At 48.8% G+C, this 70920-nt stretch overlaps 1 protein-coding gene across 2 annotated transcripts; it reads left to right on the top strand.

Moving 5' to 3' along the window:
• The first annotated feature begins 26157 nt into the window (after positions 1-26157).
• WNT4 (Wnt family member 4) lies at positions 26158-54209 on the top strand. Of its 2 annotated transcripts, none has more exons than XM_073316450.1 (5): positions 26158-26496; positions 46142-46377; positions 51151-51282; positions 52364-52506; positions 52760-54209. In XM_073316450.1, the coding sequence occupies exons 1-5, from the start codon at positions 26420-26422 to the stop codon at positions 53225-53227; spliced, it is 1056 nt and encodes a 351-aa protein (XP_073172551.1). In that variant the 5' UTR covers positions 26158-26419; the 3' UTR covers positions 53228-54209. The 2 variants fall into 2 exon arrangements, with proteins under 2 accessions (XP_073172551.1, XP_073172550.1); XM_073316449.1 differs by lacking the exon at positions 26158-26496 and adding an exon at positions 39963-45218.
• Positions 54210-70920: the final 16711 nt, after the last annotated feature.

Genomic DNA, 70920 nt, shown 5'->3' with positions numbered 1-70920 from the left:
AGAATGAGACAATGAGCAGGAAGGGGATCACACTCCAGAATGAGACAGCTGCTGTACTTCCTGGATTCATCTCAGATCCATAAAAACATCTCTTCTCACTACCTTATGCAGGATTCGTCTATCCAGTCTAGACTCGTTTGCTGTGTATGGCAGTTGCAACTTACCACACTAGTACATAGATTCTTCTTTGTTTATTCACCTATTTTATTTGCCTGGTTCTTTTGAAGGCCCAGCCAATGCCAGGGCAGTCACCAAATCAGTGGATTGTTTAGAACTGAAAGCAGCCTGAAGAACTTGCCTTCCCCATAAGGAATTGGGAGCAGGCATGTACTAGACCTCAATTCTGCTACTCTGGCCTCCCTTCTTTTGCAAAATCCAGTTCCCACTGACACTGGTAGCAGGGGGAGCAGAGTGGTGGAGATAAGATCCAAAATGGATTGGAACCTCTATTGAGCTAGGTAAGATTTGGCTAGTTGGCATCTGGGGCCGCAACTATGACTTCTAATCTGTAGGTTGATTTTCAGTGCTAGTGTGCCAGCGCTGATGATCCATCCTGAGGGGACTTGCCTCAAATCAGCCAGTTGTCCATTTATGTGCAGATGTAATTTCCATTCTCTTGAGATGGGCTGTCCCCAGCTCCAGGCACTTGGCAACAAGCACCCACAGGGATGCAGACAAGCCAAATGGCAGGAGCCCATATTGACAGTGATAAGTTCCTACCGCCAAGCAGAGGATCTCCTTGTGTACAGCATGGCTATGTGGGCATACACATCCTGGAACCAAGAACAATGAAGCAGTCATGAAGGTCAAGGGTGGGGATGGTATGGCCAGGACCACCGGCTGGAATTTCATCTGTTTGCTGAACTTGCTTGGACATCCACAGTGGGATGAAGGCCCCTTTCCTCTGAAGAGTCAGGAAATACCACAAGTGGAACCCCTACTGCCTCCATTCTCAAGGTACTTCTATGATTCCCAGCTAGAGGAAGGATGCTACATCTTCCCTCAGTAATTTCTAGTGCGAGGTATGAGGCATGGCTTGGAACTGGCTGTACAGCCTCATCTAAATGTTCCTGGGTCCATGGCTCTCAAGTGATTCCACTATGTGCTAGGAAACATAAGCTGCCAGATGGGAGTAAAACAGAGTACAGATCAGGAAGGTTTTATCTGGGGCTCTTCACTGGACCCCAGACTTGCTGCTTGTCTCCACATGCACCAGGAGCTACCTGTACCACTGAGCTAGAGGATACTGAAGAAATCCTCTTTGGGGAGAAATGTGGCTTTTCCTTGAGAGGCTCAGGTGGTCTGTGGTATGGCCTCTGGGCTGGTTTCTTCCAGGAGGGCCCTGACACTCGAAGAAGGATGTTTCCCTTCTGTGGGAGTGTACAGATGCAGAGAGCTGAAAGCGGCTGTAGAATCGTGCCCATCACCAAGGGGAGGCAACAGAAAGTGTCACTGCAGCCCCCAGCACTCAGCAGCCATGGGAGTAAAAGTGCCGCTCTGTCTGTCTGTCCTGCTGCAGTTGCTCAGCTGCCCCCTGCTGGCCCCCTGCTGCCTGGACAGTGGGGAACAGAGGGGGAAATAGGAGCTCTGGCTGCTCCCCAGCTCTGAAAGCCCCAGAGTGAGCAGAATAGGTGCTTTCCTGGCCTTGCCCAATCCCTGGGGAGAGTTCATAGCACGGGATGGCTCCTTCCCCAACACAGGCACCCATGACAGCATGGGAGAGGGGCATGGTGGTGCTGCCAGTACTAAAGACCCCTCCCCCAGGGGTTCTTTGTAAGTTAATTGGGGGGCTGAGAATCAGTTGTCTGGGAGGGGAATTGGGTGGGAGAGGTGGGGGGAGGAACTGAGAAGTAGTTTTAACAAGGGTTTCCTTAAAATCGTTCTGCCACTATTGGTGATACGAGTGCCGTTCCCTGGGTCATATGCTCTCCCCACACAGCCCCCCTCCATTCCAAACTCCTCCAGCCCCTCAAAAGTGCTTCAGCCAGGCACACTGAGAGCTTTCCCTGCCACCCACGCAGACCCCAGCTCGCAAATCTAGACAGAGCAAGGAGCCGATCCCCTTGGCAGGTATGAAAAATGTAAGGGGACTGTTGGCCCCTTACTGAAACTGAGTGAGGTTTGGTTGGCCCTCCCCCAGTACCAAAAGAAAGGGGAAGGGCCAATGAGAAATCAGGACCCTGAGACTGACCGTCCCCAGAGCCAATGGGAAGAGGCCAATGCTACAGGTCAGCCTGATAACAGGGCAGGCAGGCCAATGAGGGAGCCATGAGGCTGCGGGGGTTCCATCCTCCATGTGAGCTGGAGCTGCCTGGGCCAGAGCGGGGCTGAGCTAACGAGAGAGCAGGGGCCCGAGCTGAGCTGGGGAGCAGGGACGTGCCAGCCAGAGGGGCCAGAGAAGCAGCCCAGGGAGCTGGAGGCAGAGCAGCAGCCGTGCTGAGACAGAGCAGAGCTGGGGCTGGGGCAGGGCTGGAGCTGGAGCCATCCGGAGCCAGGTGCGGGGAGCAGCTGGGGAGAGTGAGGAGGGACCCTGGGCAGTGGGCCCAGTGCAGGGAGACACCCCCGGCCAAGACGCCCTGCAGGCCAGACTGGGAGGGGGATCGTAACCCCAACGGGGCGGGGGCGATGCTGGGAAGAAGGGTCCTGCCAGCTAAAGCCTGAGGGCGTGTGGCCACCGCCAGAGCAAGTGTCCAACCCACAGCGTCCCTGCAGCACAGCCAGGGCCTGGGCAAGGGCCTGGGACGTGTGAGGAACAGACTGAACTTCCCTTACATTCCAGAGATGGCTGTTTGTGATGTCCCCATGCCACAGAGCGGGGTGATATGTTTTCCTTTGACTTTTCCCATTTTTCTTTATTTTTTTTAATTGGTTGGTGTTTAATAAATTTTATTTGCTTTGAACTGTATGCAATTATCAGGGGTCAGAGAAGTGTCCAGAGTGGAGACAGCATCCCGGAGCGGGGACACCCTAGCCCTGTGTTAAGTGACCACAACAAGATTGGGGGTCGAGTCCCTCAGAAATCCCGGGCCAACCCTTGTCGGGGTTACAAGGACTCTGCCACCCAGGAGAGTGGAAGGGGAGTCCTCAAGGTCAGGCAGGCCTCTGGGTAAAGGGCGTGGGAGTGAGGACTAAGATCCTTTTGCTATCCAATTCCACTAGGTGTATAAGCCAGGAAAGTTCCCCACAATAGCGGGACCATTTCCCTGCTTACATATAACAAGGAGTTGATGAAAAGGTATGAAAAGTAATGAGTATCCTCTGCAAATTTACACCACTAAGGGCAGAGATTCAGCTTTCTGATAAATGACAAGTAAATCTGTTAATTGTGTTAGGAGTGATGCAAATTGCTCCTTTCTGAAATGGAAACTTGAAAGGTGGCTCGCTTTACTTCTAACAAAATCTCCCATGGGAGATAGTTTGGGTTTTCATCTTTGATTAAAATTCAGAAAGCATTGTCCTCCCTACCTGTTTGATTTATTTTTAATGCATCTGATATCAAAGCAGCTGATGGTTTTAAGCACAGCTTGGAGTCACATTGGTGCAGGCACATTCTGGTACAAACCTTTCTCTCCCCCATCTCTTCACACCATAATACAGCCCACATCATTGACCTGTTTGGTCATCAGAGTAAACATTTAGGCCAGGATTTTCCCAAGTGGCCACTGACTTTGGGTGTCCAACTTGAGACACCATGATTTTCGGAGGATGGATGCTCAGCGATGCCTGGAAACCAGGACCCTCTGTGGTTTATCAAGTTGGGCACTGAAAATCATGAGTCATTTCTGAAAATCTTGGTCTCAGATTTTACAAGTGTAGAATGTAGGCGCTTACCGTTCATGCTCAGCAGGCTGGGCTGGATTTGGGAACAAGAAATGTCTCTGGGCAAGAGAATCAAAACTGACCAGAGTTCAGCCCTCCTAAAAATCCACTTGTCACAAGTCAACCCTCCTAACATTAACCAATACAACTTTTCCATTCTTCTTCCTTTCCACTTCTCCAGCTGCTGCTGCTGCTTAGCTCTGCCCCGCTCCAGGGAGAAAGTAAATTCTGTTGCTTGGCCTGTCCATTTATTCAAATCTCTATTATATAAGGGCCTTTGCAATCTGGTTTGTTTTGGATTATCACATGAGCACTCGTTTTGGGATTCAGGTGGGGAGACCTTATGTGATCATTTCCTGGTTTCTGAATATTTGAGATTGGGGTTTTGAAATCATATGTTTCAAAAGAGGATCAGGTTTCAGAGTAGCAGCCGTGTTAGTCTGTATCCGCAAAAAGAAAAGGAGTATTTGTGGCACCTTAAAAACTAACAAATTTATTTGACCAAAAGCTTTTGTGAGCTAATGAAAGTGATCAGTTAAGGTGAGCTATTATCAGCAGGAGAGAAAAAAAACCTTTTGTAGTGATAATCAAGATGGGCCATTTCCAGCAGTTGACAAGAATATGTGAGGAACAGTAGGGGGGAAAAATAAACATGGGGAAATAGTTTTACTTTGTGTAATGACACATCCACTCCCAGTCTTTATTCAAGCCTAATTTAATGCTGTCCAGTTTGCAAATTAATTCCAATTCTGCAGTCTCTCGTTGGACTCTGTTTTTGAAGTCTTTTTGTTGTAATATTGTGACTTTTAGGTCTGTAATCGAGTGACCAGAGAGATTGAAGTGTTCTCCGACTGGTTTTTGAATGTTATAATTCTTGTCGTCTGCTTTGTGTCCATTTATTCTTTTACGTAGAGATGATCCGGTTTGGCCAATGTCCATGGCAGAGGGGCATTGCTGGCACATGATAGCGTATATCACATTGGTAGATGTGCAGGTGAACGAGCCTCTGACACTGTGGCTGATGAGATTAGGCCCTATGATGGTGTCCCCTGAATATATATGTGAACACAGTTGGCAACGGGCTTTGTTGCAAGGATAGGTTCCTGGGTTAGTGTTTTTGTTGTTTGGTGTGTGGTTGCTGGTGAGTATTTGCTTCAGGTTGGGGGGCTGTCTGTAAGCAAGGACTGGCCTGTCTCCCAAGATCTGTGAGAGTGATGGGTCGTCCTTCAGGATAGGTTGTAGATCCTTGATGATGCGCTGGAGAGGTTTTAGTTGGGGGCTGAAGGTGATGGCTAGTGGCGTTCTGTTACTTTCTTTGTTGGGCCTGTCCTGTAGTAGGTGACTTCTGGGTACTCTTCTGGCTCTGTCAATCTGTTTCTTCACTTCAGCAGGTGGGTACTGTAGTTGTAAGAACACTTGATAGAGATCTTGTAGGTGTTTGTCTCTGTCTGAGGGGTTGGAGCAAATGCGGTTGTATTGTAGAGCTTGGCTGTAGACAATGGATCGTGTGGTGTGATCTGGATGAAAGCTGGAGGCATGTAGGTAAGTATAGCTGTCAGTAGGTTTCCGGTATAGGGCAGTGTTTATGTGACCATCGCTTATTAGTACTGTAGTGTCCAGGAAGTGGACCTCTTGTGTGGACTAGTCCAAGCTGAGGTTGATGGTGGGATGGAAATTGTTGAAATCATGGTGGAATTCCTCAAGGGCTTCTTTTCCATGGGTCCAGATGATGAAGATGTCATCAATGTAGCGCAAGTAGAGTAGGGGCATTAGGGGACGAGAGCTGAGGAAGCATTGTTCTAAATCAGCCATAAAAATGTTGCCATACTGTGGGGCCCCGCGGGTACCCATAGCAGTGCTGCTGATTTGAAGGTATACATTGTCCCCAAATGTGAAATAGTTATGGGCGAGGACAAAGTCACAAAGTTCAACCACCAGGTTTGCCGTGACATTATCGGGGATACTGTTCCTGACGGCTTGTCGTCCATCTTTGTGTGGAATGTTGGTGTAGAGGGCTTCTACATCCATAGGGGCTAGGATGGTGTTTTCAGGAAGATCACCGATGGATTGTACTTTCTTCAGGAAGTCAGTGGTGTCTCGAAGATAGCTGGGAGTGCTGGTAGCGTAGGGCCTGAGGAGGGAGTCTACATAGCCAGACAAGCCTGCTGTCAGGGTGCCAATGCCTGAGATGATGGGGCATCCAGGATTTCCAGGTTTATGGATCTTAGATAGCAGATAGAATACCCCTGGTCGGGGTTCTAGGGGTGTGTCTGTGCAGATTTGCTCTTGTGCTTTTTCAGGGAGTTTCTTGAGCAGAATGTGTAGTTTCTTTTGGTAACCCTCAGTGGGATCAGAGGGTAATGGCTTATAGAATGTGGTGTTGGAGAGCTGCCTAGCGTCCTCTTGTTCATATTCTGACCTATTCATGATGATGACAGCATCTCCTTTGTCAGCCTTTTTGCACATCAACCAATGTGATATATACCATCATGTGCCAGCAATGCCCCTCTGCCATGGACATTGGCCAACTGGACAGTCTCTACGTAAAAGAATAAATGGATACAAATCAGACGTCAGGAATTATAACATTGAAAAACCAGTCGGAGAACACTTCAATCTCTCTGGTCACTCGATTACAGACCTAAAAGTCACAATATTACAACAAAAAAACTTCAAAAACAGACTCCAACGAGAGACTGCTGAATTGGAATTAATTTGCAAACTAGACACCATTAAATTAGGCTTGAATAAAGACTGGGAGTGGATGTGTCACTACACAAAGTAAAACTATTTCCCCATGTTTATTTTTCCCCCCTACTGTTCCTCACACATTCTTGTCAACTGCTGGAAATGGCGCATCTTGATTATCACTACAAAAGGTTTTTTTTCCCTCCTGCTGGTAATAGTTCACCTTAACTGATCACTCTCGTTATAGTTTATATAAGTTTAACTTGGATTTAAACTTGAAGAGTGGTCAGTTTGGATGAGCTGTTACCAGCAGGAGAGTGAGTTTGTGTGTGTATGGGGGTGGGGGGGGGTGAGAAAACCTGGATTTGTGCAGGAAATAGCCCAACTTGATTGTCATGCACATTGTGTAAAGAGTTGTCACTTTGGATGGGCTATCACCAGCAGGAGAGTGAATTTGTGTGGGGGGGTGGAGGGTGAGAAAACCTGGATTTGTGCTGGAAATGGCCCACCTGATGATCACTTTAGATAAGCTATTACCAGCAGGACAGTGGGGTGGGGGGAGGTATTTTTTCATGCTTTGTGTGTATAAAAAGATCTTCTACACTTTCCACAGTATGCATCTGATGAAGTGAGCTGTAGCTCACGAAAGCTTATGCTCTAATAAATGGGTTAGTCTCTAAGGTGCCACAAGTCCTCCTTTTCTTTTTGCGAATACAGACTAACACGGCTGTTACTCTGAAACCTCTCGTTATAGTGTGTATGATAACGCCCATTGTTTCATGTTCTCTGTATATATAAAATCGTCCTACTATATTTTCCACTGCGTGCAACCGATGAAGTGGGCTGTAGCCCACGAAAGCTTATGCTCAAATAAATGTGTTAGTCCCTAAGGTGCCACAAGTACTCCTGTTTTTTAAAAGAGGATCAGGAAGCAGAAGGCCCTGTCACCTGGGAGCCACCTGAATAAAGTGGGGGTCTTTTTTTTGGGGGGGTGCGGGGAGAAGCGGGTAAGTGAATTAATATCTTTGTTAGCTTAAGACCCTTCTACTTTGTCATGTCTGCCAGGCAGCTCAAATACATGTGTGTTTGATGGGTCAGCAGCCTATAATTCCTGTGAAGTGCCTGTCTTGTCATGTGTGTCTCTGGGCTTTGGTACATGCCTGTCAGATGATTCAGGTGCTTCTGGTGTTAGTGCATTTCTGTTATCCCAAGAGCATCATGTTTTCATGTATGCCTGGTTGAAATCAGGTCCTTGGCCACCTGGCCCTGGTGGAAGTTAGAGCATAGGTAGGCTACTCTAACATAGCAGTGGAGGATCAGATATAGTGCACCTCCTCTCTCCCTCCCACACCCACAATACCCCATACATGCCCCTTCCCTGCCCTTGCAATGGGGGCATGGGGCAGCTTACGTAGGCATGGGGAATTTGCTACTATCTCTGGCCACAAAGTGGCCTTCGCAGACAGGAAAAGACTGGTTGTATTTTTCCATTTACATTTGGTTGCTTCATCTCCCAGAGGCTTCAGAAATCTTCATTAGACAGATGCATAGATCTCTCCTTTGACAATGATTTCTTTCTGCAGCGGGTTTCTCAAGCTTCCCTATCAAGTGTATTTATTTAGCCAGGTACTAAACCCTAAGTACATCACAAGATCCCTTCATTTTTGCTTGAATCTATTATTTCATTTTCCTGAAAACCCTGATTTGTACAAATATTTTAATAAAAGTCTAGAGCTTACTGATTTCTGTATGGCTTCTCTTCCTCTCAGAGAATAATTCCCCCAAATCCTCCAAGACACTAGAGAAAAATGCAATGGCTTCACTGTGTTATAAAAATATATGTTGTTCTCCTGCTGTGTCACTAGATCTCCTATTTGTCTTTGCCTCTTTGAATCTTTCTGTTCTCTTTTGACCACCATGTTTATGTACAAATGGTCGCCACACTTGATTTCTATCATCTCCTGTCTGGTTTCCGGTTCTGTTGTTTTAAGTGGTCATTTCTAAAAATTAAATGCAGACTTTCAACACTCAAACTCTGCTATGAAAAAAAAGATTCATGTTCTAATGTGAAAATAAAGTTAGAGGTAAAAAAATCTCTACTGTGACATTCATTGTCTGTGTGTTTATGAGGAAGCAACAGTTTGCATCTGGGATCAGACTGGTTAACATATCTCCATTTTGCTGATTTCTAATAGGTAGGTAAAGGGTAGGAACTGTCTGATGTGTTACATGAACGTTTTCAGCCAGTTGTGAGCCAGAACTATTTTTATTGACTGTACCAGTATTCGCTGTATTTTTTGTTTGGCACAATTATGAGACCAGAGTCCTTTCTACAAGGAAAGAGCATGTCTCCCTGTCACCTTCCAAAGCTCATACCTGCACGCTTCCTCCCAGCCGGAGTTAGACGTTCCACTCAGACAGCACTGCAAGGCCTTTGTTCCAAGAAGGAGGAGTGCTAGGCAGAGACTGGCTCCACCTAACGAAGAGAGGAAAGAGCATCTTCGCAAGCAGGCTGGCTCACCTAGTGAGGAGGGCTTTAAACTAGGTTCACTGGGGGAAGGAGACCAAAGCCCTGAGGTAAGTGGGGAAGTGGGATACTGGGAGGAAGCATGAGCAGGAGTGTGCAAGAGGGCAGGGCTCCTGCCTCATACTGAGAAAGCGGGGCGATCAGCGGGTTATCTCAAGTGCCTATACAAAAATGCAAGGAGCCTGGGAAACAAGCAGGGAGAACTGGAAGTCCTGGCACAGTCAAGGAATTATGATGTGATTGGAATAACAGAGACTTGGTGGGATAACTCACATGACTGAAGTACTGTCATGGATGGATATAAACTGTTCAGGAAGGACAGGTAGGGCAGAAAAGGGGGGGGGGAGTTGCATTGTATGTAAGGGAGCAGTATGACTGCTCAGAGCTCAAGTATGAAACTGCAGAAAAACCTGAGAGTCTCTGGATAAGTTTAGAAGTGTGAGCAACAAGGGTGATGTCATGATGGGAGTCTGCTATAGACCACCGGAGCAGGGGGATGAGGTGGATGAGGCAACTAACGGAAGTTACTAAATCACAGGCCCTGGTTCTCATGGGGGACTTCAATCACCCTGATATCTGCTTGGAGAGCAATACAGCGGTGCACAGACAATCCAGGAAGTTTTTGGAAAGTGGAGGGGACAATATCCTGGTGCAAGAGCTGGAGGAACCAACCAGGGGCAGAGCTCTTCTTGACCTGCTGCTCACAAACCAGGAAAAATTAGTAGGGGAAGCAAAAGTGGATGGGAACCTGGGAGGCAGTGACCATGAGATGGTCGAGTTCAGGATCCTGACACAGGGAAGAAAGGAGATCAGCAGAATACAGACCCTGGACTTCAGAAAAGCAGACTTTGACTCCCTCAGGGAACTGATGGGCAGGATCTTCTGGGAGATTAACATGAGGGGGAATGGAGTCCAGGAGAGCTAGCTGTATTTTAAAGAATCCTTTTTTGAGGTTACGGGGACAAACCATCCCGATGTATCGAAAGAATAGTAAATATGGCAGGCGACCAGCTTGGCTTAACAGTGAAATCCTTGCTGATCTTAAACACAAAAAAGAAGCTTACAAGAAGTGAAAGATTGGACAAATGACCAGGGAAGAGTATAAAAATATTGCTCTGGCATGCAGGAGTGAAATCAGGAAGGCCAAATCACACCTGGAGTAGCAGCTAGCAAGAGATGTTAAGAGTAACAAGAAGGGTTTCTTCAGGTATGTTAGCCACAAGAAGAAAGTCAAGGAAAGTGTGGGCCCCTTACTGAATGAGGGAGGCAACATAGTGACAGAGGATGTGGAAAAAGCTAATGTACTCAATGTTTTTTTGCCTCTGTCTTCACGAACAAGGTCAGCTCCCAGACTGCTGCACTGGGCAGCACAGCATGGGGAGGAGGTGACCAGCCCTCTGTGGAGAAAGAAGTGGTTTTGGACTATTTAGAAAAGCTGGACGAGCACAAGTCCATGCAGCTGGATGCGCTGCATCCGAAAGTGCTAAAGGAGTTGGTGGATGTGATTGCAGAGCCATTGGCCATTATCTTTGAAAACTCATGGCGATCGGGGAAAGTCCCGGACGACTGGAAAAAGGCTAATGTAGTGCCAATCTTTAAAAAAGGGAAGAAGGAGGATCCGGGGAACTACAGGCCAGTCAGCCTCACCTCAGTCCCTGGAAAAATCATGGAGCAGGTCCTCAAGGAATCAATTCTGAAGCACTTAGAGGAGAGGAAAGTGATCAGGAACAGTCAGCATGGATTCACCAAGGGCAAGTCATGCCTGACTAATCCAATTGCCTTCTATGGCTCTGTAGATGAGGGGAAAGCAGTGGACGTGTTGTTCCTTGACTTCAGCAAAGCTTTTGACATGGTCTCCCACAGTAATCTTGCCAGCAAGTTAAACAAGTATGGGCTGCATGAATGGACTATAAGGTGCATGGAAAGTTGGCTAGATTGTCGGGCTCAACAGGTAGTGATCAATGGCTCCATGTCTAGTTGGCAGCCGATATCAAGTGGAGTGCCCCAAGGGTCAGTCTTCGGGCCAGTTTTGTTCAATATCTTCATAAATGATCTGGAGGATGGTGTGGATTGCACCATCTGATGAGGTTCAACAAGGACAAGTGCAGAGTCCTGCACTTAGGACGGAAGAATCCCATGCACCACTACAGACTAGGGACTGAACAGCTCGGCAGCAGGTCTGCAGAAAAGGACCTAAGGGTTACAGTGGACGAGAAGCTGGATATGCATCAACAGTGTGCCCTTGTTGCCAAGAAGGCCAATGGCATTTTGGGATGTATAAGTAGGGGCATTGCCAGCAGATCGAGGGACGTGATCGTTCCCCTCTATTCGACATTTGTGAGGCCTCATCTGGAGTACTGCGTCCAGTTTTGGGCCCCATACTACAAGAAGGATGTGGAAAAATTGGAAAGAGTCCAGCAGAGGGCAACAAAAATGATTAGGGGTCTGGAACACATGACTTATGAGGAGAGGCTGAGGGAACTGGGATTGTTTAGTCTGCGGAAGAGAAGAATGAGGGGGGATTTGATAGCTGCTTTCAACTACCTGAAAGGGGTTCCAAAGAGGATGGTTCTAGACTATTCTCCGTGGTGGAAGAGGACAGAACAAGGAGTAATGGTCTCAAGTTGCAGTGGGGGAGGTTTAGGTTGGATATTAGGAAAAACTTTTTCACTAGGAGGGTGGTGAAACACTAGAATGCGTTACCTAGGAAGGTGGTGGAATCTCCTCCCTTAGAAGTTTTTAAGGTCAGGCTTGAAAAAGTCCTGGCTGGGATGATTTAATTGGGGATTGGTCCTGCTTCAAGCAGGGGGTTGGACTAGACGACCTCCTGAGGTCCCTTCCAACCCTGATATTCTATGATTCTATGAAAAGCCTGAAGAGAAGGCAGCTAGCACTTTGCTCCGAGGAGCCATTTATCTAGTCTTCCGCAATGTCACTCCAAGAGGCCATGTACATTCAAAGGAATGACTCAGACACTTAGGAGAGTTGTGTATATCACCTGAAGAATAGCAACACTTAGCTCTCATACAGCAGTTTTTGCCTTCTTAGATCTCAGAGCACTTTGCAAAGGAAGGTCAGGATCATCCTCCCCTTTTAAAGATTGGAAACAGACACACAAGGGAAGTGATTTGTGCAATGTCACAGAGCTGCTCAGGATTAGAGCTTGGGATTCATGACTCTGAGAGCAATGCCTCATCTATGGCCCCACGCTGCCATTCCTGGCGGAAGCTAGGCACTTGGCCTCAGTGCCTTGGAGAAGACTTTCAGCATGAGTTATCAGTGGTTCTTGCTGGCTTAGTTTACAATATCTTCTTTACAGCTGTTAGTCAATTCCACAGTTTTCTTAAGACTTTCACCTTCCCCGCCTCCAGTCCTGGGGGTTGACATCCTGGGACAAACAGGTCACAGGGTTTCTTCTTGCAGGGGGCTATATTTATTGTGCTTCTCGTGATTCAAAATGTCCTGAGTCAATGAGCCCTTTCTCCTGAGACAGGGCTCCATCCTGTGCTCAGTGCCATCAGGGCAGAACTTGCATTGACTGCAGGTGTAGTATCAAGCCTAAAGAGTCTGAACCTGCAAGGTGCTGAGTGCAATGGCAGTCGAAGGTGCTGATCACAGCTCAGGGGTCACTCAGTTTCCTGCAGGATTGGGCCCATGGTGAGCAAGTACATGCTGAAAACAGACAAAAGATTAAATTGTTTGAACAGAAAATAAACGGGCCTGATCCTGGGTGACATTCACAATGTGCAAAGACCTCCTCCCCTCCCTGTAATGGGGGGTGACTGCCGTATCTGAGACCATGAGCCTGGAGAATAGTCAGTCATCATAAATGTGTTCTATTGTGGACCCAACTAGATGGATATTTTGCTATACCCATGGGCTGTGTGATAAATTTAAAGTGAGAGGGGTTGGTCCTCATATAGATGTTTCATTACAATTTATGACCAGTTGTTCAACATCTGAGTACGTTAGCTCAAAGACTTACTACATGTTTATTTAGTCCGGACAGTACCTTGGTGAGTCTTATAAGCCCACTATGATACCCCATCTTGGAGGTTGGAACCATGATTCAGTCAGAATCATAGAAATCTCATCTTAATACAGTACCATTCAGAATAGACAATTCATTTTCATTTCTATGAATTGGAATAAGTTTGTCCAATATGCAGTTTGGCCATTTTCTCCTCCTTTGTACAAAGTTCACATAAGAGCTCTGATTGCTGAGAAGGGATCTTTAGTTCCTCCACAGTTAATGCTTGCAAATCTGTGGTACACACTGAAATTCTTTCATGCTAAGCCACCTGCTATCGGGTCAGAGGCAGTATCTGGAAAAAGAAGAGGTCTCAAAGCATCAGCAACATTACTTTTTCTTTTGATGTGGTTCCTAGTAAACTCACCTGGTTGAATTTTCCATCTTAGGTGTTGGATTTTAGGTGATAGGTGGTAGCATGATAGATTAGCTAGGATTTAACCTTTGAATTAAGGGTTTATGGTGAGTCATAAACAAATGTACATCCCCAAATACACACATTAAAGTGTCCTATGACCTAGGCAAAGCCAGTGGGCTTCCTGTTCAGTCTGTAAAATAGCCTCTTCACATTTATAGTAAATCACTGGAGTAGGCCACAGCTTTCCTGGAATCATCATTTTGCACTTGGAACACACATATGTCAATTGGGCTAACGTCACTTACAGCAAATATTGATTTCATTTGGTTTATAATGTACCGGACACAGTTTATTTGTTAAAGCATTTTGAATCCTTGCAAAGCTGTTTCTGTATGTGAATTCCACTGTCATACAGCACCTTTGCTGACTGGTCATCAGAGTGGCTCTAAAATGTTTGGATAGTTTGAAATAAATTTCATAAGAAAACCACAGGTTTCTATAAAAGAGTGCAATTGTCCTGGCCTCAAGGCTTTAAGAACAGCTTCCCCTTTCTTTGGGACTGACTTAATACCATCTGCTGTGATGAAACCTTCTAATGTTTGTGTTTCATTCAGGTTAAAACAACATTTATTTCTACTGAGCGTCAATTCAATCCCCTTCCTTGAAATTTATCAAAAAGATCTCAACCTTCCCTCCAGCTGTTACTCACTGTCACAAAGATGACACCATCATCCATATAATAAACAACTCCAGGTAAACTACAGAGCATTGAATCCATAGCCATCTGATAAGCCTCAGGAGCACTGGGAAGTCCACAAGAAACATTAGAGTAACTGTAAGAGCTACAGCAAGTAATAAATGTCATCAGATTCCAGGAATCAAGCAATAATACTGCCTGTCAGAAACTTTTTCTTAGCATCAAGTTCATTGAAAACTTTTGAGCATTGTGAAGTGTGGAGAATATTATCACGTGTAGCTAGAAGATGATGTTCTCTAACTACAGCTTTATCTACTTCTCTTAGTCACCTTTTTGTGTGTGTGTGCCATCTATTTTATACTCATTCTGTCCTCTCCTGCTCTTCAATAATTCTGTCACCTAGCATGTTATCCACTTGCTGATTCACAGCTTCTCTCCTGGAGTGTGGAACACATCAATCATTGAGCTACTAATGCAACTTTGCCATCTCCTGTGTCATTATCCTTGAATTTCTACAAAGTCTTTCAATAACAAATCCGATACCTGGACAGGCTTATCAAACTGTCCTCTGGCACCGAGAAGTCTGCTGCTTGCCAGGGGCTAAGATTCGCGATGTGACGGAGAGACTGCCGAGACTCCCTGTTGAGGTTACAGGGACAAACCATCCCAATGAGTCGAAAGAATAGTAAATATGGCAGGCGACCAGCTTGGCTTAACGGTGAAATCCTAGCGGATCTTAAACATAAAAAAGAAGCTTACAAGAAATGGAAGGTTGGACATATGACCAGGGAAGAGTATAAAAATATTGCTCGGGCATGTAGGAATGTTATCAGGAGGGCCAAATCGCACCTGGAGCTGCAGCTAGCCAGAGATGTTAAGAGTAACAAGAAGGGTTTCTTCAGGTATGTTGGCAACAAGAAGAAAGTCAAGGAAAGTGTGGGCCCCTTACTGAATGAGGGAGGCAACCTAGTGACAGAGGATGTGGAAAAAGCTAATGTGCTCAATGCTTTTTTTGCCTCTGTTTTCACTAACAAGGTCAGCTCCCAGACTGCTGTGCTGGGCATCACAAAATGGGGAAGATATGGCCAGCCCTCTGTGGAGATAGAGGTGGTTAGGGACTATTTAGAAAAGCTGGATGTGCACAAGCCCATGGGGCCGGACGAGTTGCATCCGAGAGTGCTGAAGGAATTGGCGGCTGTGATTGCAGAGCCATTGGCCATTATCTTTGAAAACTCGTGGCGAACCGGGGAAGTCCCGGATGACTGGGAAAAGGCTAATGTAGTGCCAATCTTTAAAAAAGGGAAGAAGGAGGATCCTGGGAACTACAGGCCAGTCAGCCTCACCTCAGTCCCTGGAAAAATCATGGAGCAGGTCCTCAAGGAATCACTTCTGAAGCACTTAGAGGAGAGGAAAGTGATCAGGAACAGCCAGCATGGATTCACCAAGGGAAGGTCATGCCTGACTAATCTAATCGCCTTTTATGATGAGATTACTGGTTCTGTGGATGAAGGGAAAGCAGTGGATGTATTGTTTCTTGACTTTAGCAAAGCTTTTGACACGGTCTCCCATAGTATTCTTGTCAGCAAGTTAAGGAAGTCTGGGCTGGATGAATGCACTATAAGGTGGGTAGAAAGCTGGCTAAATTGTCGGGCTCAACGGGTAGTGATCAATGGCTCCATGTCTAGTTGGCAGCCGGTATCAAGTGGAGTGCCCCAAGGGTCGGTCCTGGGGCCGGTTTTATTCAATATCTTCATAAATGATCTGGAGGATGGTGTGGATTGCACTCTCAGCAAATTTGCGGATGATACTAAACTGGGAGGAGTGGTAGATACGCTGGAGGGGAGGGATAGGATACAGAAGGACCTAGACCAATTGGAAGATTGGGCCAAAAGGAATCTGATGAGGTTCAATAAGGATAAGTGCAGGGTCCTGCACTTAGGACGGAAGAACCCAATGCACAGCTACAGACTAGGGACCGAATGGCTAGGCAGCAGTTCTGCGGAAAAGGACCTAGGGGTGACAGTGGACGAGAAGCTGGATATGAGTCAGCAGTGTGCCCTTGTTGCCAAGAAGGCCAATGGCATTTTGGGATGTATAAGTAGGGGCATAGCGAGCAGATCGAGGGACGTGATCGTTCCCCTCTATTCGACATTGGTGAGGCCTCATCTGGAGTACTGTGTCCAGTTTTGGGCCCCACACTTCAAGAAGGATGTGGATAAATTGGAGAGAGTCCAGCGAAGGGCAACAAAAATGATTAGGGGACTGGAACACATGAGTTATGAGGAGAGGCTGAGGGAGCTGGGATTGTTTAGCCTGCAGAAGAGAAGAATGAGGGGGGATTTGATAGCTGCTTTCAACTACCTGAAAGGGGGTTCCAAAGAGGATGGCTCTAGACTGTTCTCAATGGTAGCAGATGACAGAACGAGGAGTAATGGTCTCAAGTTGCAGTGGGGAGGTTAGATTGGATATTAGGAAAAACTTTTTCACTAAGAGGGTGGTGAAACACTGGAATGCGTTACCTAGGGAGGTGGTAGAATCTCCTTCCTTAGAGGTTTTTAAGGTCAGGCTTGACAAAGCCCTGGCTGGGATGATTTAACTGGGAATTGGTCCTGCTTTGAGCAGGGGGTTGGACTAGATGACCTTCTGGGGTCCCTTCCAACCCTGATATTCTATGATTCTATGATTCTAAGGATAAGTGCAGGGTCCTGCACTTAGGACGGAAGACCCCAATGCACAGCTACAGACTAGGGACCGAATGGCTAGGCAGCAGTTCTGCGGAAAAGGACCTAGGGGTGACAATGGACGAGAAGCTGGATATGAATCAGCAGTGTGCCCTTGTTGCCAAGAAGGCCAATGGCATTTTGGGATGTATAAGTAGGGGCATAGCGAGCAGATCGAGGGACGTGATCGTTCCCCTCTATTCGACATTGGTGAGGCCTCATCTGGAGTACTGTGTCCAGTTTTGGGCCCCACACTACAAGAAGGATGTGGATAAATTGGAGAGAGTCCAGCAAAGGGCAACAAAAATGATTAGGGGTCTGGAACACATGACTTATGAGGAGAGGCTGAGGGAGCTGGGATTGTTTAGCCTGCAGAAGAGAAGAATGAGGGGGGATTTGATAGCTGCTTTCAACTACCTGAAAGGGGGTTCCAAAGAGGATGGCTCTAGACTGTTCTCAATGGTAGCAGATGACAGAACGAGGAGTAATGGTCTCATGTTGCAGTGGGGGAGGTTTAGATTGGATATTAGGAAAAACTTTTTCACTAAGAGGGTGGTGAAACACTGGAATGCGTTACCTAGGGAGGTGGTAGAATCTCCTTCCTTAGAGGTTTTTAAGGTCAGGCTTGACAAAGCCCTGGCTGGGATGATTTAACTGGGAATTGGTCCTGCTTCGAGCAGGGGGTTGGACTAGATGACCTTCTGGGGTGCCTTCCAACCCTGATATTCTATGATTCTATGACTCATCAAGCCCTTGGATCGCTACCCCTTCCTGCTTCTCCACATGGGCACCAATGATACTGCCAAGAATGACCTTGAGCGGATCACTGCGGACTACGTGGCTCTGGGAAGAAGGATAAAGGAGTTTCAGGCGCAAGTGGTGTTCTCGTCGATCCTCCCCGTGTAAGGAAAAGGCCGGGGTAGGAACCGTCGAATCGTGGAAGTCAATGAATGGCTATGCAGGTGGTGTTGGAGAGAAGGCTTTGGATTCTTTGAACATGGGATGGTGTTCCATGGAGGAGTGCTGGGCAGAGACGGGCTCCACCTTACGAAGAGAGGGAATAGCATCTTTGCGAGCAGACTGGCTAACCTAGTGAGGAGGGCTTTAAACTAGGTTCACTGGGGGAAGGAGACCAAAGCCCTGAGGTAAGTGGGAAAGCGGGATACCAGGAGGAAGCGCAGGCAGGAACGACTGTGAGGGGAGGGCTCCTGCCTCATACTGAGAATGAGGGGCGATCAGCAGGTTATCTCAAGTGCTTACATACAAATGCACAAAGCCTTGGAAACAAGCAGGGAGAACTGGAGGTCCTGGTGATGTCAGGGAATTATGACGTGATTGGAATAACAGAGACTTGGTGGGATAACTCACATGACTGGAGTACTGTCATGGATGGTTATAAACTGTTCAGGAAGGACAGGCAGGGCAGAAAAGGTGGGGGAGTAGCACTGTATGTAAGAGAGCAGTATGACTGCTCAGAGCTCCGGTACGAAACTGCAGAAAAACCTGAGTGTCTCTGGATTAAGTTTAGAAGTGTGAGCAACAAGAGTGATGTAGTGGTGGGAGTCTGCTATAGACCACCGGACCAGGGGGATGAGGTGGATGAGGCTTTCTTCCGGCAACTCGCAGAAGCTACTAGATCGCACGCCCTGCTTCTCATGGGGGACTTTAATTTTCCTGATATCTGCTGGGAGAGCACTACAGCGGTGCATAGACAATCCAGGAAGTTTTTGGAAAGCGTAGAGGACAATTTCCTGGTGCAAGTACTAGAGGAGCCAACTAAGGGGGGAGCTTTTCTTGACCTGCTGCTCACAAACCGGGAAGAATTAGTGGGGGAAGCAAAAGTCGATGGGAATCTGGGAGGCAGTGACCATGAGATGGTTGAGTTCAGGATCCTGACACAGGGAAGAAAGGTAAGCAGCAGGATACGGACCCTGGACTTCAGGAAAGCAGACTTCAACTCCCTCAGGGAATGGATGGGTAGGATCCCCTGGGGGACTAACATGAGGGGGAAAGGAGTCCAGGAGAGCTGGCTGTATTTCAAGGAATCCCTGTTCAGGTTACAGGGACAAACCATCCTGATGTGTCGAAAGAATAGTAAATATGGCAGGCGACCAGCTTGGCTTAACGGTGAAATCCTAGTGGATCTTAAACATAAAAAAGAATCTTACAAGAAGTGGAAGGTTGGACATATGACCAGGGAAGAGTATAAAAATATTGCTCTGGCATGTAGGAATGAAATCAGGAGGGCCAAATCACACCTGGAGCTGCAGCTAGCAAGAGATGTCAAGAGTAACAAGAAGGGTTTCTTCAGGTATGTTGGCAACAAGAAGAAAGCCAAGGAAAGTGTGGGCCCCTTACTGAATGAGGGAGGCAACCGAGGATGTGGAAAAAGCTAATGTACTCAATGCTTTTTTTGCCTCTGTCTTCACTAACAAGGTCAGCTCCCAGACTGCTGCACTGGGCATCACAGCATGGGGAGTAGATGGCCAGCCCTCTGTGGAGAAGGAGGTGGTTCGGGACTATTTAGAAAAGCTGGACGTGCACAAGTCCATGGGGCCGGACGCGTTGCATCCGAGAGTGCTAAAGGAATTGGCGGCTGTGATTGCAGAGCCATTGGCCATTATCTTTGAAAACTCGTGGCGAACGGGGGAAGTCCCAGATGACTGGAAAAAGGCTAATGTAGTGCCAATCTTTAAAAAAGGGAAGGAGGAGGATCCTGGGAACTACAGGCCAGTCAGCCTCACCTCAGTCCCCGGAAAAATCATGGAGCTGAAGAATGAGGGGGGATTTGAAAGGTGCTTTCAACTACCTGAGAGGTGGTTCCAGAGAGGATGGTTCTAGACTATTCTCAGTGGTAGAAGAGGACAGGACAAGCAGTAATGGTCTCAAGTTGCAGTGGGGGAGGTTTAGGTTGGATATTAGGAAAAAAAATTTCACTAGGAGGGTGGTGAAACACTGGAATGCGTTACCTAGGGAGGTGGTAGAATCTCCTGCCTTAGAAGTTTTTAAGGTCAGACTTGACAAAGCCCTGGCTGGGATGATTTAATTGGGGATTGATCCTGCTTTGAGCAGGGGGTTGGACTAGATGACCTCCTGAGGTCCCTTCCAACCCTGATATTCTATTATTCTATGATTTACCGTTTCATTTTCCCACTCCCTGCTGGAGAATTTATACATCAAATCTGGTTTTCTGACCTAAAAGGGCTTTGATTTTCCCTTCAGTAACATACATGTCATCTCTCACACTGATTCAGTAAAGCTTTATGTCAGTGGAGTGACTGGTGTGGGTACGGTTATTATTAATGATGTTTATTACACTAACACCTAGGTCAGTAGCATGGTCTAGTGGCCTGAGCAGTGGACTAGCACTCCAAAAACCTATGTTCTAGTCCCAGCTCTGCTGCTGGATGACTGAGGGAAATCATATCACTCTCCTGTGCCTCAGTTTCCCCATTGGTGAAATGGGAATAACAATAATGACATCCTTTGTGATGTGCTTTAAGATCTGTGGATACAAAGCACTGTGAAAGGCCTGAGTATTATCATTTATTATACAGGGCAGCACAGAATGGGCTTTGTGCCGCACGGTCCATGTCCCAAAGCATTTACAGTCTAAATAATATTCATAAAATTAAAGACAAGCTGAAATGCTTTGCTGAATCAGAGCGTATGTGGTTTCCAACTGATCTGCACTTCGAAATATCCCATACAATGAACTGGTATTGTCCAACTATAGACAAAACATTGTTTCTTACTGGATAATAATGTATCAATGTACAAACTGGGTTCTTTAAAGAGACAAAGCTATGAAAGATTCACTCCCCAGATCAATGACCATTTCCAGCTTTTGTCCGTTAACAGTTATAGTTTCTCATACTTTTGAGTTTGTTCACGCTCTCCTATTTCCTTCGGGAACGGCTTTCATTCAGAACTTCTGTGCCCAAGCTTTTCGCGATTCACTTTCTTTCGGCAATCTCTAATTTAGTGCCCCAGCAGCCCTGCTTTCTTCTAGCACAGACAGTTGGCATTACTAGACCCCATTTATCTTGTGGCTATGCAGACAGTCCACAATACCAACAAATGCTGTGATCATTTATCGTAGTAAAATCCATATGCTGCGCATATGCTGAAACATCTTTTTGATGGAAACAACTGATAGCAAAACAGTGAGACTGCACTCTGTAAAGGCTCATGGCTACAGGCACAGCACAGAGGAAGCTAGATTCGGCCCTGCTAAGCCACATGGTCACAGATGAGCCAGCTCTATGAGTTGTCCCCATAGACTGTGGGTTTTCCAACCCTCCTATGGGTCTACGGGGGAAATTCAACCTGTGATTTCACTATTAGAATGGCTGCCCTTCCCCATTCGCTTCTCCTGGAGACATATGTTAGTGGACAGACCCAGTCCTTCAACATGTGAAACAGGAGGAGCTCCTACCACCGACCTCCAGTTGGACAAAGGCCTCGGAGCAGGCGGAGGAGTGTGGATTGCAGTAGCAAGGCTGGTCACATAAGTCAGCAGGAGCCAGTTGGGCGGGGGAGGGGAGGGATTAACAAAACTTTATTTAAAACATCATCAGATTCCTTGCCCAGAGCCCTTTACTGAGAAGAGAAGCCCTGCCTCGACTCTCTGGATGATTGGCAGTTTGTCTAGCCAACCTGCTCTCTTTCCCTCACTCCTAGTTCTATAAGGGCTTCGACCCATCACAAAGTACCACTGACTGTAGCAGGTGGAGGTTACAGACTCAGCAGGTGAGGCTGCTTCACTCTAAATCATACGAAGCAGCAGCACAACTGAAGAGTTTGGCCATTTGATCTTAAAACCAGCAGGGGAACACCTCGGATCTGATAGCATTACTGCTCCTCACTCCTCACCAATTGGGGAAGATGAGGAGGGTGAAGATTTGGTACTGACTTTCACCCACAACCTGGGAGAGTGAAGATCCCAGATTTCCTCTCCTGCTGCTCAGGGGAGAAAGATGCTGCATTGTAGTTTCCAGGTCTGTTTCACCTTGCTCTACTTGGGAGCAGCAGCCTTACCCAGGAAGGGGGGAGAAACCAGGGCCAACCTGCCTCACTGAAGCCAACAGGCCTCCCAGGCTAAGGTAAAGGGAGTAGGGGCAGAATGAAATGCTGCAGGAGGAAGACAAAGGGAAGAGGAGGCAGGAAGTGGTTGTAAGCAAGGATGAGATGGGGAGAGAGGGTCAGCATCCCATTGCTTGTTTCAGGCAAGCTATTGGCAGCCTCCCTGGAAGAGTCCAGCTGCCCCTTCTATTCTGCATAGAGGTTGGTTGTATTTAAGCTGGAAGGCAGAGCAGTGATACAGGGGGACTTGCTGTCTTTCTCAAACTTCTTTCTCAAACCACTGCTCGTTGCCAAACTGCAGTATCAGCGATGATGCAGGGAGTCTCAGGACTCAGCACAATGCCTCTGTCTAACTATCACATCAGCACTGTGATGGATAAAACCAGATTCAGAGTTCTACTCTGAGAATCCCTAAACTCTGGAGGTTTCCACTCCAAGTCTCTCCCCTCTACTTCCTCCGGCCTCTGCACTTCCTGACAAATGCAGGCAGTGGCCACAAGATGGCACTGTGCAACATGCTCAGGGAACCCACTGGTCTTCCTATGCAACACCCCTGGGTGTGAGGGGAGATCAGCCATTCCCTCCCAGGGCCCAGTTGGCATCCATGAAGCACAGTGGGCAGCTAAGGAAGAAGGAAAACAGCTGGGACTGCTAGGCCAGCTCCCAGTGGTGTGTACCCAGCCCTGCACCTCCTGTAGAGCCATTCGATTTTCCCTTACTATAGGAACTGTGCTTTTGATTTGGTTTGGTGGACCCCATGAATCCCACAGCCATTCATGTAGCTCCAACCTCTTCCTTCCCTTTAGCCTTTCAAATAGGTCTTCCCTTCACAATGACGCTACTCAAAGCTGAAAAGCAGTCACAAGCTGTAGTAACCCTATATTTCTTTAGTCTTGTCTTGAATGAAGAGACGGATTAAACATCCCTGATTGCACCAGGCAGGGAACTACATAGCTGGGGCACATGGTTACAAAATGTCCTGCTTCCCATTGACTCACATTTATTAGCAGAGAAAACCAGATAAGCTGCTAGTTCAGATCCTTATAATCAGCAGGAATATAAAGATAGAAAGTAGCTGGGCAGAGTCAGGTACAGTCATTCAGGATCTTGAATATAAATCATCGAATCATTGAAGATTAGGGTTAGAAGAGACCTCAGGAGAATTTTGAACCTCTCTGAAAATCAACGAATTTTGAACTCAGATACTTGATTTGACAGGGAATTAATTCAAAGACTTTAAAATAGGAGTAATATGCTCTGACAAACATGTGCCTAGAAGGATGCGAGTTGCTGTATTTTGAATAAGTGCATCCTATTGCTCTACTGCAAGCAGGTGCTCCTGCAAATCAAGTTGGAAAGACAAAAGAGGGTGTTTTTCCCTCCAATAGCTCCACAGCAGCTTGGCAAGGTTTTCTCAATGGTAAAAAGGGGTTTCAGTAATGGACCTAAGTAATGTGTTCTCTTTGAATGCTCTTGTCATGCCGGATGATATTGGCTGCTCTGGATCTTGGATTTCATGTTAAGCAGACACCTTACTTTGTGGCGCTCTATCATCCCTGCCACCACTTCCAATAATAGGCCACTTATATCTGTGTTGTATGTAAGTGAATGGGCAGGGGTCTCCTGCAGGTGAGACCCAGTCAGACCAGGTTGTTGGGGATTCCTAGCTGGATTTTGAACCATTCACTTCCCCAGACAAGTTCAGACTCAGATTTAATTCTTGATACCTGGTTGACAGTCATCTTCCTTAATCTTCCTGGGAGCAGCACTCCCTGTACAAATGAGAGACAACTCAAAACCTAACAGAGCATTCTAACACAAGAATTTTAACTGGTTGTTGGACACAGTGATAATTCTACAGAAACACCCAGGTCATTGGTGGTACTGTGCAAACACCCAGCTTGTATAGTTCTTCCCTGCTGATAAAAACACCAGAGAGTTAGCTAATTTTTCCCAACTCCATTTGGTTGTGAATTTCTAAGCCTATTAAAATACTGAAGATGAAAACCAGACATTTGATTGGCGGCTGTAACTAGATGTGAATTGCCCGCAAATGTCCCAGGGGCTGCCATTAATTTATCCCCTTTACTTTAATGAGAATTAAAACTTTCTATACTCAGATATTCTAAGCACAAGTTCTACCTTCCTGTTCCCATAATCTTACACTACTCTCCCCGCACTTTCTTCCAGGATCTGCCTTTAACATTAGTTGAGAGGCAGTCTTGTTGTCATGCTACGCTTAAGATTTAGTCCCTGGATGCACCATAAACCCCTGTTATTGGAAGCTTAGAATCTAGCTATAAAACTGTCAAAAAGAAGAGAGTCTTATCCTTGAACAACTGTCAACTGTATTGCTAACAATCTTTAGCTAATGGAATTTGGCAATTTGCAAACCCTACAAAGGTAAAAAACACAAGTTGGGAGTTCTAGATGTAGTTTTGGAAATTTCTGAAAACAGTGGGGTTAAACTGCTTTAAGGCCTCTTCATAACAGTCCTTGGAAACAAAAAGAGCATTATTAAAACTAAAAACCAAGCATTACAGTTTTTCACAGATAAATAAGAATTATTTTTACATCCTGAAATAGGGCTATTCTATGTCTTCCTTCCCTCAAGAATTCTCTGCACTTATTCTCCCTACATTCAAGATCTGTCCAAAGGCCATTCAAGACAGTGGAACGTCTCCCACTGATTTTCATAGAGGGTCTGAGAGCCCCCCAAAACCCAGAATATTCCCACATCTTCTTCACTTTCAGGGGTAAACAGAGATCCTAAACCCCTTGACACCAGAAATCATCAGAACAGCAGAACAAAGCGGTCATGATCTGGGGGTTGAAGGGGGGGGGAGGGAGAGAAGGTAATGGTACTTTCCAGGGTCCACCCACAACATATCTGCCCACTTGACACGAAAATGAGACACCCCTGTTGGTGGCTTGTGCGGGTGTTCAAAAGTGATGATATGGGGTCTCTGGACTCCTTGATTTTAGCTCTCCCTCACTCAAGTTTGAATATACCACGGCTGAGCTCCTTGAGAGGCAGGGGGCAAGAGGGACAGAAAGAGAAAAATAAAGGGCCATATCTCCCAAGTTCACCCACTCAGGGTACCAAAGTGAACTGCCACCATAGAACATGTAGCTCTGGAAGCAATGCGGTCTAGTGGTTAAGAAACTGGATTGAGGGATTGTCTACACAAGGAAATTTACTGGCATTATTTCTGTGTAAACTCCCCCTGTGGGCACACTTATTCCAGAATAAGAGTGTGCATACTGGGGGTTATACTTGTATAGCTGTATAATTATGCTGGTAAATTTTCCCCACAGTCCTGGGAGTGAAAAGACCTGGGTTGTAATTTTGTCTCTGCCACTGACCTGCTGGGTGATCTTAGGCAAATCCCTTCATCTCTGTGCCCCAGTTTCCTCCCATCCTCTGTCTGTCTTGTCTATTGAGCTTGTTGTCTCCTTGGGGCAGTGTCTGTCCCTGATTGGGTGCATGCAGTGCCCAGCACAAAACAGTCCTGATTGCACTTATTGCCAATAGGTGCTACTGGAATCTAAATAATACTGCATAAGCTCCTCATGGTGTCATTGTCCATTTTCTCACCTGCTTTGAGCAGTGACAGAGCAGTGCAAGGGCGGCATGTGAAGGATCCTCACTGGTGTGTCAGTCAGCACCTACTGAAATGAACCGGGCAACTCAGAGCTGCTGTTTCAGGCTCTCTGCAAACTCAGGCAGACATCTTCCTTTCAGCTGCACTCAGCTCACATTTTCAACATTTGCAGCTAGCCAGTGACTTTGAAGGCAGCTGAAATTCGAGAGCAAGAAGCCAGCTTAGGAAAGGTCCCGGAACAAGGGATCAGGGCACACTGGCCCAGTCCGAACCCCGCCAAGAACCAAGGGGCGCTAACCCTCCTCCCAGCCTTCCCGCTGGCAGGGCTCTGGCTCTCTCACTCCCCGCAGGATGAGGACCGGGGCTCTGGCCTGAACCCCAAGAGGGGGGCTGGCCACAGCGGCGAGCTGTGGAGAGACCCGCCGAGGAGCAGGGCTGGGAGGAGGCAGAGCCGACGCGCCGGCCCAGGTCGCCCCGTCCGGCTGGCTGCGCCGCCCGCAGCACTTCTCCGGAGCCGTCCCTGTCCCGCCCTGGGGGTGTCCCCGGCCTGCGGACCCGCCCAGGTAGCCGCATCCTGGGGCCGCCCCCGCTCCTCCTCCCGCCCCCGGCCCGCCCCCCGCTCGCTCTCCCCGCGGCTCCATCCTGGGATCGGCCGGCCGAGCTGACAGTCTGGCTCAGCGGTAGCCGCGGGCGCATCAGCCGGGCAGCGCCCCAGCTCTGCGCCGCACCTGCCCTGCCAGCTCCTGGGCGCCGAGGATCGGCTGCCCGGCGGGGCGCCCTGCCGCCCGGAGCAGGGGGTCGTCCCGCCGCCGCTGCCGCCGCCGCCGCCAGGGCTCCTGGCTCGGGCAGGGCAGCTGCCCCGCCGGCTCCCTGCCCGGCTGCCCTCCAGGATGAGCCCGCAGTACTCCCTGCGCTCCCTGCTGCTCGTCATCCTCGCCGCCTTCTCGGCCAACGCCAGCAACTGGCTGTAAGTGCGGGGCCGGGGAGCGGGGCTGGGGGCGGACCCGCCGCGGAGCAGGTGCCTCCGGGGCCGGCGGCTCCCTGCCCGGCGCCCCCGCGCTGAGCTCTGCGGGGGCGCCGGGAGGCTCCGAGCCGGGACCCTGCCCGCCCCGGGAGCCGAGCCGGCCGCTGCCGGGCAGGGGGTGTCCGTGCGGGCGGCACTTGCTCCGAGCCCTGCGGAGCCGAGTCCGCCTGGGAGCTCGCTGCCTTCAAGGTGCGGCGCCGGAGCCTGCCTGGCCCCACGCTTGGGGGGCGGGGAGTCCCTCTAGCCCTTTTGTTCCCTCCCTAGGGCTGGGATCTCCCCTGCGCCAAGCCGGCCGCCCCTCGTCTTCCCCACGGAGAAAATCCGAGGGGGCAACCGACTAACCCGCCGGGAGCGGGGCTGGCCGGGCTCGAGAAGTGACCCCCAGTGGCTGCGCACGGTGCTTCCTTTCTCGTGCTCCAGGCTCAGCAGCGACTCGGCAGCGGGGCTCTACCTGATCAGCAGCTGCAGGCGCTGACATTGGCCGCCCGCCGCACTCAGCCCCTTTGCTTGCTTATCTGCCCCAGTCCCAGCATGACCCTTGTCTCCTGCGGCCGCCTCAGGCAGCACGACTCGCAGCCCTCCTGGGACCCCCCTTCCCTCTGAGTGTGCTGGTGTCCTAACCAGTTAGAGAGCAGTAGGGGTGTAGCCTGGTTTACAGGGAGAGCAGGGGGTGCAGGACGGTTTCTCCATGTGGGGAGGAAAGAACAAATGCCCCCAATGAAGTTGCCCTATATGTCCTCCCTGCTGTTGCTCTGAGGTCATGGCCTGCTTCCTGGGTTGCGGTGTGACTAACTGGGCTGAACTCCAGCACTTGTGTGCCCACAGAGGTGAGGCAGAGCTCTTCCTCTGAAGAATTATTATTTATTATTTAGGCTAGTTATACTATAACTTTATGGAAGCAGAAGCTACATCTGCATTTGTTCTTAAGTTACTAATCTGTGTAGCACCAAGGCCCTGAGGTCAGAGCTCAGGTCAAAATGCAGCCTGGGTTTTGCTGCGGTTCTGATAAGCGAGGGAATGGCCGGGGACAGGATTTGGTGAAGTGTGGAGAGAGAAAATGGCAAAGTTACAAATCTACAGCCCAATTTAGCAGAAGTCTTTTCTCTTCCCCACCCTCAGGGCCTGTCTGCGCTGATAGACACCGGATCTCTCCTGGCCCTAGTTAGAAGAGTAGGGGTTTGCTTCCCCTCCTCCTTGCATTCTCCACCTGGCTGGCACATGCTGCCCCAAAGCTCTGGAGATCAGTGGTGCTGTGGGGCTCTCTGGGATGAGGAGCTCTAGAAATGCGAATCCTGACGGTAGGATGTGGAGGAGCCCAGTTAGATTAGGAAGACCTGCAACAAACACTGAGATAACTTGTAAGGTAAACAAGGAGGGAAACTGCCACATGTTCTAGAAAATTCCACTAGAGCTTTGCCAAGTCTGAGGGAAGTGCTCCCTGAAACAGGCCCTTTGGGGGGCTCTGCTGGGGGTGGGGTGGGGGAGGGGCAGCATCTTTCTCCAAACTTTGAATTAACTATTGATTTGACTAATTAATTTCTTCTGGTGGGTGGGGAGGCTGCTGCTCCCAGCTTTTATCAGCCTGGGAGGCTGTGATTGAATTCTAATTAGAGCCCAGTTCAAGGGTTTAACAAATCTAGTCTCTGGAGCAAAGTGACTGTTGCACTGTCGATGGCTTGGGTCACAGCAGTAGCACAAGCCACCATGGCTACATTTACCACTTGTAGCATAACAATAAAGATGAAGGGCCAGTTTGCCTTTTCCTCTGCACCTGAATCTCCCATGGGCAGGAACAGGAGTGATGAGTGTTTCAGGAAAGGAGATTAATCTCCAGAGACATAAAATTTCAGCTACCACAATGAATACCCAGTCAGCCACAGCACGTCTATGCCCCCCCATTCCATTCTGTAGTCCACAGGGGCCAATGCTTTATCCCTTGTTTAAGCCAGTGGTGGCTGAGTGGTGTTTAGAGGATGCTACTCAGCCCAAGGAGACCAAGGTGCTGACCAGTCTGTGCCTGGAGTGGCCACTGTCATCCTTCAAATGGATGGAAGAGAAGGGTGCTATAAAGGAGCCTGTTTGGGTCACACGGGATAAATTGTCCCATGCTCTATTACTGCGCTCCCCCTATTTTCCCTTGTCAGATGGAAAGAGTTTTGTGGCATGGGTCTCTTGCAAATGCTGGGTGGATTAGAGCAGACCACAAGGCGGCACTGCCTCACGTTTGGTGAAGACATGTCATGGATCTCTGGTGGTGGTTTCTGCAGTGGACAGGACTGAAAGGGGAAGTACTGGCTGAGGATAGTGGCCCTACCAGGAACTTTGCAGAGGTGCTGGCACAGATGCTTGCCAGGCTAGCTTTTGGGAAAAGGGGAAAATTCTGTAGGTGGAATCATCTTAATATTTGGGGATTTTTACAGGGACTCTGAGCTCTCCAGCACTTCCAGGCTTCTCCCTGCACTCTGTTTTGATGCAGTACCAACAGAAACTGCTGAGCTAGGTTTCCCACACCCACCCAGCCATTTGGCCCATACACACAAGGTTACCAAAAATTGAAGGAGCCAGGGAATGTGTGGCTGTTTATCTGCCAGTGGGTGGGATTTGTGTGTAACAGGAAGGTTGTCATCGTGTTGTAAAAGTAGATGTGTGTAAGAGGACAGCAGCGTGGAGATGCAGTGGTGGGAGTGGAGGCTGCTTTCCTCAGGGCTTTCTTCTGGACAAAGAGGGTTTGGCTCACAGGAATAGCGGGCAGGAGAAGTTGTGTTGTAACCAATGAAAATGGCCTTCAGCGAAACCACCCAGGGGAGTAAGACTCCCCCCCCCCCCCCCCAATAAGGGTTGGCTGTACTGAGAGGGATTTCTACTGGCTGGGTGGGATTATGCATTAACTTGTGTATTTGTATTACAGCAAGGCTGAGAAATGCCTTATTATGATATGTAGTCCTGGTACCTAGGCCTCTATACACTGCGTGACTGGAGCTGAGCGTGTTGCAGCATTGCAGCCCACTTGGTTCATGTTTGAGAAAACCGAGCATAGGCGGCTTTAGCTGCCAGCGACTGGGGGCTTGTGTGCAACAGCTTGTACTTTCTAGGTTATAGTGGATCTTTCTAAGAGGATGGACATGTGGGGATGAAGCTCTGTGGGAGTGGAGGGCTCATTCCAAGCACTTACTTCCAGGCACCAATTCCTGCCAACAGTGTGGAGGGAAAGCAGAGATTCATTTCACTGCTTTTGGAAGAAAAGAATGGAGTCTGGCATAACAAATGTAGCTAGTCCAATAAAAAGACAATCTACAACTTGGTGTTTTTATTCTTTGCCTATTGGACTCAGGCAAGGCCCACTCTTGACATCAAAAGGAAAGGGCTGTCCTCAGGCAGTAAACAGGGAAAGAAGGACCTGGGAGCTATCAGATAGTCTGAGAATGAGTATACCCTGCATGTTTCCTACATGCCATGTGTATTCTGTGCAGAGCTCTGTAGTGCTCTGCTTTATCGTAGGGTTGTGTCTTGCTTTACGCCTGTGTATACTGCATATATGTGTATGTACAGCACACATGGCCCATGTCCATTGCATGCAGCCTGGACAGGCGGTGTGTGGCTCTTTTGGGTATGTGTGTTACCTTTATGCCCAGCTGTGCAGTGTTTGTATGCATGTTTCTTCAGGCTTGTGTGTATGTTCCGTGGCACAGCTCTGTAGCGAGTTTGATTTTTCCAGAAACCTGCTGGATTAGTGATTAAGCTCAGTGAGCATTTCACAAGACAAGAGGTTTTTTTTCTAAAGCTTCTTTTAACCTGTTGGAACTCGCATTCCCCAAACGCTTCAGAGACAGACAGCTTGTAACAGTTGAATTGGACATTTTCACAAACTCCTTGCTTTGCATGGAAGAGCTCTAAGGAGGTCGCTGCGGAAAGGCTGTTTAGATTGGTTTGTGTGCCAGTGTTTATGCGTTTTATAATCTGTAAAGGAGAAGCATCTTGGGATCTTCTGGAATGACTGACCTGTAGTCCCTCAGAGGGATCATTCTGCTACAGAGGCTTTCAGAGTTGGAAGGGAGCTTGAAAAATCTGATCGTTGAACAAACCAAGATATCTGGCTAGAAAGTAAACCTCAGGCATATTTTGTCAGTCTCTGGATTTTGGGAGTTGCTGCTGGGTTTGCTGCATGTCCTGGAAATCTCTGTCCTTAAGCCATTTCCAGATTTGGAACTAGAAACTTTCTCCTTTTTGATAACACCTGTAGCCTTGCTTTTCCTCCGACAGTTCCAGGCTCAGTAGAAGCCTCATACTAAACCACTATACTGAAGTGAAAGGTCAGTTCCCAGTAGATCTGAGCCCCAGAGTGAGGGTATGTGCCAGGGGAAGAAAACATCTCCTTTTGGCCTCTGCGTGCCTCTCACAGTTGGCCAAACATTATCTCCAGGAGTGCTTAATTTGTGCAAGGGATGAGCCCTGGCACCTCACGGCTTGGCAGTTCATAGCCCCGGCACCTCTAGGCTTCCTGCATCAGTTATGAAAGTAAAAAAGGTTGCTTGAGCCCTGGCACCTCTTTCATTACAAATTAAGCTCTGATCTCCAGAGGAGCACAGAAGCTTGTTGCATGCACAGGCGTTTCACTCCTGGATAGTCCATGGCTTGTGTTACTTTCCGACACATTGCATTGCAAGTGTTACTGTGACTGGCGTATAGGACTGAATTCAATTTTTGATTCATTGTGGTTTTGCGCTAAAATATTCCAAACCCTGCACCCTGTGCATGCACTCCAAAACATGGCTTGTACGTGCCAGGGCATTTTCTAGGTGGTGCAAATGGGATGCATGTGGCATTTTTCCAAAAGGGCGCTGACCCAAGCACTCAGCAGTGTACTAGCTGAGCACCTCTCCGAAGTGGGAGAGGATGGTCAGAGTTCTGACTCTACGTGCGCGAATGAAATCATCACAGAACAACTTTGTTGGCAAGTTCCAATCTAACTGGGTAACCATAGCCAGTAAACTAACGGTCACTACAAAGCCTGGTTTCTCCTAACTCAGTATTTGACGCTATTGGCTTTTAAGATGTGACTGGTTGTTTGGATTATTAGGATGACTTTCTTGAAGCTCTAGAAAAAAGATCCCTTGTGTGTGGAGAATCCTGGGCACCCACTCATCGTGAAACCATTAGCGACTGCCTTCATTTTCATGCCGTTATCCGGCTAAAACTGTGTTGGTCTCTGGGAGCTTTGCAGGAGGCTCTCCATGTGAGGTAAATATTCTGAGATGCGGTTAAGCTGCTGTATAGCAGGGTGTGCCGCCAGCAGCTCTTTAGCCCCTGTAAATAGGGGGTAGAGATGTGGCAGTAACATTTCCCTCTGGGCTGAGATTTGGCTTAAAGTGCCAGGAGCACAGTTGTTGGGGTTTTTTGTTTGTTTTGAGGGGGAGGAAGTGGGGAGGTGTTTAAACTTTAAGAAAGTGGATTTGACTGTTCAATGAATACCTAAAAATCTGTGACTTACAAAGTGAGGCTGGCTGGAAAGCTGGTCTCTGTGGTCTCATTCTGTTTGCGTTATAGGGCCAGAGAGGAAGGAATAATGCTTAGCATTTCTACAGCCCCTTTCATCCGGAGATCTCCCAGTGCTCTGCAAACACAGGATGTGATTCTCCTGTGCCTGGCTCCTCATCTCATGGACACCTTTGTAAAGTTGGTGTTGTGAGTGCAGAATTCTAATTTGGTAGCGCTTACTCTGATGGTGCTGGTGCAAATGGCTATCCATGGTGCAGGGCGATGGGGAACTGGGCCCTGTGTTGATAATTCTCTGTCTGGTTGGCTCTGCTTTTACAACTACCTTGATGTGGATGACTGAGTACTCTTCAGCTAGCAATTTCCCAGCTTTCTTCATAGCAGCAAGAGGCCCTGATTCTCAGGTCTGGCTAAAATCCACTCATGGATTTTACCTTTACATCATCCTTGTGGCTCTAGATTTTCAGCCCAGCTGTGGCCTGGTCCAGTCCCTGGTATAGAGCAGCCCTAAGGTGTACTAACTGATGTCTGGCTGCCGAGAGCCCCAAGATGCTGGCTGATCTGCGCAAGTGGGAGTGTCTGGAACATAGAGGCATTCTTGCCATATCCCCTTTCCCCTGGCCACTCTCCCTGTTCCAGACCTTACATAGTGGACACTCCCAGGTAGCCAGCCTATGGCAGCACAAAACAGACAGACCAACACTGCAAGTTAGACCCACAGTTTCTTTGCATACTGAACATCTTGTGAGCGCTATCCTGGAGGCAGAATGAATGGCTGACTAGGAGTATTCTGGGAGAGGAGAGATTTGAGGACCCAGATTTGGGAACAAATTCGGTGAGTGGGGTGAGGAGCTCCCTTGTGCTGCCCCAGGGTTCCTTTGGAGACCCACCATCAATGCTTTGTCACTTCATATTTTGCTCTCTAATCCTGAGGGAGGCATTGCAGCAAGCTCTCCCCAGAGTCTTATGCAGGTGGGGACACCCTTCCATGGAGGGCAAGAGGAGGAAGAGCTAAAAGCTACAACTTATTCTGTAGGACATTTATATTTCAAAATAGATTAAAAAATCTTGCAACAGTTTATGACAAGCCCAGCCAGCTTTAGTTCCCCCCTCACCCCCCCCCCCAAAAAAAAAAAACCAACAAGCGAGTGGCTTAAAGGTTTGTATCTTGGTGGCAGAAAAAACATTTTGAAATCTCCCAGACTTTGGAATTAGCTGGGATGGGCAAGGCCCTGATCTTGGGCTCCTTTTAAAAGCTAGTAATGCCATCAATAATCAGGTCCTAGCTGGCTGGGAATCTCCAGGACTAAGTTTGTCAGGACACAGCAGGTAAATTGATCAGTAATATTCAGATAGCTAGTGATGGTGAGCATCCTTATTTGGGGCTTTTTGAGCAGGTGGTCCCTGGTGGCTAGTGGCATGCTGGAACCACCCTGAATCTGGGTGTGAAGGAGGGTATCTGAGAAATGAAACTGGAATAGAAAGTGCTACCTCCCAGGCTGAGAAGGGGAAGGTTCCTGTGAGCTCCAAGGCCAAAACAATGGTAAGGAAAATGGACTTCTGTCTGCCTCGTTCCTGGCACTGCCTGTGATGCTGGTTTCTGAGCCTATAATGGACCCTGCAGTTATCTGAGCCTGCGATGGACTGTTACAGTTGCTGTTATTCGTGTCACTCAGCTATAGGAGTGTCACATGTGTGCTGGAACAATTTTTATAGTGCGGGTGCTGGAAGCCATTGAACCAAACTGTAAATCCTGTATATGAAGGATTCAAGCCAGGGGGTGATGCAGGGCCCCTCCCTCTCCCTCCCCCCCCAATTCCTGCATCTCTGGTTCATTGTCATCCCCTTCACTAACTTGTCTTGGATGGCATACGTGGAAGCAGTCTATTGACTTTCTTAAAAGTAATAAAAGTGCCAGACAAACTCAAGAATCTGTTTCTGGCATGTTTTCGTATGTTTTCACCAAGGCAGGTTCACTGACTTTCATGGTATTTTGTGGATATTTTTAAGCCTTGGATCCTGGAGTCATGTGAATTCAAGAGAATCTCAGCTTTCACTTAATAAGTTTCTAGTCCTCTTGGTTTCAGAGAGAAGCTTGAAAAAATGACTCAAGTGGTCCCTAAAGACTCAATCCAGAAGGCAAATAAACCCCCCCAAATATGCTAGTTTTTATAAAAATCTGATGACCCAGGGGGCCCTGACTCAGGATTTTTAGACACTCGGGTTGGCAATATTTACGGCTGTAAGAAAATTGTGGGCAGTGGTTTTGTGGTGGCAATTGCAACTTTTAGCAGACACAGCAACTTCTTAGAGTTGCTGCAGATTTCAGAACGGCCAGCACTTGGATGCTGCAGCCAGCAGAGGAGCAGTTCCTCTTCACGTGTTGAGGAAGACACAATGAAGAGTTAATATTGTGAGTTTTTGCATTTATATTCAGTTAAGCCAGTTCATGAACTCCTGTAAGTTCTGTGCAAGTTAGTGCTGCCCCTGGGGTCTTGTCGGCCTGCCAGTGTGCACATTGGGGTAATGGCATTGTAAAGTTGGACTCTCTTGCAATGTTTCCTGATTTGAAGGTTGAGCAACAAGATCGAGTCAGTGCCAATGGCACTTTTCTCCTTTAGAATAATAGCAATTGGACCATATTCAGCACTGCATGACAAGCTTGTGACAGTGACAGCTTTTCTCAGACTCTGTGACTGTTGTGGCAAAGAAACCTTGGCACAGAGCAGTGTGTGTGGCAGGAAACGTCTGTGTGCCAGCATGCAGCAATAGGTTTGCAAGGTGTGCAGCATGCGGCCGTGCAGGTGTGCCATAGCACAGAGCGGTGTTTCCCAGAGTTGTGCCTCCCGCAGTGGATCTGGGGAAGGTTCTAGGTGGGTCGTGGGCCTGCACGAGGGTGAGTTTGTCCTGCACTCACCCTGCAGCAGTGGCTCCTATCCCACGGGGCTGGGCCTGGCTCCCTGCTCCAGGCGTTGTGACAGGTTTGGTCTGGCTGATTCCCTGTTGTGATGGGGGGTGGGACGGTTAGCAAGGCCAAAGTTGAGGAGTGGTGCTGTGACTGGCATGCGAGGGCAGGTGACGAGTGTGAAGCCTAGTTTGGCAGAAGCTTGTAATCGTGTGGAAGTGTCACACCGAGAGCCTGACTTGGTCACTTTTAACTAGAGGTGGAAATTGGGAGCTGAAAAGCAAAGCCAAGAGAAGAACAAATGCGTGGCCGATGTGACAGGAAGATCAAGATATAGACACATCCTGGTCTAATGCCCAAAACAGAATTATTCAAAGAATCAATTCAGGGACAACGCTTTCCATTAAAAAACAGTTACAGAAAACAGTGTCTGACTAGCGGGAGATGGCAAAAGGCCTCTCTAGGTAGGACGCATAGTGAGATGTTGCCACAGAGCCATGAATGACAAATGGCCATGGGTGAAAGCTCCCAGACTTAGGCAGGTGCTTGATGTATTGGATCCAGCTCCGACAGATCCCTGGGTTTTGTACTCCCAGCTCTGGCCGCACACGCAGCTGATTGTGCTAATCAAGGGTTGCTGAATTGTGTTCGTGCATGACGTGGTGTGTCTGTGCAGCAGCACAGAGGTATTGCAGCATGCCCCGTATTGTGCAATGTACTTACTGCTACAGCACTGCAGAGTTTGTGAGCGGGCTGACGGACGCTGGCGGTGTGCGGCATCACTGGCTGGGCAGTGACCGTAGTGCAGTGTGTGGCAGTGCAGAAGCACATGAATGTCCTAAGGAGTGAGCATGAAGTGAGCTGTAGCTCACGGAAGCTCACGCTCTAATAAATTGGTTAGTCTCTAAGGTGCCACAAGTCCTCCTTTCCTTTTTGCACAATACAAATGTGACTCTTCAGCTGTTCACAAGGACTTTCTCCTCTGCCCTCTCTCCACTGTCCGCTCAAGGCCTATCAGGAAACCACAGGAAGTGGATTCCCTTCTCCATGTCCTGTAATTCACTCCTGAAAGAGTCATGGGGGGTGGGGGATTGCTCCAGCCCCTTCTCCCTGGGTGGGAATGAGAGAATCCTCAAATTGCCCCTCTTCCTTCCAGGTGCATCCAGTCAGGACCTTTCTCTCCTTCTGGCAGCAATGCTGTGAGGTCCTTTCCCCTTCCTGGGGAGCCTCCCCTTTCTCCCAGGAAACCGCTCTGCTTGTGGCAGGTCCTGGGGAAGAGGGGTAAACCCCTGGGTCCTAGAAGAACCGGATGCCAATGTGGGGAGATATCTCTCTCTGTGGAGGAGAGAGCTCCTTCTGCTCTGTGCAGATGCTGGGGTGGGGGCTAAGGTTAACTTCCCCCCCTTGCCAGCTCCGACAGCCTCTGGGGCTGCTCCAGTCACGCTCCTTTGATTCTAGAGGCCAAAGTCTCGGTCTCTCCCCTGCATTCCATGAGGCATCATCCCTAAGGCACAAACACCTCCCTGCTCCCCAGTGCTGCTGCTGCTTCTCCCCACAGCAACCATCTGCTACCTAGCCCTCAGGCTCCAGCGTCCCGTCCGACTCGTCTCAGTTACAGCAAGAGCTTAAAGAAGCTCCATCTATCGAGTTTAGCCAAGAGAAGGGTCAGAGGTGACCTGAGCAAGCTGTAGGTACATTGGGAGAAGATTTCTGATGGCAAAAGCCTCTTGAATCTAGCAAACAAAGGCAGAACGAGAACCAGTGGCTGGAAGCTGAAGCTAGATGCGTTCAGACTGGTGATAGGGGCAGATCTTTAACTGGGAGGGTAATTAACCATTGGAACAGCTTAGCCGGCAATGAGGTAGAGTCTCCATCGCTTTAAGTCAAGATGGGACATCACTGTTTCAAATATCAAATTGAGCTAAAGCAGAAGTTCTGGGCTTGATGCAGGAATTGCTAAGTGAGAAATTCTCTGGCGTGCGCTATACAGGAGGCCAGACTAGATGATCATAATGGCTCCTTATGCCTTAAAAGTTGTGACTTGCCCTTTTTAAACTCACACAAATCAATGTAAGACAGACTGCTTGAAACGATCACTTTCAGAGGGCCTCAACCTTTTATAGCAGTGTGACTGTGTCTCATCATGTGCTGTAGTCCAGGAGGATGAGAGTGGTTGTGTGGATGAGATTATGTTAGGCAGAAGGGGCCATAGTCAGTGTAACACAGGCCATCGTCTAAACAGAGGGCAGCTTTTGTGCTATGGCCAGAGTGAAAACCAGCCTGGTGCAGGTTGTTGTGTGCGAGGTCACATGGGAGATTAGAAAAGGCACCTTTCTCCAGCATTTTGCAGAGTGGGGTGGATGGAAATAGGGCAGTGACTAAAGAAGGTGTCTGAGTCAAGGAGAGCAGAACAATTCAACCAAAACCAATCCTAGGCCCCATCTAATCCCAGCCAGTGCTTTCCATTGTACACTTACTAGTGTTTTGCCCAGTCTTTTAAAAAGTTCTAGCCGCCTTGTCTGCTTCCCCTGCCCTAGGCGAATTGTTCCACAGCCTAACGAAGCTCACTGTTGGGGTGTCTTTCAAACTGAGGTTTCTGTTTAATTCTAAACCAAATTATACATTCTTTATTTAACTCTTAATCGTTCCTCGATCCATCCACCCTTCTGCTAATTTCCGTGACTCTTTGGAGCGCCCTCCAGTGTGTTGTAATGTTTCTGGAAATAAGGTCTGGTGGCGCTAGAATCACAGAGATGGCCCCGTGCTCATTCACTACAATAGTTACAGAACAAGAACATCAGAGGCACCAACACACCCAGAATAGATACGTTTAAAAATCCAAATGGCTTCTTCTCTGCAAGACACTTGATATGTCTTCCCTGATCTCTGCCTTTATTGAACATCTCAATTACTCAGATTCTCAGTAGTGGGAAATGCAGAGGTTTATCTCCCCTAATTTCTGTTTTATCTGCCAACCTGAATGGCTTTCTCTGTCTTGTTCTTGCTCCTGGAAACTCTCCCCTGAAGTTGCTATTATCCTTGGGTATATTTTAAATAAAAACAAGATTAATTTTTAAAAGAGCCCTGGGGTTAGGAGGGATCTTGCAGAATTGCAGACAAAACAATTGCAGAGGAGATGAGTCGCAGACGTTTTTAAATTGTGAGATTTGGCCTAGTCTAAACACAAAGTTGTACCAATATAACTAAGGTGTGTCTTTATACTGCCTTAGTTAAACCAGTGCAACTTTTGTGTAGAAGAGACCTTTTTGGTTTTTAAACAGGGAACTACAGTTGTGGACAAATTCCTGAGACATAAAGGCTAAAGGAAAGAAGAGTAACAGGTATACACTGCAAGCGACAGTGTCACTAAAAGAAAGCCAGCCCACTACAAATGAACCATGGGATTAATTGGTTCCTTTGCTATGTTCTAGACCCAATATGAGAAAGGAAGGAAAATACCTATCTAAAGTAGGATCTAATGCCTTCTCTGTGGTGCCTTGCTGTTTACTTATTGTGCTGAGGGACTTTGTAGAGGAATAGTTCCAATGGAAACAGTCAATATGTAGGTGGGGAGAACTTTAAGGAAAGTTTGAGAGACTCTGGTTCTGATTCTGGGCCATCTTCTAGCCCTGGAAGGACTTCCAGGTGGTTACTTGGGGAAATAGTTTGAAGCAGAAGTGACTTAAAGAGTCCCTTACTTTGGGAATCAAATGATGCTTGGGTTATGCATTTTCTTCTTCATGGTCCACAAAGGTCCAGCACCTGTACTCAGGTGGGTCAGTTTACCCAGGGGAATTTGACTTTCTGATCTTCATAGGATCTATTTGCTAATTGGATCCCTAGACACATCTTACTGAAAAGGAAATTCATAGATTCCAAGGCCAGAAGGGACAATTATGATCCTCTAGCTTGGCCTCTGTATAACACAAGCCAGAGAACTGCCCCAAAATAATTCCTAGAGCAGGTCTTTTAGAATGCGATCCAATCTTGATTTCAAAATTGTAGGTAATGGAGAATCTATGACAAACCTTAATAAATTGTGACAATGGTTAATTAATCTCACAGTTAAAAATTTACACCTTATTTCTAGTCTGAATTTGTCTAGCTTCAACTTCCAGCCATTGGATTGTATTACATTATTTGTCTGTTAGACTGAAGAACAATTATGAAATATTTGTTCCCCATATTGGGTACTTACAGACGGTAATAAAGTCATGCCTTAATCTTCTCTTTGTTAAACTCAGTAGATGGAGTTATTTGAGTCGATCACTGTAATGCAGGTTTTCTAATCATTTAATCATTCTCATGGCTCTTCTCTGAACCCTCTCCAATTTATAAACATCCTTCTTGAATTGGGGGCACAAGAACCGGACACAGTATTCCAGCAGCAGTCTCACCAGTACCAAATCCAGAGGTAAAATAATCTCTAACTACTCAAGATTCCCCTGTTTATGCATCCCTGAATCCCACTGGCTGCAGCGTCGCACTGGGAGCTCAGGTTCAGCTAACTATCCACCATGACCCCCAAATCTTTATCCGAGTCATCCTTTGTCAGGATAGAGTCCCCCATCCTGTAAGTATGGCCTGCATTCTTTATTCCTAGATGTATACATTTACATTTTGCATATTAAAATGCATATTGTTCGCTTGCACCTAGTTTACCAAATGGCCCAGATCATTCTGAATCAGTAACCTGGCATCTTCATTATTTACCAGTTCCCCAGTTTTTGTGTCATCTGCAAACTTTATTATTGACAGTTTTATGTTTTCTTAAGACATTGATACAAATATGAAATAGCATAGGGCCAAGAACTGATCCCTGTGGGACCCCACTGGAAACACACCCACTCAGTGACAATTCCACATATACAATTATATACTGAGACCTGTCAGTTATCCAGTTTTTATTCCATTTAATGTGTGATATCTTAATTTCATATTCTATTTTTTTAAAATCAAAATGTCGTGAAGTGTAAGTATATTACATCACCTTTATCAATCAAACTTGTAATCTCATCAAAAAAAGAGATTGCTAGTTTGGCAGGTTCTATTAATTACATTACCCTCCTTTAATTCTTTATTAGTCAAGTCCCATATCAGCCACTCCACTCTCTTGTCTGGGACCAATGTCAGGCCGATAGGCCTATAACTACCCAGGTCCTTCCATCTCGACTGAGTTTTAGTTGTGGGTTTGCTGTCTGGCATTGCCCAGTGGGACTGGCCTTGTACGTAGAGGGGTTCTCTGAAGACTTCAGTAGTTTGCCTCAATTTGTCACATGTTGAAGGGATGAGGCAGCCATTGGTCAGCGTGCTGGCTCTTGCCCTCTGAAAATATGCTTCTCGTTCCTGGCCCAGCAGTCTCCAGTACAATTGCATGCCAGGTTTAGGAGCCCAGGGTCTTGAAACTAACCCTATAGACTTGAGAATTTGCAGGCCAATGCAACTGGAGTTGAGCTGGAAGACAGTAGGAGAAGGTACAATGGTCTACAGCAAAGGAAGGGAAATTCTGTGGTGTTTTGCAGACAGCTATTGGCAGTAAAAGCAATTGTGTGGTGGAACAGACTGCAAGGCAGGCTGTCTAGTCATGAGCACTGCAGCAGAGCATGTTAGATATGGTACTGGTGGGAATGAGGGGTGGAAAGTGGTCCTACAGAATGCAGGCATTGGAGTAATTTGCTCCTGCAGCCTTAGCTTGTGCATGTGCAAAAGGGAAACGACTGTCTAATGCCAAAATAAAAAATGCTACAACAGTGTCCCTTTTAAGGGCCAGATGGAATGGTGGAGCCCAAAGTTTCCATGGTCACAGTGAGGAGAAGCTGGCGAGATGATTATGCCTCAGCCCAGGGCCTAAGGCAGCTTGGTCCCCACCTCAAAATGGTTTAGAAATGCTCCGTAGCCTCCACTGGGACGAGGGCTGATGCGCCACAAAATGTAGGCATGAAACCTGGAGCTCTGTGACCATGGGAATGTGTGGTGGGAACAGCCCCGGAGATGGCGGATGGGGGACTGCCCTCTTCTCCTAGAGACAGGGAGGAAGAGGGGATATTTACCTGCTTCCCCTCCTAACCTGTGCCTGCCAAGGATCAGGAGGAGAGCAATGTGAGATGCACCTATTTTTCTTCTTCCACCTCAGGGGAGAGAGGAACCTGTGCCAGGGCCAACATCTCTCATTCAGCTTTGTCTATATGGAGCCACAGAAGTTTCCCGATGCTTGTGGGTGCTGACTGCACCCGTGCCTGACGCATGCCATGCTTTGCTGGCCATGTAACTTCTCCTCCCACTGACTGTGGTAATCGCCCATCAGCAGTCACCGGTCTCTGCAGTTCCTCTCTAGTAGGGTGATGCAAAATGGCCCTTTGGCCTCGCTGCCGGGCTCCAGAAAGCAGCACTCAGCCTGCTCCCAACTCTCGTCTCGCTGCTCCCCGATCCGTGGCTCGCCAGGCAGCTGAAGCCTGGCTTTTTCTGTAATGGCAATACCCAGAATGCTTTGTATGCAAAAGACAGGACAGGAGTGAAGTGGGATGGAATACAAGGAGACCACCCCTGGATGCTAAAAGGCAGAGTAGGGCTGCTCTCCGGTACCTGAGCACAGAGGGAGAAGGGGAGTGAGAGGTGGAGGGTATCCCTGAATTTACGTTGGAGAGGGAGGCTGGAGAGCTTGTCAGGCTGGAGTCAAAGCAGGGGAGGCTAGAAAGATCAGAGCGGCCTGCAGAGATGGACATGAGCTGAGTAGGCAAAGGCATCCCCAGTTCAACCAACTTAGCTTGCATAACCCACCCCATCTCGTGGCTGTGATGCGATGGCAACTTTCCTGGTGCCCCAGAACATTGCTCTGTCATGACCCCCCAGATCCCAGCCCTGACAGGAAACAAGTGTTTCCAGAAACTTCTTACTGAAATGTATGTGTTTGGTTTAGTTCTCAAGAGGGGAGGCTGTTTCCCCCGGGAAGAGGCCCCTAAGCTATCTGGAAAAGTGACTGGGCTGTACACATCCACAACTGAAGCCATGGTTACTTGCCATAGGCCCACGTAACTTGTGACTGCTGGGGTTGTGCAGTGTGATTCAGGACACCGGTTTGAAGTTATAGAAAGAAGTGCTCTGTTGTCTCCTGTCGGCAGACCTTCTCCTTGGCTTCCAAGAGGCCCCCTAGTGGACTGTCTGTGGTAGTAGCTCAAAGCACCACATTTCACGACTCCCCTCCTTCCAAAGAGAGCAAGATGTTTTTGTCATGTTTATCTCTTCAGTTTCTCTGGCTGGTTTCTTGGGGACTGTCTTGCACTTTGGCAAGGATTTTTTGTTGCATCAATGACCTGGCTGGACTCCTTCAGCAACAGATCTGGTGCTATAGCAAGGTCTCCTGAAAGAGCTATGAGAGGAGATGCGTTTGGAAACCAGGTTCTGTGTAACAGTAGGTGAGGCCACCCTTAACAGATCAGGCCCATGTTACGTTGGCAGTCTGTGCTGTCACCAGCAGCGGGGGTGCATGCTTGTGTCTGTGTGCTGTGCATGGAGCAGTGCTGAACAGCACTGAGGGGTGGGTGCATAGACATGGTGAGTGGCGATGGAGGCATGTGGCTAGCCCCCATGGGTGAGCGTTCTGGATAGCTTCACCCAGCCTGTGTGTCTTGTGTATCAAGTTAACAGCTCCTCTCTCAGTGGTGGATGCAGTTCTCTGAAACAACATCTTTTGTCTTCGTTTTATCTTCTTAAACAGTAATAAGTATTTGTTTGGGAAGCGTCTTATCTGGAGCATCTGCTTGGAAAGGTTTGAAAGAGCCCTGTCACGCTTCTCTTCCGACGCTGCTTTGAATTTCTGACTCCCCATCGCCTGGAGAATTCTGCCGAGCTAGAAAGAACATTGGGTCTCTGAAGTAATTTTCTCCTCTCCCATTTGCCAAATAGAGTTTCCCCATATTCTGAACAGAGCTGACGCTAACATGGCTGCCTCCAGCAGCTGCTTCACCTGTGGCATCACTTCCTCTTGCCAGCTTGTTTGTGTTCAGACCAGTTGCGGAATCATCAGTGATGCTGGCTGCACAGCTGTGGGAAGTGTTAATTAGGGGGGTTTCTCTGAGCACTAGGAGGTGCCCCAAATACTGCATTTGTGGGCATGGTCCAAGAACAGGGAAAAGGAGAACATTCTCCGGAGTGGGTTAGGAGCCAGGAGTTCTGTACCTCACTCTGTGGCCCTGGTCTGTACTTTTTGTGGCACTCCCCAAGGAGATAGCAAATACTCTTTCAGAGAGGAGAAAGCCAAGGCACAGACATACTGCATGGAGTTGGTGCTGCAGTTAGAACCCAATTTTCCTAACTCCTACTTCCATGACTAATCCACCAATCTGCAAGGTCATTGTGCAAGTCTCTTAACTCTTCTGTGCCTTTACGTCCATATCTGTAAAACAGGGATAATAGTTACTGAACTCAGGGGAAGGTGAGGGTTTCAAGGTAGGTTAATGTCTCTTCAGAAGCAAAGTAGTGATGTATTATCTGCCCCTGGCATCTTGGAGGAGTAGAGAGCAGCACTGCATGGGAACAGCAGACATCCTTCCCAGTATCTTAGCCTGCCACAGATATCTGAGGACCCTGGCTTGATGGAAGGAGGTGAGGCTCTGAGAGAAAGATGTCAAAGTTAGTCTCTAAGGTGCCACAAGTCCTCATTTTCTTTAAGCCAATAATATACATTAAGGAGTCACTGAGCTGCTTTTGCATAAGCAAGTAATTGTCTTAAAAGAATGTAAATTCTTGGACAAATAGATTTAACTGGGGTTAAGGTTGTAAAAGAGTTTCATTCTGAAAATATGGCAGCAAGACACTCCATGTTTGTCTGTGTCTCATTAGCTCCCTATCAAATGTACTCAATTTACAAGTGAAAATTGCATGCTTTTTCTGACTGCCAGCACTCCCCTGAGACCTGAGAGTCAAGCTGGGTTCTCTGTCTTGCACATAATTAGTAATAGGGATTCCACAGGCCAGATTCTGCCTTCAGTGACACCTGTGCAGCCCAGACACCAGAGGTGATTTTGTACAAGTATAACCGATTGGAATGTAGTGAACAACTCTCTTGATGCACAGGAGAGAACAGAATCCAGCTCCCTCCTGCTGAGCTGGCTCCACAGAGCTAACACACTGAAAACGTATGTACTGCTGAAGTCAGCAGATTTGACACTTGAAACCCAAGGGGAGCAAACTGTGCAATAAGGAATCACTCCTGTGTAGTCCCCTCTCAGAACAGAGCTTCACTTTGTAAGGGAAGGATCCTTAACAGAATGTTGTAAGACGCAAATTCCTGAAAATCAGGAAATTCAAAAACAAGATTCGACTTTCAAAAACAAATTGACCTGAGGTGCTTCAAACAATCTTAAGTGCCCTTGCTGCTTCATAGTGTAGCTAAATGTAACTTTGAATTTTTCTGGCTGTCAGCTATTTCAGGGGTGATTTTCTGTCTGTCTGTCCAAGCACTGAATGGTGGTAAGGATTCCCCCTGGGTTTATTGATACATATTTAGTCCTAACTCCAGTTTCAGTGAGTAACTTGTCTGGAACTCTGCCCTAAGCTGTAGGAGCTCCCTACCCCTAAAGGCAGCACACTGCCATCACCAGCACGTCAGCGGGAGCCAGCGGCTGCAGAGAGGAGAGTGCTGACATTAGCCTTGAGCCGTGTGAGGGCAGAGTTTGCCGGGGGTCCCTGGCTGAGTCTGCTCTGGGAGGCACATGGGTGCAGAGGGTCTGCGATTACCAGGATCCGGTAGGAATAACGTACCAATGTCCCGAGCTATTCAGAAATAGTGACTGGGGGGATCAAAATGCCCAGGCAAGAAGTGGGGCTTTGGGAAGAAGGTAAAACAATGGCTCTCCAAGAGACCTAATGAACCTCCCCTCTCTGGACTGAGCTGGGGTGGGATCGCCAGCCCCTCCCTTCAAGAGCAGGTGCTCACAGTTCTCTCCTGTGCGTGGAGGAGCCCAGGAAGGGGCAGTGGGGTAACCCTCTGGAAGCCCATGCAGTCTTGTGGGGGAGTGATTCCAGTAACTGCCAGGAACCCAGGAAGTGGAGTGGGCCTGGAGAGTGGCAAGGGGATAAATCGCTGGAAGTCCAGGTAGTGGGGGGGGGTTACACCCCCACGTGCACCTCTTCCCCAGAACACTGTCACTAAGCCAACCCCAGGCTGGCGCAGCAGCCTCCGCATGTCCTCAGTCCCGGAGAGCAATGTGCAAGGCAGCAGGAGAGTGCAGCCTGGGATGCACAGGGAAGCAAAGGCAGCGTTTTTCAGGTTGGTGAGTCCTTGAGGCCATGTTTGCAAGCGGGGACCTGGAAGGTGCCAGTCACAAGTGGTTTTGCCCACGACAAGCTTCTGACTCCAGCTTCCCCCCTTCAAGCCCCACAGAATTCCGAGTGGTGAAAGACCCAGCGGTCTCCCCCCGCCACCCACCAGGGCTGGATCCCCACGCGAAGGTGGCTGGGGAAGCTAAAAGCAGGACTAAGAAGGGAAGTGGTTTGAGGGAGATGTTTGTCCTGAGTAGAACACAGCCAGCGCTGAGGGAGCAGTGTGGCAGCTGTAGCTGGCAGCCGAGCTGCTGTCCTGCTTGCTTTGGCTGACTTGAGAGACCTCTGGCTTTTCCTAGTAGCACTTGGATATGCTGGTACTCGGGAGACTTGACAGGGCATATTCAGAACATGCCGAGAATATCCCCCTCCATGCTAGGCGGACAGAGCAGAGCTGTTGAGCAGCCTCCCTGCTGAGAGATGGAGTGAATGTAGTCCATGCTGTAGCTGGGCAAGAGGGCCGTACTCTCCCCCAGTGTTGCTGTCAGGACCCTTGCTCTGTTTCGAGGCAGAAAGGCCGTTCTGCAGAACTGTCAGAGCCAGCCTGACGATGCAGAGGGACCCAGTCAGGCACTAGCCTCCAGCTCCAGTGAGGAAAGAAGGAGAGGAGAGCAGACGGTGTGTTTATCCAGGCTACTGGAAGGGGCCACGCGGGTAGAGATCTCACCAGCCCTGGAGGTTGTCAGTGCAATGGCAAGGGTTCTTCCCAGCCTCAGGACTGCAGGTGTCCGTGCCCAAGGCTGTCCCTGATTTCCCCTCCCAGGCAGCTGTATGGATATGAAAAGGCAGCATTTCCCAGGGAGAGGCTGGGACAGTTCTTTCTCCTGCTCAACAAACCTTTCTAACAGATGTTGCTGGGTGTGCTGACAGGTACCTGGCAAAGTTGTCCTCAGTGGGGAGTATTTCCGAGGAAGAGACCTGTGAGAAGCTGAAAGGGTTAATCCAGCGCCAAGTGCAGATGTGCAAGAGGAACTTGGAGGTGATGGACTCAGTGCGCCGGGGAGCCCAGCTGGCCATCGAGGAGTGCCAGTACCAATTCCGAAACCGTCGCTGGAACTGCTCCACACTGGACACCCTGCCGGTCTTTGGCAAGGTCGTGACACAAGGTGAGCGAACTGTCCAGAGGCATGTGCTCATCTGGGAAAGGGAGTGAACTTAACTGAGGCATGAGCTTCCAGGTGGGAGATAACGAGCATCGAGCTGGGGCTGTAGCAGTGTTGCAGACTGAGGCAGAGCTTTGGGGAAATGGCTGCATCTTGTAGACCCATGCAGCGTGTGCACACTAGCACTCCAGTGTGGAGTCTGGTTTATTTGGCAGCGTCAGAGCTACCATGTGGTGGAGGGCAGGAGATGGCCTGATGCTATCCTTTCGCTTCAGCCATAAATGCCATCTTTCCCTGCCATGCACCTGTTTTATAGAATAGCAGTGTGTTACTCTCCCAAAAGGCAGGCACATGAGTGAGAACAGCTTTGTTTTGCTGGGTGTTGGCAGCGAGCAGTTGGGGGTTGGATACGGCAAGTAGCCATCACTGGGGACTACCAAGGCGTGCAGCCATGGGATTCTGGCACAGTCCCTGTTTGCGGCTCCGGGACTGGCTCAGCTGGCTGCGGAGAGCCACGGGAAGCTGGCAAGGATGTAGAGAGAGTGGCAGTAATGCACGTGGTACCTCCTGGTCCTGGGACTCCCATACATGCTGTATCGGAGGGTTCGTTGGGGCTGCTTTTAAGCTTGCCCAGTTCCTTAGCTGCTGTCTGCATTTCCGTGGTGGACCCAATTTCCTTGCTCATGCTGCAGAGCCCTGCCTTGTATGTACTGGGCACAGTGGCGTAGGCTGGGCATGGGCTCTCGGCCTGAACTCTGTATTGCAGGGTGTGTTGAGTTGGAACTAGCCCTATAAAGCTACTTGAGTAGCTCTGCAGCTTCATTTGCCTCACCAAGAAGCTTCCCCTTGCAAGGGTTCAGCAGCAGCAGCAGCAGCAGGATGCTTTATTTATTTGGTCTCTTCTCTGGTCAGTGAACAAGCCGTAAGCTAGGGCTGGAGCGTTTTTGTTACTCCTGAGTGAAGCAGACTGTGGGTGAGACCTTGGGATGATGCCCTCTGCTGCCCAAAATCAGTAAAACACTCCTCGCTCTCTTCAGCGTAGCATACTGCTGTGCCAGCTCTGGTTCTCCTCCTTCCAGCTGCAGTGTCTCCTGTTCTTATAGAGACTCCAGCACCATTCATCTTCACGCAGTGATCTCTGGCGTGGACCAGCCCCGCCTCCTACATGCTAACCGTCTGCGAGCGTTGTGTTAACTTCATGACAACGCTGCGACCAAACAGAGCGAGCCCTGTTCATGTTGTAAAGCAAGGAGGGGGGCAGGATGTAATAGCTGGGGGCAAGTGGGGCGGAGCTCGGTGTCAGGACTCCGATGTATTTGTAGAGCTGAGGAGCACTAGAATAGTGTGGAGGCGCGTCAGTATTGAGGTGCATTGGCAGAGCTGCAGGGTGGCCAGGACCATAAGCGCAGACTTTTATTTCCCCTGCAGGTGCTCCACCCACGTTCCGCCCCCACTCTGCCCCTTCCCCCAAGGTCCCGCTTTCACTCCACCTCTTTCCAATCCTTTCTCCATCCCCTCACCAGGCGCCCTGCCCTTGATCCGCCCCCTCCTCCATGACACCACCTTCGCTCCACCTCTTCCCATCCCCTCCCTGAGGCCCCTGCCTGCTCGCTTCTCTCCACCCTCCCCCAAGCCCCTCCCCAAGCTGCCAAACAGTTGTTTGGCAGCACTCCCAATTATCTGTGGCTGATGGGTGTTGAGCACCCATTCATTTTTTTTTCCATGGGTGCTCAAGCCCCAGACACCCACAGGGTCGGCGCCTCTGACCGGGATTAGAACAGCAGGAGGGTACAGGGCAGAGCAGATGCGCTTTGGCAGAGCTCGGGAGGAGTGGTGAGTTTTCTCCATGGCTGGCTGCATGAGGCCTGTTTCCAGAGCCGAGTTGTTCTTTCCTGAAGGCAGCACTAGTTTCTATGGCAGAGGGAGCTGCAGTGACTTCCCCCTTGTTCAGATCTCCCTCTCTCCTGGCAAACTAGTGACCAGAGGCATCTCCACTCTGACCCCCTTTCCTCTGTCTAATTGCTCTGTGGGTTAGATTAGCTCCTGGGTGTCCCGACTCCGGCTGTTCCCTCTTCTCTGAAGCTCTGGGCACTCTCTGCTCTGACATACCAGGACCTGCAGGCCCCAGCCTCCCCCAGTCCAGCCTCAGCTCCTTATTTAACTTTCCTTCCCTCAGCATGGGGGTGAAGATTTGTGCTTGTGAAGGTTCAGGACTGGAAATACCAGAAATACCAGAAACTGAAGTCGTCTCTTTTTAGGCAGCCACAGCACAAACCGACCAACATGATCCTACTATTAACCTCGATTAACTTGGAGGTGATTCAGTCCCACGCTGGCTGGGTCCTCACCAGCCACTGCCGCCCAGGCCAGATTACAGCCTTGGCCACCAGAGTCTGAGTTGCGACCACCAAAGTTGCTCCCCTTTGTCTGACCAGTCAGTTGTGAGCAAGGGCCCGAGAGGTGAAGGGCAGATCTCTATTCACAATGGTATTCTCCAGCCGCCATTGAAGTGACCCTGGGGCCTTTTGCCCTGAGCTTCCAAGTAGCACAGCCTGGACTTTAAATGCTGATCCCTTCAGTCAGCACATGTTCTGAGACAGAAGGGCCTGTTATGTCCCAGCTGCCTTGGCTTCAGAGCATGGCAGGAGCCAGGGAATTGGGTGTTGCATGATTTAATTGATGACCACTAAACCCACAATCCTCACACACATGCAGAGAGATGCTATCCATGAGAGAGAGAGAGAGACACAGACCTGGGCACACCCCTTATATGCACCTTTGCAAAGCTCCCTCTTCTTTTGCAGCTTTGCTGTAGCTCTGCTTTCACACAGGCCAGTCTTTGCTGGCACAGCCAGCTGGCCAGCCGAAACCTGGCCATGTGTCCTGCATGTTTGCTCTCTCCCCCATAGAGGTTTGAAGTTCTCAAACAACTGCTTCCTCTGAGGAAGTGAGCTGTAGCTCACGAAAGCTTATGCTCTAATAAATTGGTTAGTCTCTAAGGTGCCACAAGTACTCCTTTTCTTTTTGCGAATACAGACTAACACGGCTGTTACTCTGAAACCTGCTTCCTCAATGTGAAGTAACCACTCTGGTAACCGTAAAAAGCAGCATGAAAGGGGCTCTGTCTCCAGCTGACGGAGGGATAGGGTTCTGAGAGTGGGGCAGGGTTCTAGAGCAGAGCAATGTGAGAAGGATTTTGTAGGTGGGTTGTGGGGATGGGGTGTGCAGGCTATTCTACTTAGAGCTGTTAAGGCAGAGGGAAGCTTCTTAGGCTCCAGGGGCAGCTCGATGTGGGATTCAGTCTGGAAGGAAATGGTTTGGGTGTGAGGGCTCTAGGTGAGGATGGAGGTTGGATTCTGGTTGAGATGCAGTCAGTGCAGGGGTGGGTGGAGGGTAGGCAGTGGTGGGCCTGATGTTCTAGGCCTGTCTGGGGGCTTGGCTAGACCTTGCAAAGCTAGAGCATCCTCAGGGTTGATCTGACTTGCCCATGGGCTTGCATATGTCATGTTAGCTGGACCATAGCAGTGCTTCAAAAAGCCCTTGGCTGGGATGATTTAGTTGGTGTTGGTCCTGCTTTGAGCAGGGATTTGGACTAGATGACCTCCTGAGATCTCTTCCAACCCTAATCTTCTATGATTCAACTCAGCTCCCAGAACTTCCTTTACAGCATGGGCTGGAAGGGGATTTTACCAGAGCTATTCTGGCAAGGAGCCCCATTATGGCACTTTTTCATTCTATAGGGGAAGAGATCCACTGCCTGATTATTATTTATTTGTACTGTCATAGCAGCTAAGTGTCTCAATCATGGACCAAGACTCCTTGTGCTAGACACTGTATGAAGGCCCCTTTTGCACTGCTCCTTAGTTCAGTGGAGAACTGGGCCCTGGAGGTTCTGTGAGACTGTTTAGGGTGTGAGTCTGCTTGGGGCTGCTCTCGAAGGGCTGTTGGGGACAGGTTGGTGGGCTTGTTCTGTTTGATCTCCTCTGGGAGACTGGGTACAAAGGGCTGGGGAGAGTTTTCACCATTTTAATGGTATTCCCCTTCGCTTTGATTCTCACAGTCAACTTAAGCTGGTTTAATTGTTTGCTTCAACTGCCTGGGCCCCAAACAACAGGTTCCAAATTATTAGTAATAAAAATTAGTTTTAGTATGAAGTTGAATTTATTGGGACTGCATCAGGGTCTCCAGCTATAGGGTTTTCTGTGCAGGGCTTTGGCTGCAGGCATCTGTGAGCAGGAATGATCTGTGCTGGGTTGCTGTGTGAGGGGCTCTGGGGGGGTTCTCTGCCCTAGACTTGGGGTGAGAGGGGAGAGGTCTGCATACAACGGCTGGGGGGGGGCGGGGGACTCAGGATCCATGGCTCTCAGTGCTCGGTTCTGCATGGTGTATGTATTGGGTATGTGCAGAGATTTCTGCCCATAGGTTCAGGGTATAGGCATGCAACATATATGGCCTTGTGTGACAGGGGACCTGTAGGTAGGTTCTAGGTACAAGTATTCTGGATGGGGCATGTGATGATAGGAGGTTCTGAGTGCCAGGCTTTTGGATTGGGAGGAGCTGATTGCCAGGATCTCTGTCTGGTAGGTAGCATGCAGGGCTCCTCTGTGCCACACAACTGCATGTGGCAGGGGAGGGTCTGGATCAGGCAGTGGCGTCAGTCTGACAGAGACATGCATGAGTGTGTGGGCATGGACATCTCTGATTGGAAGGGGAGCTGCCCTCTACTGTGCGTGTGAATTTGCAAACGATTCCCCACTGCAACTTTTGTCATTCCAGGGACACGGGAAGCAGCTTTTGTGTATGCTATCTCCTCCGCGGGGGTGGCCTTCGCAGTGACGCGAGCCTGCAGCAGTGGAGAGCTGGAGAAGTGTGGCTGTGATCGGACCGTGCATGGTGTCAGTCCTCAGGGTAAGTCCTTACAGGAGTACGATATGGGCAAGTAAGAGTGGAGGTGCCAGTCGGTCACTAGAGGCCTTCTCTAGGCTAAGCACAGGATTGCACAAGATCCACTGGGTCCTTGCCCGCCAGCTAGAGAAGAGAGAGGAAGAATAAGGACAAAGGAACAAAAAGGATCCCTGCCCCAATCACTCCATGCATGTCCCTTTCGGAGGGGATGGGTGGGCAGGTCACCCATTTGTCTGGCTGTTCGGGCACACAAAGGCTCCTAGGCAGCTTCCACATTTTTTAAATGACCTTGGATGGTTTTCTCTTGAGAGGGTCGTCGCCCCACGGCCCAGTGCTCCAGGTGTGCCTGGGTAAAGCACTCCTGCTGCATTGCCTGAGTGTGTGCCTACCACATTGCCAGTTGTTCGCTCTGTCTGGGTACAGAATGGTGCCCCCTGGGAGAATCCCTGCATACTGCTGAACACACTCCCAAGCCCTGCAGGTGCCTTTAGTCTGAGTGACTCCTCTGCCCTGCAGGGCAATCACAGTACATATGCTCTCCGCTGTGCTAGTGTTCTGTGTGAGTCTACACGGAGTGCTCACCGCACAGCCATCAGAGTCCAGGGACCAGTGGGACTTAGGGGAAGGTACAGCCCAGCAGGCAGCATGGCAGGCCAGCCGCACAGGAGATAAAAATCCGATATTAGCTTCATGCCGCAGGTTACGGCTTCACAGTTCACCTCTGAGAAATATTTTTCCTATGTTTCCAAAGAGCTCCAGCAATTTTGGGGTGTGTGTTGCTTATTTCCTTTCTCTAGAAGGTCCTAGATGGCAGAGTCCTAGTTCTGGAGCTGCTCTTTGCCATAGCAGCTCTGGCACATGAAGTCCTTTCACTAGACACTGGAGGCAGCTGTCCAGTGTGAACTCAAAGGAAACAGACCTTTGCAGGGAGAAACAGGAAGTGGCCAGCTCCTCTGTAGCTAGACTGTGGGGATTGGAGAGGGAGAGGACAGGCCAAAGAGCCAACTGATTGTCCTGTCCTCCAGCTCTGCCTCACCCTCATTTCTGCTGCAAATCACTCTTACCAATCCCTGCTGTGCTTTAGGCTTCCAGTGGTCTGGCTGTTCTGATAACATCGCCTACGGAGTGGCCTTCTCACAGTCGTTCGTTGATGTCCGGGAGAGAAGCAAAGGCGCCTCCTCCAGCAGGGCGCTCATGAATCTCCATAATAATGAGGCTGGAAGGAAGGTAATAGCTCTTCAGAACACCAGGGCAGCTGCCAGACTTGAGCCGGTGGCCAGTGCCCAAGCTCCATTCCCCTTCATCTGATAGTACTAATGGCTCCAGCACTTCATTGCTCACTGTCATGTCTCTTCACCTCAAGCAGGCACCTCCATTCACTGTTGCGCTAGGTCACACTTACATCACACTTCCTGGTCTTACTGCCATACTGCCTGGTCTGCAGGCAGCTGATAGCTCTCTTCTTTGTGTGCTCTTTCAGGCTATCCTGAACAACATGCGGGTAGAGTGCAAATGCCATGGTGTGTCAGGCTCGTGCGAGGTGAAGACCTGTTGGAAAGCCATGCCTCCCTTCCGCAAAGTGGGCAACATGTTAAAGGAGAAATTTGATGGGGCCACAGAAGTTGAGCAGAGAAAGATCGGCTCCACCAAAGTCCTGGTGCCAAAAAACTCCCAGTTCAAACCACACACAGATGAGGACCTGGTCTACCTGGACTCCAGCCCTGACTTCTGTGACCATGACCTAAAGAATGGGGTCCTGGGGACCAGCGGCCGGCAGTGCAACAAGACTTCCAAAGCTATCGATGGCTGTGAGCTTATGTGCTGCGGGAGGGGCTTTCACACGGACGAAGTGGAGGTGGTGGAAAGGTGCAGTTGCAAGTTCCACTGGTGCTGCTTTGTCAAGTGTAAACAGTGCCACCGAGTGGCAGAAATGCACACGTGCCGGTGATGCCGGGATGGGCGCTCCCATCAGTCCCCTCTGGAGCTGACCCTTCCTCTCCCCTGCTGGTTGCACCGGGACTGGAGGAGGGGATCCAGACACCTCAAGGAGAGGGTTGTGTAAAGAGACACCGAGTGCAGGAGAAAGATATTTAAAGGTCCAAAAGTGATGGTTGTATTTTCGCTTGCTTTATTTATTGCCGAAGCCAGAACCCTCCTGAACTGCATGTGCTGGAAGGGTCGCACATGCGCTCGATGCTGCTGCTGGGCTGGGGCCAGGCAAGGGACCTTTGTGGTGCTTGTCCCCAAGTACCTGCCTCCGTCAGACGAACTCCCACTGACTGACCAAAGGAGCGTTTCGGTCCGCGTAGATTTTAAACTGAAACGAAACTTAGCGTTAGGCACTTTTATATTGGTCTTTTATATTACAGCTACTTCAGCCTAAAAACAAACCGCAGGCCTGGCCTGAGGCTCCTGGAGTCTTTGTTCTCATATTGGCTTGTTCTGTACCACATGCCAGTAGAAGAGAGAGGACAGAGCCAGCGGAGCATCCCAAGCTGCCCTGGGTGTTGTGCTAGAACCAGGAACTCTGCTGCTGAGCTGCTGGGACCAGTGGATTCCGCAGATCAGAGATCTTTGTGCAGAAGTTAAAATGTGGGGAAGGACAAAACTAGTGGTATGGTTCCTGTTGGTGTTTCTTCCTGTTGTTCTGTGGTAGGGTTCTCCCTTTGGGTCTAAGCCACTGGAAGGGGTGAGGGGTGCTGTCCACCACAGAAGCAGGAGTCTGGAGAACAGAGACCCAACTGCACAGAAACTACTTCATCTACGGTGGAATCTGCTTCACCAACAGCCCCCCTGGTGCCAATATCCAGTCTTGCTGTTCAGCTCCAACCGCCCTGGGAGGCTGACGGCCTGTCATCTCTTCCCATTCCCAGCTGATGCCTGTTGTGGTAGCAGCCTCTTACTTAGAAATAAAAGAAAAAATAATCGTGCTGATGAGTAAGTCCATGAGTGCTTCCCAGGTCCCCCCACCCTCCCCATAGCCTTCACCCACAGCAAAGCCCTGAGCCCGACCTCTCCAACACTATTGCAAGCTTCAGTCCAAGCCTTGCATGTTTCCTGCCACCGCTCCCCCACCCAGTCCACTGCAATCGTGGTGCCTTCTGGGCTCCTGACCTCAGATGTAAGAGCTCCTCTGGCTGCCAGGCCAACCCACGGCCTCCACCCCACATGTACCTGGGGCTGCCTAGAGTAATGGTCCCTTTCATCTTACAGCCTTTGCCTCACTATGGGCTCCTGCCCAGCCTGCTAACCACCCTGGGCTCCTCTCTCCACATCCCTTCCCAACAAAGCTCAGTCCTGAGCCCAGCCACATCCACCCCTCTCCACACTCTGCTCCTCCTCCACAGCCTTGAAACCACAGAGGGCTCCTAGCACCACCCCCACCCATTACCCCACAGAGATCAGGCCTGACCCCAGCAGGTCCGGCCCCTCCCCCCAACCTTTGCCACGGGGCCCTGGCCTGACCCCAGTTGGCCTCCCCTCTGCTGTTCCTTCCAGGGCAGTTTCCCCCACACCCCTGAGATCCGCGCCCCCCCTCCCCCCAGACATCTGATCCTGAAGCCCATGTGTATCTCCTGGGGTCCCTAGGCACTGCAGCACAGAAACTGCAGCCTGGACTAATTGTCTGCAAAGCGACCTTGATGCCTCCCAGGTTCTGGGTGCTGCAGGAGCAGCCAGGACCCAGCTAGGCTGGGGCAGCTCCAGGGCTGCTGTGCTGCCAGCCTAGCTGGAGGCAGGCTGCTGCTGCTACACTCTCATACCCTCAGTAAACACTGAGGGCCATGCTGGGGGAAGGATATGGCCCAGCTATGCTGGGGCTATTCTCTGGGGGCTGTTTCTATCCCTTTCCAACATCAGAGCAGCATAATGGAGTCTTATAGGGGTCAGAATCTGCCCCAGCCTTTTAACAGGAAGTCACTTGATTTCTTCAGTTTTTCCAATTGCTGCATCTGAATCAGCCCCGGTCCCAGTGTGCAGGGTCCCAGAGACCTGGCCTCCTCCTTCACTTTCCACGTCTCTGCTCCCCGAGGGGCCCATTCTCCCTGGCCTCTCTGATGAGGACTCTGTGGAAAGAGGAATCTGGATGTGGCCAGAACCATATCCATTCTCAGCCTTTGGCTCGTAGGAGGGTGGAGTGAGTTCCAAGGAGGGGGAAACATTGCTGGAGTACTACATGCATATTGGCCTTTGCTTACTGCTGTTGTCCAGCCCTAAACACAGGCGCTGCAGAGGGGATGAGGGGCACTGGGCTATCCTTACTGGCAACCATTTGCTTTATAAACATAATGAAATGAACACTCTGAACACACCAGGAGGCTCAGTTTTTCTTAAGGCAGAGACCTAAATGCTGCTCCTCCCCCCAGCCTTCACCTTGCAGCCACGCTGGCTAATGCACTGTTCAGCTACGTGCTCTCTCCTTCCGCCCAAGACTAGGGTAGTACAGAGCCCTTGCTGCTGCTCGACAGTGTGAAATATTTGGAGAATTAATAAGCTGTGGGGCACTGAGGGGAGGTGGCACATGAAACAATTTCCTTCTGCATATCACTAGGTGAGAGGGAGACAGTGGAAAACGCAGATTAATCCCCAAAATCACGCCTCCAGGTGAGGGAGAAATCTGCTGTTGGTAGAGACCAAAGCAGGACTCTGACACTTGCTAACAGTTCCTCTCCTGCTAGCTGAATGGAAAACTCTGTGTGCTGATGGTGCCAACCCTCCATCTCAATGGAGTGTGGCCAGACAGACTGCCGTTCCCGATCCAGAAAAGCCCAGACTCTTCTGCTTGCCCTTGATCCAGTCTCTTTAAGACAGAGACAGAGGGTTAAGAGCTGAATCCATGCAGACCTTAGGCCTATATTTTCCCCTCTTCTTCCCCTTAAACAAGAGAAGAGGGGAAAGGTTAGAGGGACACGCAGACATACATGAAATCCTGTCTGTGCTATGGCAGTGATGGGATGGGGGAGCGGCTGTGGTCGTTGGAAGGACTCCAGACACGGTCCGGCTGGAACTTTTCTGACAACTGACTCGGCGCAGCAGCAGATGCTCCTCCAGAGGCTGAACTGTGTGCCCAGAATGGGCCCCTGCTCACTCTGCACGCTACACTTCCGCTTTCTGTGCAGTATGGGACAAGAAAGGATCCCGTGGAGTGAAGCCGCGCAGTGGCGCAGAAGATCACTTCTCCCTTCAGCCAACTCCACTGTAACCTCTTGGTATGTCTTGTAATAGCAAATTGCTTCAGTGCTGTGCGGAAGGGCTAAGCAGCAGACTGCAGCTCCACTGCCACCTCCTCTCCAGTAAGTGCAGGCCTCCTAAAGGCAAAGAGGAAACTTCACCTGGTGGACTCAAGCCCCTTCTAACCTGGAATGCACACCTCTTGCACCAGTTCATTCACTCTGATCTAAACAGGAGCAAACCTGCTCTGTCCTGCACTGTGGGAGTGATTTCTGTTCTGCACCACTTTCGTTTACATATGTTATGATATTAAATCACCTTTTGCAGGTATCTGGGTTTTAACTCCCATGTCAAGCTGCTGCCTCAATTCTCTGGGCTCCAGTGTGTTAAGACTGTGAGCTCTCAAGTGCCTTGAAGATTCTTTATACTATTTCCCAGCTAATGCAGTGGGGGCCGCTGACCTCAGGACGTTGGCCAAGTTTTCTGCTCGTTGTCCAGCTAGGCCGAGGGCCAAAGCTGAACAAGTCAATCCAGATCAGTGTGGAGATAATCTCTCTGCACAGGGTTTTTTCAAACTGCGATGAAAGCTGATCCCTGGAAATGTCACCCCCGATGTCCCCTGGCTCCGCAGCTCTCTGGCGCTTCTCACAATTGTACGTTTCATCACCAGCACAGCAAAGTTCCCTTTTTCTGATTTACTTTGTCTATTAAATTATGATTTTGTGCTAAATTAGCATAGGGTATTTTCCCCCCTAGTAACGGAGCTGCACTGTGCTATGTAAAACCAGTGCTCTCTGCAAACAGCCCTTCCTGGCTGTTCTGATATGCTAGGACTCCTGCATTTAGAAAGGGAAGAACTGGTGTGAGTGAGGTCTCAGTGCCTATCTCCTTGAAATGTCTGGGAAGAGGGGCCTTCAGCTGTCACTTGATGAGCATCACCTGGGAGGCCGTGCCTGCGTCTTACCACATTCATATTCTGGAGGTCTGGGAGGATCCTGATTTTCAGGCAGTGGCGGTCTCCTCTTGGTACTCCCATCACAAATGTGCGGTCTGGGTCTCTCATCAGTGCTAACTTGGTTACTGTGATCCCAAGTACATTCACATCCTTCCTGTTGCCAGAGGCACCCCCACACACAAGTACTTTACAAAGGCAGGTGGGTATTATCCCTGCTTTCCAGGGGGAGAAACTGAGGCACAGGGAGACAGTGACTTACCCAGAGAGTCACTGCTGCACATGGGAACAGAACCCAGTTATCCTGACTGTTAATCTCCTGTGTTAACCACTAGACAGGCTGCCTGCTCAAGAGGGGCATGTAGCTTAAATCTTGGTAACTCTGCACCGTCATGTTGTCAAGAGTGTGGGGATAATGATCAGTTTAAAACAGTCCAACATCCTCAGCCTGCAGACAGGGGTCACAGCTGATGCTTTGCAGATTCTCTGCCCTACTCCCCACCCTTTGTGCTACACAGGCTGGCAAGGGAACCAGAAAAGAGATTCCCTGGGTGTGGAAGAGTCCCCAGCTGGGAGGACAGAGACTGTATTTAGCTCTGACATCATCTTGGGGTATGGAGGTGGGGTGAAGGTGGCTGGAGTGTGCAGTGCTCTAGCCGTCTCCACCTGATGCAGTCTCTGGCTCCTCTTGTTTGTGCCGGGGCAGAGATCCAGGGGCCAGAGCTAGTTGCTCATTCTTGACTTCTCCTTTTCTCTTCCCCTGGGGTGCCCTGGAGGGCTGTGGGGGAGGGAAGCCATCCTGTGCTAGTGGCTTCCCTACACTCACCAGAGTTGGCCAAGCTCTGATCCGGCTCTCCCTGAAGCTCCTAGGGCCTGGCAGTGAAGCAGGCAAGGGAGCAGCCAGAGCTGTGCTCCTCCCTCCCCTGCGATGCAGATGGTGGTCGGGGGCAGTGCTGAGCAGTTGTAGCAGGGAAGGGGCAGCAGCTGTTCTGTGCACTCCTGGGCTGCAGGGGTGTTGTTTTGGAGGTGGCACCCCCAGTTTCTTCCTACATCAACAGGGCTGATTCCCAAGTGGCTCAGGGCTTTGCTGTCAGTTCAGAATCAAATGCATATAATCTCTTTAGCACGGTTGTCCCATGGGCCATGAGTTGGAACCCCCGGATTTGAAGTGAGCACTAAGGCCAGAATTTTCAAAAGGGCTCAGTACTTGCAATCGGGTCCAGATTTTTAAAGGCGCATTGAGTGCTGAGGGCTTGAAAATGCCTTCTTTCTGTGGGCCCCTGGCGTCTGACATCTCCCAGGGTAACAATCTTCCCAGCTCCCCCAAATCCTGAGATTTGGCAATTCCTGTGCTCAGGGGGATTTGAGGAGGCATGTTCCCATAAACCAGAGAACCGGCCCAAGGAGTTACTGCTCCCTGCAGACACCAGGCTACTTAACTCCTTCCCCTGCATGAGTATCTTTGGGCCTCTGTTCAGGAGACATTTGGCACGAAATCCTTGGCTATTTACCAAGGCATAGAACCAACCCTGAGGCCGAGCCCTAGGGCAGTCAGAAGCCATCATTACATGGGATCCTGACACATAGAGAACTAGCCCCAGAGCTGTGTTCTTGTTCTACCTCTCTTCATACAAATGCCTGAGCAACAACACAGCTGAATCCTCCAAAAACCATGGCATTTCTTGAACCTCAGGCATCTGGAAACAACCGGCTCTGTTATCTGCACACACATGCGGAGCAGCCTGTCAGGGCTCAGATTCTGGCTGTTCCCATGCTCAGCATCTCTGATTGACACTGCCAAATACATACATAACCCTGGAAAGGTGTCAACCCATGCTGCTCCAGGTCTCTGTGTGTCATGGAAATGTAGCTAGAAACCACTTCCCGTGTGTGTTCCCCCATGCCCTTGCCATCTGGCGCGGAAGCTGGGTTGCTGTAGGATATTGGATGCTGCTATCCCAAACTGTGTGGTACTCTATTATTTTTGAATTTTAGTATCCTATTTTTATACTATATAATTGGCTGTAATGTTTCCATCACATAGTTTGACTCACATTTTGGTGGCATTCACTATAAAAATGATTACTTCTTGCATTCTGGCATCTGTGTGTGGTTTGGTTTTTTTAAGCGTGACCATTGTTGCAGAAATAGAACATCTAACAAATGCAGATTCTGCAGGAAATGGCCTGAGTCCCCTCCTCCTTCACATTGTTCCATGCAGCGTTATTTCTCCTCCTGGAGACTGGCTGACTTCTCTCTTCTCCTATAACCCCTCAGTCTGTCCCACTGGACTCTGTCCTTGCCCACTTCCTGCGCGCCTTCCCTGATTCTCCTCATTCCTACTTTCTCTTCCTCATCTGCTTCCTTTCTATCAGCCTTCAAACATGCCACTGCCAACTGCCTGAAATCTTCCCTTGACTCCTATCTAGCTGTGCCGCTTATATGGCCCCTATTACCAGAATGCCTGAGCACCTCCCCATCTTTATTCTATTTACCCTCCTAACACGCCCGTGAGATAGGTTCTTATCCCCATTGAGACTATGGGCTAGATCTTTAAAGGTAGTGAGGCATCTGAAGATGCTGATAGGCACCTAGAGGGATTTTCAAAAGCACTTAGGCACCAAGGCACTTTAAAATATCTTTAAAAATCTGGCCCTAGGGCCTTGCCCAAGGTCCCCTAGAGAGTCAGTGGCAGAATAGGTCTCTTGAGATCTAGGCAACCACCACCACACTCCATCTTCCTCCTCCTTCCTCTTGCTTTGCAGGCCATTGGTCGCCCACTGAGGCTGCTCTTGTCATGGCCAAGCCTCACTCTTCCTGGCCACATCTATTCCACATGACTTCCAAGTGGCTCATCCTCCTTGTGAATGCCATGCACAATTCTCCTCACGGCTGGCCACCATTCTCCTTTTTTGGAGAAACTAAATAAGCTTCTAATAATTAAATAAATGGTATTTTTTATTGTTTTATTGATTAGAAATTTAATTACTACTCAAATCCTGTCTTCAAACAAAATAAAGCAAATCCCCTTAGGTACTTGGAAAGAGCAAGCTCTGATTGTGCCACATAAGCAGCTCCATAACTTGTGCATGTTCCTTGCTCCCTTGTTGTAACCAATTCGATTATAAGTAAGGCTCTATGTGAATCGCAGGATGATTGTCAAATAATTGTGGCTGAGTTACGGACAAGACATGGAAAATCACGGAATTTCCATGGACCTTTATTAAGTGCAGTAATTGGGAAAAGCCAAAGAAGACCAATTTGTTTAAGAAAAATTTGCTGGACCGATATAAACACTCAAGTATTATGTTATGTCTCCTAATTTTTTTGATAATCAGACATTTTGCTGCAATAATGTTACAGTCATTGATGCATAGGGCTGACAGCCCAAGCCGCAGCCGCTGTCAGCTCAGATAGATGGGGTTCTACTGTACTAGTGGAGGGAAAAGTGTGTTACAAACCTCAAAATATATGCAAAATTGTGGACTGTGCAAAGTAAGCTAATTAAAATCAAAATTGCAGTAGAAGCCTAATATTGCGGGATCCACAATAGCACATAATTACATAGGGCCTGTGGGGCTCAGACTGTCCTTACTTGCTGCGTATAGTACTGTGTACACCCAAGGCACGTGATGACTAATGGTAATGAGTGCTGTGCTCCAGCATTTTGAGAGAGTAATGACTGAACTCTGCTCCCCTATGTAATTAATGTTCTCCAAATTGGCATTCAGCCACCTGGAATTTAATGGGGCATCTACATACGTATTTATCACTCAGTAGTAGGGGAATCAGGAATTGGATCCAGCAGGCAGTGGGGATCCTAGGAAGGCATGTGAAGAAGGGCGGATTCATGCAGACAGTGCAGGCCAGGAGCCTGTTCCAGAGGTACCGTGTTGGTTTTATTGGTTCTGACCTATGTCTTCAGGGCCCTACACAGAAGATGGTTGGTAAAAGCTTGTTCTCTGGCCCTTCCGTGTTATCGGATTTGGCAATAATGGACCAGATTCATCCCTGCTGTAACTCTGCTGAAGTCAATGGACCTACACCAGAGCTGAATCAGACTCAGTGTTACTATTGATTCCTGAAGATCCCACCTTGCACTTTTTTCATCACCAGAGTTTCTCCAGGAGTCCCAACACAGCACGCAGGAGGGCAGCAGTTTAAAGGGCATCAGAAATGCCCTCAGCAGGGCTATTGGTTGGAGCAGAGCCTTTGAGAGTAATGAGGTCTCATGACAACAACAGGGAGCTCAGCTTGAGCTCCTCAGAAAGGCCTCTGGAAACGCCCTGCCAAACTCCTGCTTTAAGTGTAGGAAAATAAACCAAGCCCCCTGCGTTAGCGGAGGCTAGATTCTAACCCTGTCGGTCCATGGTGAAAGGAAGAGGTGCACGAGCTGGGAACGTACTCAGAAAATGGCCAGTATTCAGCGCCCTGTGTTAAGATTGGGCATTTGGATAATATTAATAATGCTCTCTGGTGAGCTGGTTCACCAAGCCCACCCCTGTCACAAGAGTAGCTGAGTACCCTACAATCTGTACTGGATTTCTCCTCCCCCCAGGCAGTGCTACTCCTCTCCTTGTACAGAGGGAGAACTAAGGTCCAGAGAGGCGAAGGCCAGGCTGCACAGAAAGAGTCAGGCCCCTGAAAAATCCCTGCAATTTACACAGCCTGAGTGTGGCTCCCAGGCTCCCTAGCCCACGAGTGAGGAGAGAGGCGCCGTGGACTGCAATCCACCAGGCAGCCTGGTGGGTAGGGCGCCATTGAAGTTAGCCACTCAGAGAGGCTGATGAGAGGGGTGTGTGCTAAGCCCCACCCCTCTGAGAGGTCTATGCACCTGTCTCTGCTAGTGAGTCGCAGCTGGGAACTCTCCGGTGCTAGGTGCCTGGGCACGTTTTGCTGAGAAGGCAGGGGCACTCCCTCCCAACTTGTAGCCTACTGGTTAGGGTACTCACCTAGGCTGTGGGAGACCCCTGCCCCTGTTCAAAGTCCCCCTTCACCTGAGGGGGAGATGGGATTTGAACAGGTGTATCCTATGGCTTAGGAATGTGCTCTAACTACTGGGCTCTGGGATTGTCTGCTGTGGGCCCCCCTCAGTCTCTTCTGTTGAAACTGTTACACTGTTTAAATAATGAAAGAGTCATTTGGGCCAGAGAAAGAGCACACGTTGGATAGTAATGCTATAGCCTGGTGGTCAGAGTACTCATCCAGGATAAGGGGACCCAGGGTCCAGCCCCCTGCTCCAATGAGTCTTTAATTATTTATGCAGTGTGCAATCAATAGGAAAGACTGAGGAAGGTTGCCTTCAGAATATTCTATAGCTCAGTGGTTAGGGCAGAGAGGGGAGTTGAACTGGGGTTCACCCACATCCCAGGTGAGTACCGGGCTAAAAATTATGTGGGAGAGTCCCTCGCCTCCTGGCTGTTTTGTGTGAATTCACCTGAGGGGCCTGAGCTGGTAGGTGCTCAGAGGGCATGGCGTGGATCTGGCCCTTCATGTGACTTAGGCAGCTGAACACCTATTTTCCCTGGTTCACAAATTGCTCTGGGGCTTAGGCAGGCATCTAGATGCCTAGAGGCAGGTAGCCGTGTGCGTGACCGCAGGCAGAAACATACGTGCTGAGAGAAATTTTACTGCAAAAATGTAGGTGCCAAGTGAGTTTAGGCCTACAAGGCTCAGTGGGAGTTTTGTACATCTCAATAGAGCTTAAAACTGGTACTTAGGCACGTAAGTACTTTTGTAAACCTGAGCTGAAGTGACTTGCCCCTAGTCACACAGGCAGCCCATTGGAGAGAAGGGAACTGCATCAGCTGAGGCAGTGGGCTTTTATTTTATGACACTTATTTAATATATATTTTTAAAACACCCCCAAAAATTGCAGTCGTGGGGGTCTCCTTAGTAACCATGTCAGCATGCGGCTGTGTCCACTGGCTGGTCTTCCCCCAAGAGCCACTATCCCATTGTCTTGTTGAAAATTATTGAGGCAGGAGCCCTGTGTGGTTAAATTGGACCGCAAGGTGCTGGGCAGACTTTTAGGTTCTGTAGAATAATAAGTAGAAGAAGATGATGAAAAAAGGGAAAAACTTCAGCACCAGAAAAGCAATGAGAGGCCTGAATCCTTCTCCCCCGCTGTGGGGAGCAGTGGGGTGACGTGCTCACTGTGTGCTCACACCAAACTCTCCACTTCCAGCACCATGCAAAACTGCTGACTTTCCCCATCCTCTCTGTGACATTTCCCAGGTCACAATCTGGCCTATTGAACAGCTGGGTCTCCTAGTTCTCCAACGTGGGGGGCCTTTTACACTGCTTCGCTGTGAGAGCAACCACTCCAGGTCTGCTCCCGCACAGCCGCCACCATGTAAATTACCCCCAGCTGTACTGCAAGAGTGATTCAGCCAGCCAGCCAGCCAGCCTGCCACCCTTGAATTACACTGCAGGGTGACACCAGCAAATTCCCAGTCCCAGACTTTCCCCCAGAAATGTGCATCTTGTACTGCCCAGCCCCTCCTGGACAACACAAGCTCATGTAAAGTCCATCGTGTCATTAATAGAAAATGATGGGCACACATCTTGTTGTCTCAAATGAAGTTTCCCAAACTCTTCAGTCCAAACATGCACTGGTTTAGATAAAACAATAAAACATGTTTATTAACTACAAAAAGATAGATTTTAAGTGATTACAAGTAATGGGACATAAAAGTCAGAATTGGTTACAAAGAAATAAAAGATAAAATACAAACTAATACCTAACGTACTGAGTCTAACTGAATACTAACCCTTACTGAGTCTTACTGAATACTAACCCTTACTGAGTCTCTCTCTCTCTCTCATTCACACACACCACATGTTCTTTTGCAGTTGTACTGGCTGGCTGGGTGCCTTTCTGCCAGGACTCCATCCCCTCAGTGATGCTTTCTTTGTCTTTCAAACATTGTTGATGCCATGAGTAGAGATGGGGGGCGAGAGGTGATTTGGGGCCTCTGGTCCTTATTTTTATATCTTTTTCTCCTCTTTGAGAATTATCTCCAGCTAGGGTTCAGGCAACAGCCAGTCTGTTTACTTGGGAACCTCCAGCTGTTCCATTGCCAAGATATAACTTTCTCGCTCACATGCTTCTTCCTGCCAAACATGGCTGCTTAACCATGTGATGGCCCATTTGATTTTGCTGACACCTCACTGAGGCATCAGTTTGCCTTTTATCTCTGAGGAACTGGTTTGTGCTGCTTTTCTACACTTGGAGGATGTCTCAATAAAGTCACTCAGTACAATATTATAACTTTACTTGCAGTGTTGCCACACATATTTTACCAGGACAATAATGACCAGCAAATTATGAGTTTTCAAATCATACCTCACAAGGCACACTGTAATACAAAATTGACCACAGTCTTGTAAAAAGAGTGACCATAAGCAAAAGTTTATGCTCAAATAAATTTGTTAGTCTCTAAGGAGCCACAAGTCCTCCTTTTCTTTTTGCGGATACAGACTAACACGGCTGCTACTCTGAAACCTGTCATAAGGGGACAGGCTGTCACACTCTTCTTTTACCCATTGGGCCCTAGACCCCAACATTTGCCTTCAGATATCTCCTGGCAAAGTCCTAGACCCCTTCCAGCACCTTCAGAGAGGCCGGCTGACCTGCTTCTCCCATCTTGGAGCACACTGGCTGCCCCTATTCACTCTAGCTCTTCAGGGGGGTGGCTGCCTTCTTGTTCGACCATTCAACAGGACCAGAAAGGTCTGCTATTACCTCTCCCAAAAGCCCTAGGGCTTGAGACATCCCAGGTGGCAACTGAGAGACAGGAAACCGTTCCCTGTTACCAAGGTTCTTGGATACCTTGGGCTCCAGCTTGAGCTATGGGCATCTCACTCACCCATTGCATGGAGGGACTGCAGACCTCTGTGGCACAGAACTACAGGAAGAGCAGTCCTGTATCCTCATGGTGTACACTGATTTTGTTAATAAGAATGTAAAGGGATAATACCTGCTTATCACATACTGTCTTGGGCACCCCATATCCCCAAGGGTGGCATAACTCCTAAATCCCCCAGCCTCGGGGGCTTGGTGACCCACATTCAGGCCAAAAGGCTCTTCTTTGCGCTGAGTTCCTCCAGCTAATGGCTGGGTGTGTGAGCTAACAGTCCCTATGGCCTCCAGGACATTACAGTTTATAAATACTGGAAGGCAAGGATCTGCAGACAAAGAGGAAAGTTAGGGGTAAATAGAGGGGGAAGGTCAGGAAGCAGGGACCAGAGGAAAACACCGGGGAGTCAGGGTAACATGTAAATGAGTGGCTAACCAATTGCACAGCAACAATTAAACACAACCACCGTCAAAGGCCCAGCAAGTGAACGGAATGGGAATACCCCGTCCCCCAAGGGTGCCCACAGGTGTAGCTGGCTGGTGGACGTGGAGCTCAGTGAGAAGGGCTGGAGTCCCTTGCTGGGAAGCTGACAGTTCTCCGTTTGTGAGGGAATGGGTCCAGGGAATCCACAAGTCCTGGCCGGCCCCTGGCTTTCAGTGCGGGGGGGGTCCTACTGGGCCCAGCCAGCAGTCAGTCCTCACAGGTGCAGTGGAGCCCTTGGGCTCAGGCTCTTTGTTGTGGATCTGGGAGCTCCGGGTCAGTCTGAGAGAGACAAAATGGCACCACCTCATCTGCTGCGGGGACCATCTCCAGGGCCGCCTCCCCTCCAGCTGCTGGAACCCAGACCCCTGGTGCCAGCTCTCTCCACAAGCACAGCCAAGCTCAGCACAAATGCCGGGGAGGTCCCAACCAGATGCAGGCCTTGCAGTGGGTCGCCCAGGCATGTCAATCAGGCTCTGGCTCGGTAATGCCTCATCCTCCCAAACCAGGTGTCTGAGGTGGTTGGCCCCCGCCATATGCAGGCAGTTTCTGGGACCTGCAGTGGGTGACCTGCTTGTCAGTCAGGATCCTGGTCTGGTCTCCACAGGCAGCCGCCATTTCATTCCAGTGTCTGATTCTGTACTTCTCCTGGTGGAGCTGCTTCTCTCACGCCCCCAGACTGGGGAGGGATCACTGGCTCAGATAAGGGAGAATGACATAGTTATCATATTTCAATGGAAGTCACTCTTCCTGCTCAAACAGACGGTGTATAAACGGTTTGATGGAAGGCTCTACTTATATTTTCCTTTCAGAGCACAATGCTTTTGATGGAAGGTCACAAACAGGTGATCTTATGTGCTAGGAACATTGCTTCATTAACAATGAGCCAGGCTTACATGCTAGCTGGCTCACTTTATCTTGCTGCTGAACATGTAGTTCTGTTCCAAGTAGTAACATTGTGTTTTCACATCTGAATAGCTCTGCAGTAACGTACACAAGTGGGGAATAAATAGGAAAGAATGGGCCCGCACAGCAACGGGGCTGTGTTCTGTGCCCAAGGAAAGTGCTGCATTGCTGCTGAGGTTTTTCGACTCCAGCAGAAGAGTAGAGCAGATGAAAGAAAAGGACCCAAAATCTAGAGGGCTCAGTGGAATGCAGAGAGCGTGAGAGACCTGGATGTGGTCTATTGGAGCTTGTGGCTGATGAGATGAAATGGGCTGGGCAGGGAGGCAATCCACCACCATGAAGATTAATAAAGAGCAAGGACTGTACAGAAGCATTCGTTTTACATACACAGTATGTTAAGGGATAGGTTGGGTGCTTGTGGCGGCTTCTCCATCACTGACCATTTTCAAACCAGGATTGGATGTGTTTCTAAAAGATCTGCTCTAGGAATTATTTGGGGGAAGCTCTATACAATAGTCCCTTCTGGCCTTGGAATCTATGATTCTATGGGGCCATCACACCTAGAATATTGTGTTCCTTTCTGGGCAACTTTGTACCAGAAAGATCCTGACAAACAGAGGATTTCAAAAAAGAGCACATGAATGGCTCGAAGGGCTTGACCTACAATGTGTGTCTAGCTTGGCCAAATGACTGTGTAAGTGCTGGAAGAAAGAATGACCACCACTTCTGAATATTGAAAGGTTGCAAACCAAAGAGGGATTGTTATTTAGCATACGAAAGGGGATAATAATAGGAAGCATAGGATGCAATTATGAAAGGTGAGATTTAGGTTGAATATCAGGAAGAGTTTCCTGACAATGTGAAGTGTTTGACTGTAGAACAGTGGAAGTGGTGGAAACTACATTGCCTGGACATCTAATACTAGCCTGGCTGGTTCCATACAATGTGCAGGAGCCAAGACTCCACAATATGATGCAACTCAGTTCTGTAGGGAGGCCCTCAAGCTTTCTGTGACTGGCTGGAAATTCTTCCACAGTTTGATTTCCATTAAAAATGGGAGGTGACAGGACTTTGGGGTCTGAACCAAACATGAAAATGAAAACTACAATCAGCCAACACCACCTTGGGTTATTTTTTTATATTAAATTCAGTTTGTGTCTGTGACGAAGTGGGAATGTTCTTAATGTTTTCTCTGAATACTGGGTGGGTGCCTCAGTTTCCCTATGCATTTCTTAAGTATCTAGGTGGTGGGATAAGGGAGTGTGATTGTTGCAGAGCCCTAGAGGGCCAGTGTGATGGTGTCTGCACAGAGAATGGCCAACAGCCTGTCTCCTGGCAACTGATGGCCTGGGCCCCTCGTCTGCAAAGGTGCCAACTGAAGGTGTTGGGGAACAAAGAGATCAGATGGCCTCCTGGCCTGGGAAAGAGACAAAGGCAAGTGGAGGGGCTGGAGAGTTTTCAGTTTGGAGCTGGCTGGGGAAATGGAGGGAGGCCCAGATGGGGCTCTGGGCTCACTGCCCCGCAAGACGGACCTGACTGAGGGGTCCTGTTCTCTGTACCTACAAGCTCTGTTTTAGACCATGTTACTGTCATCTAATAAACCTTCTGTTTTACTGGCTGGCTGAGAGTCATGTCTGACTGCGGAGCTGGGGTCCTCTGGCTTCCCCAGGAACCCCACCGGTGCGGACTCGCTGAGGGAAGCGCACGGTGTAAAGAGGGGATGCTGAATGCTCTGAGGTCAGCCCCAGAAAGGCCAAAGTTGTGTAAGCTTCTTGCCTTGGAGACAGTCTGCTCACAGAGAGGAGACTACCCCAGAGTCCTGACTGGCTTCATATGGAGTAGTTCCAGAGCATCACCCGGTGACTCCGTGACAGTTTCACACTGTCCCAAATTTCCAGTTTTGAACATGGAGATTTTTGCACTGATAGTGGTAGAATTTGTCTGCCTGGTAGAATTTGTCAAAGGAGAGAAGCTGCAGGGTTTGGCAGTTGGAGATTGTGGGATAAGCACCTTAGTTAATTGTTTCTACTAGAAAGATCAGCAGTGAAACAGTAAAACAGTCACACTGAGATGACTCTTGGTTCAGGCTGCCTGCAGACTCAGGCCTGCCAAGCATCAGTTAACTTCAGAAACAAGACTTGAGTGTTTGTTAGTTGCCAAGAAGGATGGAAACATTATTTTTTAAAGCAGTAACACTTGGATTTTGAAACACAATCCTATGGCAAGGAGTGGATTGCCTGGCCAGTGCTGCAGCCATGGAATCACAGAATACATTGGCTCTTGACAAGATGGAGCAATCCTGCACTGGCAGAGGAACCATCCAGTGTCTTGGGAGATGGGGAGGAGCTGGGAACTACTAAAGACTTCAGAAGGGAAAGAGGGTTTGGCTGCCATCATGCCTACCTGAGATATCTAAACATTAAGTGGGGGGATGGTAGAAGAAAATGGAAGTTTCAGAAGCGTGAAATGCCTGGAAGCTGCAAAAACTATTTTAAAACACCGTAATAGACGCACAAAGTAAATGAGTACTCCAAATATAAAAATACATGAAGAGGAACAAAAAAATGTCATCATGGCTAAACAGCAGAGGGAAAAGAGCAGTTGGGGCAAAAAGGCATCCTTTAAAAACTGGAAGTCAAATCCTACTGAGAAAAATAGAAAGGAGCATAAACTCTGGCAAATCAAGTGTAAAAGTATAATTGGGCAGGCCAAAAAAAATTTGAAGAGTAACTAGCAAAAGTCACAACAACTAACAGCAAAAAAAAAAAAAAAAAAAGTACATCAGAAGCAGGAAGCTTGACAAATACTCAGTGAGGCCACTGGACAATCCAGGTACTAAAGGATCAGTCAAGAAAGACAAGGCCATTGTGGAGCGGCTACATGAGTTATTTGCGTTGGTCGTCACAGCAGAGGATGTGAGGGAGATTCCCACACCTGAGCCATTCTTTTTAGGTGACAAATCTGAGGAACTGTCCCAGATTGAGGTGTCATTAGAAGACGTTTAGAACAAATTGATAAATTAAACAGTAATAAGTCACCAGGACTAGATGGTATTCACCCAAGAGTGCTGAAGAAACTCAAATGTGAAATTGCAGAACTGTGATATGCAACTTATCACTTAAATCACCATCTGCACCAGATGACTGGAGAATAGCTGTGTAACACTGATTTTTTAAAAAGGCTCCAGAGGCGATCCTGGCAATTACAGGCCAGTGAACCTAACTTCAGTACAAGGCAATTTGGTTGAAACTGTTGTAAAGAACAGACTTATCAGACACATAGATGAACATGATATGTTGGGGGAAGAGTCAGCATGGCTTTTGTGAAGGGAAATCATGCCTCACCAATCTATGTGAATTCTTTGAGGGTGACAATAAAGCATGTGGACAAGGGTGATACAGTTGATGTAGTGTACTTGCCTTTGACAAGTTCCCACACCAAAGGCTCTCAAGCAAAGAAAGCCATCATGGGATAAGAGGGAAGTTCCTCTCTTGGATCAGTAACTAGTTAAAAGACCCAAAACAAGGGGTAGGAATAAATGATCAGTTTTCACAAGGGAAAAAGGTAAATAGTGAGGTCCCACAGGGATCTATACTTGGGCCTGCGCTGTTCAATATATTCATAAATGATCTGAACAAGGGAATAAAGAGTAAAGTGACAAACTTTGCAGATGATACTAAATTACTCAAGATAATTAAGTTCAAAGCTGACACTTACCAAAGGGATCTCGCTAAACTGGGTGACTGGGTGACTAGGTGACAAAATTTAGATGAAATTCAGTGCTGATAAATGCAAAGTAATGCATATTGGAAAACAATCCCAATTATATGTAACCCTTCTGCCAGGTGGAGTTGGCAGCAACAAGGATTTGGTGCAATATCATGAGGTTCCTTTATAACAATACAACACAGAACTGGCTTGATCCCCTGCCCAGTAATACCTGGGTACTTCTAAGAGTCAATAATACTTCCCCTCTCACAAGCACCGAGTCTGTGGGTAGACAAGAAACTTTTAATAAAAAAGGGAAAGTAACCCAGAATTAACTTGAGAAAACACCACAAGCAAAATCCATAAGCATAAGACCATGAGCAAAACACCCACCCCAGAGTAGGTTGGGCAGTGTCCTTCTGCCTCAGGTTCTCACTTTGCAGTGAGAAAATCCAACAAGCAAAACTTCCTTTAACGTGCCCCTCTGCCTCCACCATACCCCACTCACATTAATTGTCCTTGGCAGCAAAGATGTAGAGTTCAGAGATGCATTCTCATGAGTTC

This window comes from Lepidochelys kempii, chromosome 18 (genome assembly GCF_965140265.1).
Source record: "Lepidochelys kempii isolate rLepKem1 chromosome 18, rLepKem1.hap2, whole genome shotgun sequence".
Classification (NCBI taxonomy): Eukaryota; Metazoa; Chordata; order Testudines; family Cheloniidae; genus Lepidochelys; species Lepidochelys kempii.
This window is presented reverse-complemented; position numbering and strand designations above follow the sequence as displayed.

Excerpts from the sequence above, each read along its gene's own strand:
- WNT4 (XM_073316449.1), top strand. The coding sequence starts at position 45,133 with ATGTCCTCAGTCCCGGAGAGCAATGTGCAAGGCAGCAGGAGAGTGCAG. Across the intron at positions 46,378-51,150 it reads TGGCAAGGTCGTGACACAAG|GGACACGGGAAGCAGCTTTT; the intron begins GTGAGCGAACTG and ends TTGTCATTCCAG. Across the intron at positions 52,507-52,759 it reads ATAATGAGGCTGGAAGGAAG|GCTATCCTGAACAACATGCG; the intron begins GTAATAGCTCTT and ends GTGCTCTTTCAG.